At 39.9% G+C, this 72,089-nt stretch overlaps 3 protein-coding genes and 2 pseudogenes across 5 annotated transcripts; all 5 read left to right on the top strand.

Annotated features, from left to right (window-relative positions):
• Positions 1–12,496: 12,496 nt before the first annotated feature.
• Positions 12,497–21,041, top strand: LOC143552756 (putative serine/threonine-protein kinase SIS8). 3 transcript variants are annotated; one of them, XM_077042899.1, is made up of 13 exons: positions 12,497–12,874; positions 14,556–14,996; positions 16,057–16,160; positions 16,410–17,251; positions 17,768–17,808; positions 17,915–17,983; positions 18,083–18,183; positions 18,259–18,337; positions 18,414–18,512; positions 18,633–18,701; positions 18,834–18,883; positions 20,371–20,547; positions 20,623–21,040. In XM_077042899.1, the coding sequence occupies exons 1-13, from the start codon at positions 12,497–12,499 to the stop codon at positions 20,711–20,713; spliced, it is 2,541 nt and encodes an 846-aa protein (XP_076899014.1). In that variant the 3' UTR covers positions 20,714–21,040. The 3 variants fall into 3 exon arrangements, with proteins under 3 accessions (XP_076899014.1, XP_076899013.1, XP_076899015.1); XM_077042898.1 differs by having other exon boundaries at positions 18,083–18,337; positions 20,623–21,041; XM_077042900.1 differs by having other exon boundaries at positions 12,682–12,867; positions 18,083–18,337; positions 20,623–21,041.
• Positions 21,042–26,907: 5,866 nt separating this feature from the next.
• Positions 26,908–28,711, top strand: LOC143552764 (protein REVERSION-TO-ETHYLENE SENSITIVITY1-like; annotated as a pseudogene).
• Positions 28,712–38,456: 9,745 nt separating this feature from the next.
• LOC143552754 (calcineurin B-like protein 9) lies at positions 38,457–52,586 on the top strand. Its single transcript, XM_077042896.1, has 9 exons — positions 38,457–38,480; positions 38,566–38,749; positions 48,687–48,769; positions 48,916–48,975; positions 49,053–49,161; positions 49,240–49,292; positions 49,384–49,464; positions 51,982–52,094; positions 52,491–52,586. Exons 1-9 carry the CDS (start codon positions 38,457–38,459, stop codon positions 52,549–52,551), a joined length of 768 nt encoding a protein of 255 aa, XP_076899011.1. The 3' UTR covers positions 52,552–52,586.
• On the top strand, positions 50,044–51,267 carry LOC143552753 (endochitinase EP3-like). Its single transcript, XM_077042895.1, has 2 exons — positions 50,044–50,463; positions 50,900–51,267. The coding sequence occupies exons 1-2, from the start codon at positions 50,067–50,069 to the stop codon at positions 51,265–51,267; spliced, it is 765 nt and encodes a 254-aa protein (XP_076899010.1). The 5' UTR covers positions 50,044–50,066.
• A 2,347-nt stretch (positions 52,587–54,933) lies between the features above and the next one.
• LOC143552755 (abscisic acid receptor PYL2 pseudogene) lies at positions 54,934–55,556 on the top strand (annotated as a pseudogene).
• The last annotated feature ends 16,533 nt before the right edge of the window (positions 55,557–72,089 follow it).

Here is a 72,089-nt window from a genome sequence, read left to right as displayed (position 1 = left end):
GAAAAATATATTTTTTACAATTATACCCCTTAACCACCACCACCACCACCACCTTGAACCACCACCATCACCGACGCCGTCGGTTGTCGGAGCTCCGGCCACCGTCTTCTAGTCTTCCTTTCTTATCTTCACTGAACCACCACCATCACTGACGGCGCCATTTCTCCCGTGCGTATCATTTTTTTACAACTCTTCACCCACTGTATAAACCCCCATATCCACCCATTCATTCTCACACACCATGCTTCCTCACCGGAAACCTGACGCCACCGCCGCTGAGGTTCGAGATCCAGATAAGAAGAGCCGTGTCTGGTTAGGCACATTCGACACCACCGTCGAGGCGGCGCATGCGTACGACGCCGCCGCTAGACAGTTCCGCGGCGATAAGGCGAAGACAAACTTTCCGTCGCCGGTTAAATTTGCCGGCAGCGGCGGAGATAGCAGCACCGGAGAGTCGTCTAACTCTGTTCCGGTGACGGTACCGCCGGCGGCGACGATTGATCTCCGGCTAACGAACGCTATCTCATCTTCCTTTCTCATCTTTCGGAGCTCCGGCAACCGACGGCGTCGGTGATGGTGGTGGTTCAAGGTGGTGGTTCATGGTGGTGGTGGTGATTAAGGGGTATAATTGTAAAAAATATATTTTTCTAAGAATTTGAAAATATGGACGTGAAAGGTAGGAAACATAAAAAAACAGTCTCTCAACACGGTGTTTTTGAGTAAAAAAGTTTTTGAAAATTTTCAACTTTTGCTCAAAGATTACAAATAATTTGGACTTTACCGACATTATTTCCCCAAATCTCGTGTTTTACCTGATTTTCTTTCAAAATTTCGTCTTTATTTTTATCTATTCCCAATGCGTCTTAACAACCCAAATTATAAAAGATTTTGAAGAAAAAAGGGCTATTTTGGGACTTCTCTATCTAAAAGGGGCTATTTTGGGAATTTTCCCAAAACAAATTGGCCAAAGACTTTCTTTTTATATGAGACAAATAGTAACAATGTTTCGGTTAATGGTTATAATTTTCGACAAATAGATGGTTAAATCAATGTTTAAATCATAATTAGAAACTCTGTCATCAAATTACTACTCAATTACTTACTACTCATGACACTCGCTACTTATGAACCAAGGCAGTGAGGCACGGCTAACCACTAATGATCAATATGAACTTATTACTAATACTCATTTCCAACACTGGTGATTTTATTATATACAACTTTTAATCAGTCATGAAAATTTGAAACTAACTTATATAATATGTCAGAGTAAACTACACTTTTCATCATTTAGGATTACCCCAAATTATAGGTAGTGTCATTTACCTATGGTAATTGCAAAATTAATGTCATTTATTTGAAAAGTTAGTAAAACACTGTTCTATACACTTGCATACATTTGATTTATGTGAATATGGTATAAAATAGCCAAACCGCCCCTGTATATAAAAAAAATAATTTAATTAATAAAATGTCCTTTTCAACCATTTTCAAAGCTTGTTACGTTTTTATCCAGCCCAGTTAAAGTTATATACGTTATAATGTGTACTATAAAAACATTTAATACATAATTGAAAACGGACAATAATATATTTGAAAGTTGAAACCATTAAAACATTTAATTTATTTTCTAAAACAGAAATCCGACTTTATTTGTTTTGTGTATATATAGATGAGTTTCATGTTTGTTTTTGTCATCAAAAGTGTCAAAGACCATATATACCACTAACCTATGAAAACCATCATGAAACACATTTGTTTACTTATCTTTGTGGGCCTCATGTGTAGAGGTATACTTATGAGTAATAATAACGTTGTGTTTATTTCTCTTGTGTTGGTCATGTATATTCATTGATGTATTGTGCATATTCGTATAGATGTTTGCGGTCAGGATTACAGCCTCACCATACGTCAGGAGCCAATAGATGCACCAGGAGAGTGGGGCGTGACTCTTGAAAACACAAGCCCTTGTATCATACTGAAAGCATATTTAGATTGTAAAGGGTTCCAATCCAATAAAGAAATTGATCCTAAAGTCATCTTAAAAGAAGGCGACGTGTGCTTAGTCAATGATGGTGAACGGATGAATCCCGGAGATAGCCTTAAATTCATCTGTGCATGGGAAAATCAGTTTCATTTCAAATTGTTGAATCAATCTATAGCTTGTTCTTGAATAATTTGCCGGTAAAATGTAATAAGTGAGCCCCAAAATGAGTAAATAAACGAAAAGAGTTAGTTAGTTTTGAACTTAAACTATCGTAATCGTGAGTTTATCATTTATTAAACATCTATAAGAATGTGTTTCGTCTTTGAAATCTTTCTCTATTTTTCTATATAAGGTTAGTAATTAAATAAGTGGATCAATTTAAATTTGCAACAATTTGTCTATTCTTTTGGATGAATTTGCCTACTACCTTAATGACTAGGATATTTTGTCAAAAAGAAGTCATGAATTCGCTCCCACGTAAAGAGTTTCTTAGTTTTACAACCTTTTTTCTTCAAGTTCATCTAGAAGCACAAGTGGTATATCTAAACCAACTACTTCTAACAACATTATATTTTTTATTGATTTTTCCTACTTATAGAAATTTATATTTTGGTGAAATTTTAAACGTCTTTTTAGTGTTCATAAGCACGGACGTGATATATTTTATCAAAGATATATTTTGTTTCGAGTGCAACGGGGGCTTGTTCAAAGGGTTTAGAAAGATGATTGAAAAGACATAATTGCATTTGCAAATTGACAAGTCGAACTTTGCATGAACTCACAAGTTAATGAATTCAGAAATTATACGAAGCTACAATTCCTTTTTAACATATTGACACGCAAAAGAACAAACTGTTACCCATGTTTTGATTTTAAATGTTATATATATTACTACACTAAAATTATACATATAGAGCTAACAACACAAATTCTTATCAAACACTACCTCACTTTTAAGTTATGCATACAACACCAAGTGTTCCTTATGCATAATACAAAACAAAATTGTTTTAAACACATTTTTTAAAAAAGATTTATAAAATAAACGGGTGATCAATTAAGCTCATTATATTTAACTAAAAATGTTAATGGGTTAAGGCTTAAATTGAAATCCCCAATACCACACACACACTCGTACATAAATGTAATTGTAGGGTAGACGTGCACAAATCGGGTTTTTTTAAAACCCGGAACCGGGTACTAACCGGTTTTTTAAGAACCATGTACAAAATGGAACCAGTTCCTGTCAGGAACCGGACCCAACCCGGTAGGCAAATATCAGGAACTAGTGGAACCAGGTTCGGTTTATACTCGAAAACCGATTTCAGCGGGTTTTCCTTATTTAAACCATTTTTGACCGTTGGAAACCGGTTCCAACGGCTATATTACTGTTTTTAGACCGTTGGAACCGGTTTTGAATGTTTATACCCACCCCCACTTACTATATATAGACGTCCTAGATTTAGAACTTCTTAACCAACTCCCTTAACTTGTTAACCACTTCAATTACTTGTTAATCCACTTGTTAAACCACTAACCATTACCAATGGCAACTAACGACGAAGTTGTTATGGTTATCGACACCCCGAGATGCCCCGAGGTTTGGGTTCACTATGACCTGTGTGTCATGACCGACACACAGGAGATGGCGCGATGCAAATATTGCGGCAAGTTTTTGAAGGCGGCAACGAATTCCACCCTTCGAAAGCATACCAATAAGTATTGCAAGGAAAAAAAGCATTCGGATGCCAAAAAACGAGAAGTCGGGGAGTCGTCCGGCTCTACAAGTCAAGCCCCTGCCGCCGGTAACAAAGCTTGATGGTCGTAGATGGCGGGACGAAAACAACGAACAATGTTTGTTATTTTTAGTTTAATGTTTAATAATGTTTGTACTTAATCATTTTGCAATAATGTTCGTTGTGTAATGTTCTATAATTATATAAATATATATATATATTTAAAAGTTAGTTTAAGTGTTTAAGACAAGTTTTTTTTATTTAACACAAACAAATAACACTTTAAAAATACATATATTAATTGATTCATGTTACATAATACATAAATGATTACAACAAATACAAAAAATACAAATTAAAATTATTCGAGTTCTACGACTTCGTCTTCTTCACCCGAAGATTCTTCTTCCATCTCTTGAATTGGACGTTCAAGTGGTATTTCGTCTTCAAAGTTCACCTTGTCTTGTATACGATCCACCGCGTCCAAATGATCCTTTAGGCAAATGCACATCTCTAAGGACTTGGGAGTGAGTTTGGTTCTTCGCGTCGATAATATCCTTCCACTAAGTGAAAAAACCGATTCCGAAGCAACCGTTGAAGCTTGGACGCTTAGCAAGCCACGAGACATGGCGGAAAGAATAGGAAATTCGTTTTGCTTTCCTTTCCACCATGCCAAAATGTCAAGGTTGCGAACATCCTCGACCATTGCACCTTCTCCATAGTTTGCTCCACTACATCGGCCAAGTTCACTAATTGGTGTGTTACCCCTTTGCCGCTTTGCCGCCGACTCACGAACTGCATTCATCATGTTTATAAGCTTGTCTTTGCATGGCTTACTTGATGTTGCTTGCTTCACAAAAGTCGACTTTGAGCTTGGACCATAAATTTTGAAGTAATGGTCATAGATTTCCTAAAGGGATTTGTTAAAAGAATCCTTTGCTTCTGTCGACGCCATCGGATCGATCTCGTGCGCACCCATGTTGTCATATATTTCCTCGATCAACGCCTCAACCCCGGCAACATTTATGTAGGGGTTTAAAGCGGCGTCACAAGTAAACACGGGTGGTATTCCTTCAAAATATTTTAGGAACTTCTTCTTCATTGGGTCAACAATATGCTCAAAAAGATCATTTTTGTTTTCAAACTCTTTGAAATTCAAGGAGATGTATAATTCTTGCAACACCCAACAACTAGTAGGATAGTAAACCCCCGACAATTTAGTTGTTGCGGTTTTGAAAACATCAAGATACTCCAAGAAGTAACCGATATTATCCCAAGCACCGTTTGGAAACATATCGGCTTCGCAACGATCCACTAGCGTTCTATGAAACGCTTGTATAGTTTGTTTTCGGGAAAAAGCACAAGCGAGCATATTACAAGTCGAGTTCCAACAGGTTGGAACGTCCCAATTCGGCCCCAAATATTTTCCAATCAATCGACTTGCAATAGTTTTTGTATTCAAGATGTCTTTTTTTTCCACTTTTGAAAATATCTTGTAACATCAACCTAAATAATCTCAAACCGCCCTCCATGGTTTCGTTGTCAAGACCATCTTGAACAACCAAGTTGATAATGTGGGCAACACATCGAGTGTGAAAAAACTTTCCGTAGCAAAGTGGTGTATATTTTATATATAACTTGTCTACCGCTTTTGTATTGTTAGAAGCGTTATCAAATGACATTAAAAAAAATTTTTTCCTCAAGTTAAAAGTGGTTATTACCTCATCCAAAATTTCAAACAATTTTTCGGCGGTATGTGGAAACGGAAAGTTTTCAAACGCAATGGTGCGTTTCATCATTTGCCAAGATACCGGATCGATCCAATGCGCGGTCACACAAAGGTACGATTCCGGTAATCCATGGGGTGCCGACCAAACATCGCTAGTTAAGTTGACACCCGTTTGTAAAGTGTCAAAAAAATCAATTAAATCTTTTTTAGCACATTCCCACAACTTTAGACAATGACGTCGAAGAGTGGTACGACTTACATGGGTGTAGCGCGGTTGAAGAGTCTCTCTAATCAAGGCCGTCAATTGAGGGTTGTCGAAGTGGTTAAAGGGAAACCTTGTTGAATCATGAACTTCGCCATCCTATCGTGAACCGTTTTCATGTTGTAACGAAATATTGCCCCATCTTACCCAATTCGGCTTGGACCGTGGCGGGAACTTCTTTCAACGCCTTGCAAAATTTCTTCTCGATATGCTTTTTTAAAATAGAGTTTGAATCATGCTTTAAATAAGTGCCACAAAATTTGCAACGAGCCTTAACGTCTCCATTAAGCAACTGAACCAAATCCCAATCCTGCCATACTTCTTCGTTGCGGTTATGAGGGAGGATCTTTTCAACTCCGGGGTCATCTTCGGCTCCAACCGGGTCAATAAAAACGGAATCTGTAGCCGCCGCCTTTCTTTTGCCCTTGTTTTGGCTTGCCATAATAGCTAGTTATCAAGTGGTGGTGGAATGGAATTGAAAAAAATTGGTGTAAAATGTAAACCGATAAGTTTTCTTGATGTTTTTGAGTTTGAGTGGTAAAACAAGTGAATGATCAAGCTTTTATATAGTTTTTTAAGGGCATCGCGCTACGCAATGGACCAAAGTCAACGCAGTCCTTTAAAGGGCATCGCGTAGCGATAGACCAAAGTCAACGCAGTCCTTTAAATGGCAGCGCGGAGCGCGATGCCCCACCTTCAACACCCATCGCACTACGCGATGGGTCTCTTTTCTCAGCAACTCCAAATGATTGCCTCGGTGGATGGGTCTCTTTTCTCAGCAACTCCAAATGATTGCCTCGGTGGATGGGTCTCTTTTCTCAGCAACTCCAAATGATTGCCTCGGTAAGCGTGTTAGACATCCCGGGTCTTAATTCCATGCTCGTATAGGCCCAAATTAAGCGCGTTAAGTACCTGTGACCTGAAACACAATAAACATGTATGAAGTACCATAGTTCCTAAAATAAACGAGTAAAACGACTAAGTTAACATATTAATATCTATACAAATAAACCGAACATCACATCCCCACACTTATCTTTTGCTTCCCTTCAAGCAAAACTCTAAAGTAAACATTAACCGGCATCATAGGTCAATCAATTATCACCATTAATACTAGCAAGGTTTAAGGTCATACCCAGTTTCCCAGACTGACACTTTCTAGATTGACAACCCACAAATAAAGTTAATGCTACCATAAAATTATAGAATCGCCCAGACAAGTGTACTTTGTTTCCGGTTAGGGCATACATGTTTACACCCCTCACACTATCAACACTCCACTCGGTTTAATATCTGGACTGACAAAAGATGTGCCAGTATATGTCTCTGCCCTCAAAATACCTAATACGAGTTATAACTTAATATGCTTGCAGGTCAGTCTTATCTCCACCCATTAACCACTGGTTGCATAAAAACTCTGACCAAGGTTTTGTTGAGGCTTAGGTTTGGGTGCGGATTAGGCATATTTAGTGACTCGGGTGGATGAAACACAGTTGAACAAACCAATATACAGACTCACAAATACAAACGAACTAGATACAAAATCAACTACTATTTACATACTCATCTGCTAATAACAACTCAAATACTAAACTGATAACTTCTTTTTGTCTTTTTGCTGATTTTTCTTTTTTTGTTTTTTTTGCACATCAATAATAACTGAAATGACTGATAATTACAACTCGGACTTTGACAACTTTACAACTCGTCTGACTAAGTACAACTCAATATATATACAACTCGATAACGAACTGGATTTCATCACACGGGTAAAAATAAAATAAAGGCCAAGGCTGAAATGGTGTGTAATGTTCAGCTTAACAAACGAAAAAAGAATATGGTCCAAACGGGCTCCTAGGGGATAATGTCAGGTAAGGAATTTATTTAGTGAGGAAAATATGTACGGAATGGGTTTTCTAAAGTCCTAATCTCCATACAGGTGGTGGTATTAAGATCTCGAAAAGCATGTGACAAGCAAGTTTTAATTCTGTAAAACATACCGGTTTTCCTCAATAAATGACAAGACATGATCTATATCTATTATATAATATGTGTATTAAGTATAGGGGCTAATCTCACAATATGTCTAGAAATATGGGCTGCCGATATGAAACATGTATACTCGTCCCCTTGACTCGTTATCCCGGCCTAAACAATTCCATTTTCAACTTCTCATTTTAAAAACATTTGTTGGGAAAACTATCGAGAAGCTGAAAAACCAACCATGACCAAAAACCTCTAACTTGGCATTAATAGCAATAAGTGACAGTTAATAACTTAAGTTTCTGAATACTGTTCGAGGTATTATCGGGCTAAAATTTTCAATTTCCCCCCATCCCCACACTTGAGGTTGACATTGTCCTTAATGTTAAAATAATAATAAAACAATTAATAATCATTTGGGGGACGGGGTTGACTGACAGTTTGACCACGTTAAAAAAAACTCGGGGAACAAATGTGATGAACTAAAGCAAATTATACAATTACATTTCTAACAACTAAAAATAAAAATAACAAAATAGTTTATGAAACTGGAATCGCCTGATAATAAAGACAATGCAATGCTAAACTCGGCCCACAACTCTCAACACACTCGTGACACACGTCTCCACCACTGACCAATTCTGTCTAACCAAATCTGTACAAATCTCGAGACATGTATAAGCAGCCACTCATAAGTATAAGACTTAGGTCTTTCGAGAGTTAAAATTATTATTATATTATAAAAACATTACCGAGCCGAGTTAGTCAATTTCATAAAAAAAGTTTGTTAATTAATTAAAAATAATCAAATACCTAACTCACTTTCATAGGAATCACGGTTGCATTTAGCGTATGCAACAAGCCCTTTAAACCCCCCGGTAGCCCGGGTGGACGAGTGAGGTCTCGTGAGGGTTTATAGTGAACACACCCACAAAGTTCCAAAAGCAACACAAACATATAAACAAATATATACCACTAAACAAATCAAACATAGCAGACAAACATCACAAGATATATACATTGTTACCCAACTGGTTACCCATATAAGTTTTCCCAAATATAATATAATATAATATTATACAGACCATATAAATAAAACAAAATAAATGGAAAAACATCCAAAAATGGTAACCAGCGTCTGCTGAACAACGGTCTAAGCACCTCCTGCTGGGTCAGGCTGATCAGCTGCCTGACCCGACCCTGATGCCTCCACCTGATCTCCAGCCTGCTGCTGATGTATCTGTAAGGATGCTGAGATCGGTACCTGCAGATGAGTAAATAATATGCAAAAATGCTCGTCCTGGCGAGCCATGTGGGCCCGCATCTCCACCTGCTGCTGATATATACTCTCGAGTGTGACTGGCGGTTGCGGTGGCTGATGTGGCTGGCGTAGAGGGTGCTGCTCTTGCGGTCTCATAATATGGGGGACATGGACGGGCTGTCGATGTGTCGGGATACCCATCTGAAGCGCGACAACCGCGTCTGTCCCCAGAGGTGGCGATACCTGAGGACCCTGTCGGACCGGGACGAGCGTGGGTGGATCATGAAGCTCATAATACCCGGCCCTCCGGGCGTCCTCCAAATCGTATGGGGTTGCAGCAGGGCCTAGGGTAAAATAATCAAGCAGATAACGGTCAAATACCCTGAGGCGCTCAGCAATACGGGTGATGTACGGCCCCATAGCCAACTGGGCTGACCAGCCCTGCCAAGTACGGCTCCGAGAGAACGACGCTAGAAGCAGCATCACTATATTGGCCTTCCGGCCCGTGATCATCGATAGCAAAGCAAAAAGATCAATGTTGCTGCACTTATCGTGGCCCGAATGACGGCCCACGATAGAGCAAGCAACAATGCGGTGAAGGTATCGGTGGACGGGGTTCCCAATGGACGACTCGACAACGGTGCTCGAGTGGGCCCCGTCCGCTATCGTAGCCTAGAACTGGCCCAACTGGGCCTCGGTCAGTCTGTGACCGAAGAGTATAACCCCGGACGCTCGTACGGAACTCCTGGGTCAACACCTCCTCCGCGGTGTAATACCCGGTGGCCACGGCGAACTGTGGTACAGACATGTCGAATGTCTGCCGGCCGAGGGCAAATGACACCGCATGGGGCTCGGAGAAATCGGTGGGCACGTGTCGGAATGTAGAAAAGAACTCACGTGTGAGCTCGACATACTGTATCGAGTCACATGTGTGGACCTGTACCCACATGTCGCTCAACATCGCCCGGACGGCCACCTCATGGCCCACTGCAGAGAGCAGTGGCCAATCGATCGTCCGATGTCGGAATAGCTGCATCGCCGCGAAACGACGATACAATGTCTGCTCCTCCGACAAGGGAGCGAATCGAAGAATGATATGAGGGATCTGGCGACCGTCCTCCACGATCCACTCCCGAACTGTATCGGGAGTGATCGGAATCTCATCCCCATCATACCTGATGACCCGTGGTGGGCGCACCACAGGCTGTGGGGGCTCTGGAGAACCTCTAGGACGGGCTACGGGACCACGTTGTCCCGCGCCGGCTGGTCTCTGTCTCTTGCGCCCGGCGGCGCCTGATGAAGGTCTCGGAATGTCTGATATACTGCATGATACAGAGATAGAATATCAAGGTCCTAATCACCTAAGTTAGTCAGGATAAGTAGGGTGTCGAACCACGAGGAGTATGCGGTCAGTGTAAAGTGTAAACGATTCCTAACATTATGAAGTAACTCAATTAACGAAGTGCTGATCACACTAGCAAACAAGTTGGTTTTAATATTGATTAAACACGTAAACAACTTTCAAGCAATTAACAAAGACAAGTCACACCCGGGGATTTAAGCAAGTAAAGAAACAGTTATCTCATGCACCTTAACAGATTAACGATCAATGATCAACACCGATTGACTAACTAGATAAACCTTAGGCATCCACGCTTACTAACACACGGCACTGGTTATCAAACAGTCCCTACTAGTGTGACTCAACTAAGGGAAAGCGTATGCTTCATCATATTCAACTAGTCAACACAATCATATAAGCAATTATCATAGCAACTGGCACAATAATCGTTCTGATCGAAATAAACCTAAACTGACTGAGTGCACAATAATACTAGACATCAATACTCATAGATTAACCAAAGATAGTTACAATCAATTCATTCTTAATACATAAGAAAAACTGAAAGATACAATACTCTACATCCCGGGTATGACTCGAAGGAACTAGCAGCGCATCGGCATCTCTGGCTTCGGTTATGATCTGGTAGGACATGTATGATGCTTGGAGATGATTGGAAGTGATGGTGGCTCTCCTTTCTGCTTTCAAAATCGCCTGGAAGGTATAGAATAGCGTCTAGGGTCGTTAAAACGTAATATAAAACAAAACCCTAACTTTCACGATTTTGGGGACCATCGCGTAGCGATAGACCAAAGTCAACGCAGTCCTTTAAATGGCATCGCGGAGCGCGATGCCCCTCCTTCAACACCCATCGCATTACGCGATGGGTCTCTTTTCTCAGCAACTCCAAATGATTGCCTCGGTGGATGGGTCTCTTTTCTCAGCAACTCCAAATGATTGCCTCGGTGGATGGGTCTCTTTTCTCAGCAACTCCAAATGATTGCCTCGGTAAGCGTGCTGGACATCCCGGGTCTTCATTCCATGCTAGTATAGGCCCAAATTAAGCGCGTTAAGTACCTGTGACCTGAAACACAATAAACATGTATGAAGTTCCATAGTTCCTAAACTGAACGAGTAAAACGACTAAGTTAACATATTAAGATCTATACAAATAAACCAACATCAATACTCTAGTCTCAAACATCTTCCGCACGCTTAATATTCCCAAAGATCAAAAGCTGCCGATGCAATACTTTTAAAGGTGCCTAAGTAACACGTTTTTAGTGATTCATGTAGCTGGCGTATTGTGTACCTGGCATCCAAAGATTACACTTGCCAATCTGTAATGGGTATAATTAGTCAATATTTATAAGCGAAAAAACTACAGACTATCCATATTTCTAATACATTTAATCTATCCAATAATCCTCACTTGTGGCCTAGTGGCATGAATGCTTGGGTTCTCCCGTGAAAACCCAAGTTCGATCTTCACTTATGTTATTTTTAGTGGATTATTATAATGACTGATTTGAGTTAGACCTTGCGAGGTTGTTAGTTCGAATCCTGAGTCCACGCGTGTTTTCGTTCCACCGCGTGCTACGTCAGAGAGTTCAACTCTTGTCAAGTGGCAGTCGGCGGTATGGTTCCGGAGGAACGCCCATCCCAAACTTTGAAGTCAGTGTGAGCCTGGCTAAGACAAAACAGTTTGACATAATAGGACAACGGAAATCTCCAAGGCATAGTATACAAGGGAGTCTGCTTCCTAAAAAGAATTTAATCTATCCAATGCTTATTTTTATGATATTTTTAAACATATCGCCCAAATTAAATTAAATTAAATTAAATTAAATTAATTATTTATTAATGACCCAATAAATTACATATCCAACTCATCATAATTCTTAAACCCCGCACCAAAACCAAAACCTAAAAACGCAATAAACCAAAATAGTCCAGCCATCAAAGCCAGCCAGGTGAGCCCGATGGGTTAATTTAATCTAATCAATTCCCCGTCCCACAGGCAATAGCAATAGGTTGGTGAACAAGTTTCACTTTGAACGCGGCTTTTACCATTCCCAATCCCACCTTTAATTTCCCTGCTACTGCATCTCAATCAATCTCTTCACATAAATAAATTTCTTCCGTCAATTTCCATGTAACAATAATAATAATAATAAATCCATTCAATCACCAAAAATGCCCAAAATGAAACACCTACTCCGTAAGCTCCACATCGGAGGCGGCGGTTACAACGACCACAACAACCGCTTAACCACCGCCACCGACACCTCATCATCACCTTCAACCTCACCTTCAATCGCAGCCGTTGATTCTGTAACCGCTGATAATAATATTATTATCAACGATTCCAATGCGAATTCCAATCAGGTTGATTTCAATTTCTTCGAGGAGGAGTTTCAGATGCAACTCGCGCTTGCGATTAGTGTATCGTCGGGATCGGGTGAGGCGCGTGAGCCTGACGCGGAATCGGCTCAGATTAAAGCTGCTAAGCAACGGAGTTTGGGATGCTCGCCTTCGGAATCGCTTGTCGAGTTTCTCTCGCTTCGGTATTGGGTAAAACACTCTAATTTCTAGGGTTTAGGTGTTTAAATTGAGTATTTGTTTCTGTTTTTGGCCTAATTGTTAAATTGAGTAGCAATTGGTGTTGAATAACTGTTCAATAATGATAATGAGTTATTAAGTTTCCCTAAATTATAAGTAATTGCATTTTATTGCGATTCTGTTTCGATAAATTGTGTGTTTGTTTCTATTTTTGACCTAAATGTTTAATTTTGTGCCAATTGGTGTGAACTTAATGTATTACTAAGATTGATATGTTAAGTGATAGTTAGTTATGAAGTTTCCCTATTTGGATGGCATAAAACTTTTAGAAGATTGATTCCTTTAGGGTAGACTAATTGCCTTATTATAGTATTGAGTGTTGGACAAAAGTATTGTAACATTTTAAGGAATTTGGATGTGAACTTTGATGAGAAAGTGATGGATGTGTTTACTGGATTTGGTATGAGCAGAGTAATAAGGTTGGTGAACTGTAATGTTGTTGTTAATGGTAGTTTTTGGTATGTGCAGAGTAATATTGTTGTAAACTGATGGCTCACTTCAGTATTGGGTAAAACATTCTAATTTCTAGGTTTTAGGTGTTTATGGCTTTGTTAGATAAGTAATTGCATTTAATTGTAATTCTGTTTTGTTAAATTGTGTATTTGTTTCTGTTTGGACCTAATTGTTAAATTGAGTATCATTTGGTGTGAACCTAAAGTATTACTAAGATTGATCTGTTTAATGATAGTTAGTTATAAGGTTTCCCTAATTGGATGGCATAAAGCTTTTTAGAAGATTATTGCCTTATTATAATATGGATGTTGGACAAAAGTGTTAACATTTAAGGATTTTGGATGTAAAGTTGTAAACTTTGATGAGAAAGTGATGGATGTGTTACTGTATTTGGTATGAGCATAGTAATAAGGTTTGTGAACTGTAATGCTGTTGTTAATGGTAGTTTTTGGTATGTGCAGAGTATTAATAAGATTAATAATTGATTTGGTTAATAATGAGGTTAATGATGATAGAGGTATAAAGTCTTGCTAATTGGATGGCACAAAACTTTTAGGAGATTGATCATTTAGCATGGAATTCTAATTTGAGTAGGGTAGGCTTATTGCCTTATTGTGACATTTTAAGGATTTTGGATTAAAACTTTGATGAGAAAGTGATAGATGTGTTTACTGCATGGAATTCTAATTTGAGTAGAGTGGGCTTTATGATGTGTATGGGATTGCTTCTAATCCTGTGACACAAGGGAAATTGCATTTTGTTGTTATTTTGATTTCTAATTTCTAGGTTTTTAGGTATTTATGGCTTTGTTAGATAAGTAATTGCATTTTACTGTAATTCTGTTATGATAAATTGTGTATTTTTTTTTAAATTTTTGATGTAAATCTTAAATTTAGTGTCACTTGGTGTGAACTTAAAGTTTTACTTCGATTGATCCATTTAATGGTAGTATAAAGTTTCCCAACTTGGATGGCATAAAACTTTTAGAAGATTGATTCTTGTAGGGTAGGCTTATTGCCTTATTATAGTATGATGGTTGGGCACAAGTATTATAACATTTTAAGGATTTTGGATGTAAACTTTGATGAGAAAGTCATGGATGTGCTTACTGCAATTGGTATAATGTTTGTGAACTGTAATGTTGTTGTTAATGGTGGTTTTTGGTGTTTGGTTTTTGCAGAGTAATAATGTTGTAAACTATGATGAGAAAGTGATGGATGGGTTTTATGATGTGTATGGGATTGCTTCTAATACTGTGACACAAGGGAAACTGCCTTCATTGGTGGATCTGCAGGCGAGAACTGTTTATGATGATGTTGATTATGAAGTAATTTTAGTGGACAGAAGAATTGATAAGGAACTGCAGCTCCTTGAGGAGAGAGTTTCTAATATTTCACTGGAATGCCAGGCTTCGGGGATGAGTCAGATTGTTAGTATGTTGATTCAGAGAATTGCTAATATTGTTGTTGCACAAATGGGTGGTCCTGTTAGTGATGCTGATGAAATGTTGAGAAGGTGGACTGCTAGAAGTTATGAGTTAAGGAACACTCTGAAAACGATTGTACTTCCTCTTGGTTCTATTGATTGTGGACTTTCCCGTCACAGGGCCTTGCTGTTTAAGGTTAATGTCTTTGTCACTTCTCAGCATATTATTTTTCTAGTTGGTTACATGTATGGCTATGTATGTGTTTCATTATTGTTATTGTGTATGGTGTAAATTTGATGCATGCTTACCATATCGATTAAGGTCTGTAGTTCTTCTGTCATTTAAGTATCTTAAAATTATCTGTCTTTATTTTCCCCTAGTCTCACCGGAAGCAGCCTCTCTATTCCTACAGGGTAGAGGTAAGGCTGTCTACATCTTACCCTCCTCAGGCCCTACCATAGCTTTGCTATTGGTGGGACTTACCGAGTACAACATGATGATGAAGTTATGTTTGGTTATGTAGTTTATAGAAGTAAATTCTCTCCTAGTGATTTTATATCTTGGTTCTTTTTGCTTCTATCATTGGAGTTCAGGGACATGATAGTTATCCTTGCGCTTGAAAGTATGTGCACGAATGTATTTAGTTTCTCAGGTAGCTGTTGGCATATGGTTGTAACAGTTTGTTAAGAGTTCTGGTTTATATATTTTTAAGTAAAATGGTGTCATTTGTATGCCGTGGCGCCTTAAATCAGAAGTGCCTCCTAACTGTGTGAAGTGTATATGTGGCTCCTGGATTGCTTTTAGTGTATTCAGACAATGCTAAGTAACTGATTATAGAACGTTAAGCCACTGTCACTATCAATCCATAATTTTCATTATGCATAATGTATCAATTCATGTGTTCATTTTGTAAATCAAGTCTTTAAGATCTTACTACTTAAATCTGTAAATAAGAAGCCATTGCAGTGTGTGATTCAAAACATTGCTCAGGTGTAGTACCACTACTAGACATGTGTGTTAATTACTTTTAAATAACTATCAGTATTTTGTGATGATTACAATGGACAAAGGGGGAAATTATATAAATTTTTCACAACAGAAATGTTAAATCAATATGGGGACATCCCAAAATGGGCATTGGTGTATTTGGTCAAAGAGAGTGCTTTTGGCATATGTATAATTAGCCATGCATTTGATGTGCAGTAAACAAAACTGTATGCTAGTTGTGCTTAAAAATCTGTAAATATGATGATAGGTACTGGCTGATAAGATCAACCTTGCATGTAGTCTGGTCAAAGGAAGCTACTATACTGGCACTGATGATGGAGCTGTGAACTTTATTAAGATTGATAACGGGAGGTATGCTTTTCCATGTATTTTCTTTGAATCAAGGTTTTCTTTTTTGTTTTTGTTTTTTGTATATGACATAAAAGTTACTATGTATTTATATAATTATAGTGTGCATCCAAATATTTGGTCTTTTGAATCCTCAGAGGAACTTGTTTATGCATTTGCAGCGCTTTTTTTTTTGCATCTTAGTGTTGAGAACAGGTGTGTGGTTATATGCACATTTGTACTAATGCTTTATTTTTTTGTTGATTTATGCAGCGAATACATTATCGATCTAATGGGTGCTCCAGGAACCCTAATCCCTGTTGAGGTTCCATGTTATAACCTTCAAAGTATTGATTTAGGCATCAGGAATGAAACAGGAGGTGCTAATTTTGGGTATGCATTGCCACTGCTTGATATAAGCAGTGATCCCTTGATAGTTACAGCTGAGCTTGATAGTTTGGCAAAAGTTGAGACTTTAGATTTGGCAGTAGCTTCCATTATAAGCTCACAGTTGAGCAGTAAAGCTGGAAATGCTGTGGAGAGAAATCAAACCGAGAGGTTTGAGAACGATTTTGGCAAACTGCTTCCGGCTCTTGTTAGGCCACACGAAGGCAAACTGTCAGGTGGTGGTAGTGGTGGAAGAACATCACCTGCACAGAAGTCGCAGCTTAATGATGTATCTAAATGTGTCATAAACGCTTCAAAAAATCCAGAATTCGCTCAAAAACTTCACGCAGTGCTGTCTAATAACAGTGGTACATCTTCTGATTCACTTACAAGTGTAAATAATAAAGAAGTGAGAGAAACAGAAGGGCGTGAGATGGTTCACTTATTAGATGCTGACATGTTGACTTTTGGTGGCCAGCATGGTCCATCATTAGGCATGTCTAGCAACGAGCCGTATCTTATATCTTTTACTGAAGCTGAAACTAGCAATGCTAATGACAATTCTCAGCTTGTAGTTAGTGAAATAAACGAGGCAAGAGCAGATAATATTAAACAAAGCAAAATTCTAGATCCTTCTAGCAGCAATTACAGGGAAGGAATTAGCCTTGATGAGGTTGAGTGGGAAATCCGTTGGGAAGATCTTCAGATTGGAGCACGCATTGGTATTGGTAAGAATATATTCTTTTCTTTCTTTTTCTTTTTCTATAATAACAATTTATTATTTGAACAAATTACACTTTTCGTTCTTTAGGTATATACCAAGTTTCCCTTTGAACTAAGGAAATAATAGAAATCAACCTTTATTTTCATTCATATGTTGTAACAGTTTACATTCTTTACTCATCGGGCGCAATTTTTTTCTGTTTAGACATGTGCCATGCACATGGGGGCATTTTCATTCTTTAATTACAAGAATACTCTGTCTGATGATAAAATGATCACATTTCCTTCATGTGTATGGCACATAACTAGACATAACAGAAAAAAATAAAACCTGTTAAGAGTAAAGGATGTAAACTGTTACAACATTTGAACAAACATAACGGATGATTCCTGTCATTTCCTTAGTTTAAGGACATAAAGCAAAATTTGGTATATACACATAGAATAAAAAGTGTTATTTGTTATTACGTTTTTTATTCTTTTTTTCTCACAATAATCTCATTCTGTTCTATTTCTTCTAGGCTCTTATGGTGAAGTTTATCGTTCAGAATGGAATGGAACCGTAAGATGCATCCAGATCTTCTATTATATTGCTGTATCTCAATATTTTTAATAAATGATGACCATGTTCGAATTAACTTAATCTAGTGATTGGTGCTTGCTTACAGGAGGTTGCTGTGAAAAAGTTTATGAACCAAGATATCTCGGGGGATGCACTGACTCAATTTAAAGGTGAAGTAAGTGCCTGATGATCTTCACTTTTGACTTTTAGTTTCCACAATCTGGTTTTCTTGTATACTAGAATTTGATTCGGTGCATGATGCACTGTTTTGTAGGTTGAGATCATGTTGAGATTGAGACATCCTAATGTTGTTCTTTTCATGGGAGCAGTTACTCGTCCTCCAAATCTTTCCATACTAACAGAATTTCTACCCAGGTTGAGTTCTATTATCTATTTTCATTTGTTTGTGATATTTATGTGTGTGTGGTTTATTAATTTGTTTTTATGCAGGGGTAGTTTGTTTAAATTGCTGCATCGTTCTAATGTTCAACTTGATGAAAGGAGGCGAATGCGTATGGCTCTCGATGTGGTAAAATTGTTATCAAGTATCATGCTTCGAGGTTTCTCTCTGTTAACTTTGTAATAACTGTAAGAAATGTTTGTAGGCTAAAGGAATGAACTATCTGCACACTAGCAATCCAATTATTGTGCACCGGGATTTGAAGACACCAAATCTTCTTGTCGATAAAAATTGGGTTGTTAAGGTTAAAACTTTTCTTGTATATCTTGTTACTATTCTCCTAGTACAAAACATAAGAGTCATATTACCTTCACATGTAGGGGACTTATAACATGCTGTTATATTGTTTATTTAATGTATGCAGGTATGTGATTTTGGGATGTCACGAATGAAACACCATACCTTTCTGTCCTCAAAATCAACAGCTGGAACTGTAAGTAATCTCAGATTTATCATATTAAGACCATAACCAGCTCTCCAAAAAGAAATTTAATAAATTAATTAAAAATAAACCAGCATTAGTTTTCTCAGAGGAAAGTGTTGATGACATGTCATTTTATTGCAGCCTGAATGGATGGCACCAGAAGTGTTGAGGAATGAACCGTCCAATGAGAAGTAAGATCCATTATTTTTATATTCCTATAGACAGAAAACTTTATATTAGATGTGACAATTTCGAACTGTTAACTAGAAGTGACTCAGTGAGCTTGGTTCAAGTACCAGGAAGTAAGAAATTTTCCGTTAAAAAAACCTATAAGCGAGCAAAAAACCAATTAATTGAAATTGAACCTGAAACCAAGAACACCGAACCAAATTAGCCACACCTAGATTAATAGCTGACTATTCAGTAGGGGTGTTCACGGTCTGGTTTTCGCGGTTTTTGGGTCTAACCGTGAACCAAACCGTTGGTAACGGTTTTTGATTTTTGTAAACCAAAACCGAACCGTAGAACTTCTAAACCGAACCAAACCGTTAGTAACGGGTTGGTTCCGGTTTGGTTTCGCGGTTTGGGCTTGTTGGATTTTTATACAAGATGTCTAAATTAATGCATAATGTTGTCATATGTTTGTATAATTTAACAAGGATAAACAAGTCATTAAGAAATAAGCAAAACACGAGTTTAAGCCACAAACTACCAATTAGAAAACCTATGGATTTGGGCTCTGCCTATCTTTTTCTTAACCATTATTGTTCAATTTAGTAATACATATCTTATACTTTAAATTAATTATGTATAGTAATAAATTTGAACATATGCATACATATAAAATATACATATTTAAAAACTTAAAATTATTAAATCACACGGTCCGGTCCGGTTTTATACGGTTGGTTTTCGTTGTAAACCGTAATCCAAACCGTTCACTACGGTTTGAATTTTTTGAAACCGACCGACCGATAGTTAATGAAAAAACCAACCATGAAACCAAACCGATGACCGGTTTGGGCGGTTTCACGGTTTCGAACCAAACCATGAACACTCCTACTATTCAGTTTGGTTTTTTTGAAACCCGAAAATTACTATTAAGTAGAGTGTCAGGTGAGCAAATAACTGATTAACCGACACTGAAAAAACCGAACCCAATTAATTGACCCAAAGTAATAACTGACGGTCCCGTTTTGTTTTCTTTAAAAACCAAAATTGCTATTAACTAGAGATGTCAAGTGAGCAAAAAACTGATTAACCGTCACCAAAACTGGAATAACCTGAATCAATATAATCGACCAAAAGTAATAACCGATGGTTTGGTTTCGGGTATGCCTTGCTTTAAAGCCGTGCTGAACCGAATTGACCAATCCAAACTAATAATCAACAGTTGAGTTTTGTTTTCATTGAAAACTGAAATTTCCATTCGGTTTTGGTTGTGTCGCTCCAAAACCATACTGAACCGACTTTCAAAATCAAACCAAACCGCACTGAACTTTGAATGTCGCCAAAGTTTTTTTATTTGGGCAAAATGTTTCGTCTCCAAATTCATTAATAGGTGGTTAGCCAAATTTTTAGGCTGAAGGCCCTTATTGGGCCAATTTTCTTAAGCCCAAATTTTACGTGAAAAACTGAAACTTCAGTTTCTGAAACAAGCGTTTGGATTGGTATGCAGGTGTGATGTATATAGCTTTGGTGTAATATTATGGGAGTTAGCAACTTTGCGCATACCTTGGACAGAGATGAACTCAATGCAGGTTGTTGGTGCTGTTGGTTTTCAGTACAGACACCTCGACATCCCAGAACAAGTTGACCCTGTGGCAGCACAAATAATAACCGATTGTTGGCATCTGTAAGTCAATCTTCCATCATTTTTCATATATCTTTCAAGCCACACGCGTGTTAAAACTATTCTTTGTTTGCGTAGGGAGCCACAATGCCGACCATCATTCAAAGAGATCATTTCCCGGCTAAGAACCCTCAGAAATCTATCAACAAAAAACCAAACAAGTCAATAACACTATTCTTGTATGTCTATACATTGGGGGCTCAAAAGGAGAGCAAAGATTGAAAAAAAATGAAAATGAAAAAGAAACAAAAGGTGTGGTTTGGGAAGTGTGGGTTTGGTTCAATCAGAACGACCTAGCACAGCCAAACCACAACCTCCGACTCCATTGTTGTGGCGAGTGAAGTTACGAGGGGGGCAAAAGTGTCTTTTCCTAGTTCTTTGTTCTTGTGAAGCAAATACGATAACAACGCTATTTATTTGGAATTTAAATGTTTTAGGGTTAACCAGGAATCATGGAATACAAATTTGTCAATTTTTCATGCTCGGATGAATAATGAATATGGTAATCAAAATATTCGTGCAAGCTTATATTATTGGGACCTGGAATTTATAATCTTGGATCGAATTATATTTTCCAGATTATTTTATAACATTAAAGAAAATATCACTACAATGATTGATCTTTTAATGTTATGTTCAATTGAAGCATTATCGTATTGTTCGATTTTACATGTTTTATAATTTTATAGGTGGAAGATTTGCATTTATTTGTATTTATTTAAGTCCTTATTTTAACGTAAAAAGTGTAGTCATAAGGAAGTTTATTTTATTTATTTATTTTATTTGTATGTTCTTTATTTTTTTGGAACGAATGTTATGCTAATACTAAACTATTACACCAGTAAATATAAATTAGACTATTACATAGATTTGGACATGGGACCTCTATGTTCAAAGCTTTGAAATAGGTTGGAATTTTAGAAAACATTAGGATGGAGGTCCTATGGGTAGATGTGCACAAACCGGGTTCTTTTAGAAACCGGTACCGGGTATGGTCAACAAAAGTCAGAATCGGGTCGGGTAGGAACCAGTTCTGGATATAGTTGGGACTTGGGGTATTTGACCGGGTAAAGGTGGAACCGGTTCCGGCGGGTCTGGTTTCGGGTACATGTCTAGACCCAATACCAAGTCGTACATGTGGGTCGGGTACGGGTAAGAACCGGTTTTGGGTAAGGTACATCGAGTCAGGTCCGGAATTAAGTATTTTGTGCACCTCTACTTATGGGGTGGCATTAAAATGTTATGGAAGTCCATCAATTGGTATGGGATAAGATTGCTAAACCAAAGAATTAAGGTGGTCTCGGTGTTGGAAACTTTTGATACATAAGTATTCTTAACTTGCGAAGTGGTGGTGGATGCTTCAACGTAAGGCTCTATCTACAAGGTAACTTTTCATGACTACAAAAAGACGGAAAAAACCTTGATCAGCAGCTCATGGCTTAACATAGTCAAAATTCATAAAGAACTTATGGTCGTTGGAAAATTAATTAAATTTCTATTTACATGGAAAGTTTGTTGTGGTAATAAAACTTCCTTTTCTAAGGAAACATGATATTGAAGATTGCCTTCAAAGGACCTGTTTCACATCAAGATTAACTATTTTTTTTTGACAAAATGACAAAAAACGTCTTTTACGTTTGACTTGATTTTCATTAGATGTCATTTAATAAAAGAAATAGTAAAAGGCATAACTCATGTTTCAAATTTGTTTCACGTTACGTCCTTTGTCACTAACCTAATTAATTTTTCTTGTTAAATATGATCATATGCCTTGCACATGAGGACAGTGTCGTCATTTTACCATTTTAAGGACTTGTTTTTGTAATTATACTAAACATTTGATCTTTTGAAAGAATATTTTTATTTTCAACAAAATAAAAAAAATACAAATACCCATCTCTCTCTCTCTCACACACCTCTACCACACAGCCATCCCCCATCCCCATCCCCATCCCCATCCCCATCCCCATCATCACCATCCAAACAATCACTATCAAAATCGGTTTTCTGGCGAGCATCGCACCGACGACAACCACCGCACCGACAACGGTAGTTCCCAAACCGGCAACACAGATCCCAAACGGTTTTCAGCGGTTGACGAAGAGGTTGAGGGGTAGTGGTGTGCCGGCGGCCGGGTTGACGCCAACGGAGATGGAAACGACGGAGATGGCCAGATTTGATTTCTCCAAGGTGCCCTTCCGTCGGTCACGAACAAGACGAGGACGTGAATGATGGCGGCTGGTGGTGGATGAATTTGGGCTTGAAGAAATATGAAAGGGACTGTGATGGTGACGGCAGGTGATAGGTGGTGGCGGTGATGGTTTTGGATTTTGAAGAGAAAGAAGATAGGTATAGGTGTTGACTGATGGATGATGGCTTTTTTTTTTTATTATTTCTAAACGATTTATGAGTTGAAAATCAAATCGGGGGAGGGGTAACTAAAACTGAGACATGGCATCATCGGAGGTGAAGGATCGGGAGTGTTGTGAGGAATGAATTGTGATTTGATTGAGGAAAGTTTGGGTTTGTGTTGCAAAAGAGGGATGAAACCTGGAGGTGTTATAGAGATGGTGGTGATAAGCGAGGCGGTGGTGGTTGTTGGTGGTGGTGGGTGAAACAAAGTTGTGGAGAGAGAGAGAGAGAAAGTTTTGTTCTTTGTGTATTTTATTATTTTATTTGTTAGTTTTAATTATAAAATAAATTATATATAAAATTACAAATTTACCCTCATGTGCAAGACACATGATTAGATTTAATAAAAAAATTTAACTGAGTTAATGACAAAGGACGTAACGTAAAACAAATTTGAAACATGACGTATGTCTTTTGCTATTTCTTTCATTAAATGACGTCTAATGAAAATCAGGTCAAACATAAAGGGAGTCTTTTGCCATTTTGTCATTTTTTTTCCTTCACATGTGGCCTAGTGGTATGGTAGGAGGTTTGAGTTTTTTCGTGGAGACTCAAATTCGAATCCACATGTGCCACTTTGGGTAGATATTGGCATAAAAGATTTGAGTCAGGCTTTATGTAAAGATTGTTAGTTCGAACCTTGATCTCACCAGGGTTTTTGTCCTACCATGCGTTATGCAAGAAAGTTCTACTCTTGTAGTGGCACAAATGTTAAGTGGCAGTCAGCGGTATGGTTTCTCGAGGAAACACCCAAGCCAAACTCTGAAGCCAGCGTGGGTCTAGTTAAGACAACATAGTCTGGCCAGAGTGGGGCATCGAAACTCTCCAAATTTGAAGAGTACGATAGCCTAAATATAAGAAAGTTGCCGTTATAAAAAAAAGACGATTTTTCTTAGAGATTTCGATCCCTTCTTATTTAACCTTGTGGCAATGGAAATCATAATTCCTTCCACCCATCAATTCTGCTCCAACAAGGAAGAGTCTTCCGAGTATGTTTTTTCTCCCTGGTCTAGTTATTTAGGTTTTATGGTATTGGCTAGCACCGTGACGTAAAGATTTTCAAAGACAAGTCTTCGAACATGATCACATATGAGGAACCAAATGAGCATGTTACAAAACATGCAGCAAAATTCGATCATGCTCTTATTTACACTATCTACGGTTTTATAGAATGCGAGGAATCTATTGGTCTTCAAAAATGCTCGACTCTCCGGTTCACTCCCAATTATTTTCCAGGATTACCTGAACATCAAAATAACCGTTTATTATCTGCATTTAGTGGTGTCGTTGATGTCCCCAACACCATGTTTCTAGTCATTGTCGTTGTTTTTGGGGCAGTCAAGGTGTTCTTCATGCATCGACAGATCTTTTGATTTTCTCGTATGCTTTTATATCTACAGTTCATTTTCTTTTATATCGACAGATCTTTTTCATCGACACCAAATCAAAATCTAGCAATAACATTAAATCTAGAAAATAGATTGATTACAAAAGTGGACCCCACTGGCCCACGGTTACCAAAATCTAAACCCACAGTCAAAGATACCAATACAATAACACCATGGGTTTGTTTACTTTAGGTTCATGCACCTTCCCATTTTCTCGATCCCAATTAAATATTAAATAATAAGACAGAATTACAAATTTTGTCCTTTAAAAAAAGCCAAATTACGGTTCGTGTCCTTTTTTTAGTTTCCTTGCAGGCGGTGTACTTTAAACTTTTTTTTCCATGCGTTATGTCCTTTACGTTAACTGGGTTATAAAAACTCAGTTAAATGCCCTCACGTGAGACGCATGTGAGGGCATTTTTGTCCTTTCGTCTACCCTGCAACTTCTTCTTCCTCTTTTCTTCTTCATTTTTGCAGATCTCAATTAATAAGATATAACTTAACCTACACCTCAGCCCTTTCTCTTCCCAAACAACCCACCACCAACATCACCCACACTCAAACGCCACCACCATCACCAACCGCCCTACACTACCACCTGCCATCATTAACACTTTAAAAAGAATCCATCACTACCGTCCCCCTATCTTCTACTTCACCGGAATCAAACCCTCTCCGTCACAATCGATTTTCCGGCCAACAGTACCTGGGTCAGACCTGGGGAGTCGAAACGAGTTAGGTCGAGCCGATGAATCAATCTCCGTCACAATCTGTTTTCCGACGACTTAATTCCGTTTTAGAGCTTTCATAAATTGCGGATCTAGCATCCAAATCCCCAATCACCGGATCCTAAAATGCTCACACTTGAATCACTTCTCTGGATATCAGTTAGGGTGGAGAGGAGGTGGTTTCCGGCGGTGGCGGCGGCGGCCGTGAAGTGGTGGTGGAGAGAGTGCAGTAAAGAGGTGGTGATACACGACGGACTTTTTCCGGCGGTTAGGGCACCGTTATCGCTGGTTTGGACTTCAAATTAACTGTAAATTTCTGCGAGTTAGATCTGGAGCTTTGTTCTGGTCGCCGGAATACTCACCGTCACCATCGCCGTGACCACCACCAGTGCAGTCATCGATCTCCTTGTCGGAAAATCGGCTGTGGTGGTGATGATGATGTAGATGACGTGGAGGGGATCACGACGAGCCAGGTTTCATGTGCTGGGTATATGGTGGAGGCGTGGTGGTGGCGATTAACATGGTCTCCTGTGGCCTTTAATGGTGTGGTGGTGGTTTAAACAGAGAGAGAGAGAGAGAGAAGGGGGGGGGGGGAGAAAGAGAGAGAGTCGTACAAAAATGAAGAAGAAAGAGGAAGAAGAAGTTGCAGGGTAGACGAAAAGACAAAAATGCCCTCGCATGCGCCTCACGTGAAGGCATTTAACTGAGTTTTTTTAACCCAGTTAGCGTAAAGGACATAACGTGTAGAAAAAAAAAGTTTAAAGTACACCGCCTACAAGGAAACTAAAAAAAGGACATGAACCGTAATTTGGCTTTAAAATATAGGACAAAATTTGTAATTCTGTCAAATAATAATAATAACAAATAGTTCTCTGTTGATTCATTTCATTTCCCCTTAAATTAAATTAAATTCACATGTTTCTTGATTCGCCTCATCACCGAACAAAAGGTAACTTCATTTTGCTCCGATCTTCTTGCTTCTTATTCGATTTTGACTTCTGGGTTTTTGTTTCAGTGTGTAATTTAGGGTTTATTTTGTTCCATTGGTTTTAAATTTGTTGCTTTTAATTAGTATGTTATGAATGATATAAATTGAAAAGAAAAATTGTATGCTTAACTTTGCAATGCTACAGATACATGATAAATTGCCATTATCTCAGTGTTGTAAAAATCGCTATCAGGCGCCGATTAGTGGGAAATCGGAGGACTACTGACCCGATTTCAGCTAATCAGTTCTATCGTTGATAATCGGTCAAAATTGGTCAAATTTCGGTCAAGTGTATATATATATATATATATAGTTTTAAAATTTTACCTATAAAATTTTAATCCGGCTATCTCGGTTAATGGTTAGTCGGTACCCTGCCGTCAACTAGCACCTTGCGAGTTTTACAACACTACTGAAATTAGTCAATAGCTTGATAAAAAGCGCTTAAGAAGCTGAATTCGGAATTCGTCATGTTGTGTTCCATTATGCAATGCATTAGGGCTTGAATGCGTGAACGAGTGTATCAACTGCCGACTTATGGTCTGCATGTAATCCATTGTTATTGGCTATCCGAGCTGAATTTTTACTTAATCGTCAACGGTGTTATGCGTTTTTTACAGGTCTGTTTGTGATAAATAAAGTTATCTTTTATAGAGCTAACCGCTTCTTTTGACATTGAAGATACAAGCTTATTGTGACGGACTCTGCAAAAGTTTCGATTTTTTGAGATTAAGAAAAGGTTGCAAATTGTGTGGACAAGATTGATCATAAAATTTCTTTAAAAAGATACACGTAATCTTGTGACTAACAAGATATAACGGGTCGTGTTTTTGTAGATACTTTAACCATGAAGCTAATGCAAATTGAAGATCCATTTAATACAAAAAGCGACGAGCATGATTTATGGCCTCTTGATGAAATTGACCCCACAAAAGCAAGGTTTCCTTGTTGTTTGGTGTGGACCTCGCTTCCGGTGGTCTCGTGGTTGGCGCCTTATATTGGGCATGTCGGTTTATGCATGGAGGATGGAACGGTTGTAGATTTTTCCGGTTCCAATTTTGTAATGTTGATGAGTTTGCTTATGGGTCTGTGGCTCGATACATTCAACTCGATCGAAAACAGGTACACTTTCTTGAATTTGTACCTGTATCTACCGAGATTTGTGTTTTGTTATTTTGGTAAAAATTTAAGCTTTTAATGGAAAACAAGGTTACAATTTATTTTGGAAGAGATTTAAGCGACTTTGATATGGAAGAAAAATTGAACAAGTCGAACTTTAGATGTGGCAAAATGGGTGGGTCGGGATTATGTTTTAAATACGAATAAAAAACATGTTATTTTTAAATACCTGTATATAGTTTAAATTACGTGATTTAGAAGGTTGTATGTATTAACATTACACTTTGGGTTATCCATGTTTTTTGGCTTATTTTCTCTGTCTTATTTAGGGGTGGCAGTTTCCGATACAATTGAACATGACACAAAAATAATCGGGTTTTCGGTTGGTATATCTATAACCCGTTCAAAAACGAGTTGTGTTCGGGTTGACATTTTAACCCATCTAGTTGAACAGGTTAACCCACTAACCCATTAATGACACGCTTAATCCATCTTTTACAACTCACCAACCTAATTAACACGTTTACATTTTGATTATTACACGCCAACCCATTTGACTCACTTAGATAAATGAGTTAAAGGGGTCATGTTTGGGTTAAACGATTTTAAGCACGTGCAGTTTAGGATTGATATTTTTAACACGAATAAAATATGAGTCGTGTTTGGGTTGAACAATTCAACACGGCATTTTAGAAAAAAAAACAGAATATTTGATCCTTAACCCACAAAACGAAACAGAAATAATTAAACCAGTTGAGAAACCGATGGTTCAGTTATGGTTATAGTATTATATAACGAAAAATTAGCCTTTATTAAAACCAATGTAAATAATTATTTACTTAAACTGATATTATCATAGCAATTAACAAGTGTTCACCCAAACCTTTAAAACTGCATATTTAAACATTTAACTAACGATTTTTTCTTGCGTGTTAACAGTGTTGCTTTCCAGCTAACCTCTCAAGTTACACATGTAAGGAGCGTTACAAACACGCAGAACACGGCATTGCAATTAGCTGGGATGACGCAATCAACTCAAGCAGGCGCCACTTTGAGCACCAATCATACAACCTCTTTACATGTAACTGTCACTCATTTGTTGCTACATGTTTGAACCGGATGGCGTATGGTGGCACATTGGATTGGAACATGATCAATGTGGCGGGTCTCGTGTTGCTCAGGGGCCGGTGGGTTAATGTGATGTCGGTTGTTAGAGCGTTTCTCCCGTTCACGATGATGGTTTGTATCGGTGTTGGGTTTGTTGGGTGGCCCTTTTTGGTTGGGCTTTTGATGTTTTGTTTGCTTCTGATTACCTGGTTTGTGGTTGGTACTTATTGTCTCAAAAGTTTGTTGGAATATTAGGATGTTTGGTTTTTAGGTGGTTTTGACATGGAATCTGAAATTAGATTTCGAGTTTTAAGGATTAGGCTCATATGATGGACATCAGTGACTGGTTGTGATGTAATGGCTTAGGACAAGTGAACAACCTAAGATGTTTTGAAGTGTATGTATATATAGTTCTGGATGTGTTTTGAGTTTGATGAATGATGGATGCTAACTCGTATATGTTAATTTTGAGTATGTTTGACTGGGAGTTTTTAGGAAGCTTCTAATTTCAAGATTTTTTTATAAAAAAAATTCATAATAAAAAAAACTCTGTTTGGTTGAAAAAGCTTGGAAGCTTTTAGATTAGGAGAAAAAACTTTATATTTAAACGCTTCTACCACTAGCGTTTGAAAAAAGCTATAAGCTTTTAATATCTTAAAATTTTACAAGTTTTGTACTTGAACTTTTATCGGCTTTTGTTAATTTATATAATAGTTATATATTTAACCCTTATTCAAAACCAACTATCTTGCGGTTTTTTAAGAGACCATAATTTTTCGCATGTTAATATATTTTTGTTAAAAAAACTATATATTATAAAAATGAGTATTTTATTCTCTTTAATTTAAGTATGGTATTTATACTTCTTTAACTTTAAAAAATTAACATATTATGTGATTACCGGTTAGGATCAGCAACAAGTAGAGTCAGGCGAGCTTGAGTCATGTGTAAGACCAAATTAGGTCAGAACGAGTCGATACAAAAAGGGTTAATATAATTCAGTTCGTGTCGGTACGGTTTTGAGTCGAAAGGGGCCAGGTCAGAATATGTTTTTGATTAGAACAGTGCCGGGTTGAAACGAGAGTTAGATCAAAACAAGTTGGTTAAAAAAATTATCTATTTGAAATTATTGTATATTTCAGCTTTGTTTCTTGATTTTCGCCACCGGTTACACACGTACTGCGTTTGCACAAATTACATGTCCACATTCGGGGTTATGCGCGCACTGTCATCAGGTGAATCATGTACCAACGTTGATTAGGTGGTTGATGCCAGGTTGCGCACCCACCCGACCACACTGCGGGGGCACCCGACTAGTATTTATTAAAAGCTCCAGCTACTTTACCAAACACCTAAGTATATCTAAAAAGCTATAGCTACCAGTCATCAACTTTCAGCCAACAACCATAAGATAGTTTTGTCAAGCATACCTTCTATATACATGCATGTAAGATTAAAATAAAAATAATAAGCCTATGAAACGCAAACCATGTGATATGAGGTGGTGATAATAATAATAATAATAATATTCAAATATAATGATACAGTAGAGATGATATTCAAATTATGAATAATACAGTAGAGATGATATCCAAATATAACTCTTGAGCTAACTTATGAATATGATAATGATATTATTACTAATATATATAATTATGAACTTTCGTGCCGCAAAGTTCATAATTATACATATCACCATATTGGTCCATGATTTCGTTTTTTGTTTTTGCTTTTTTAGTTCGATTAATATAACGAACGTAAAAGAAACCGACCAAAGGTCATTTTTTTGTTTTAGTTCCGGTAGCATAAGAAAAACTCATAGAACCCTCAAACTCGCGCAGACTCGCCGTCTCAATATCCGTGATCGATAATGCTCGGCTTTTACCAAAGCGCAAGTTTACCGACCTACCCCCACCCCCCAAATTGGACATTGGTCCACCTCAATTTTTATTATTTTTTTTTGTTTTTTAGCTCCGGTACCGTAACACACGTAATCAAAACCGACCAATTTTGTATCGAGTTATTGCCTCAATGCCCGGGACCGACAACATTTGGGAACCATCGGGATTTGCCGACCAAATAAATATCGTTTCAAATATTTTGTTTTTTATATTAATTTGACAAATTAATTTTTTTGGGTTTTAATGCTCAAATTTTACCAATGATTTGTATACTGTAACGAATGTATCTGATACCGACCAGATTCGTGTCGACCCACCGTAGTGACGCTCGGGTTAGACCGACGCCCGGATTTCAACGCTGATGATTTGCCAGCTGGCGCCAAGTAAAAAAACTAGTTATATTATAAATGACATGGTCGGCGCCTGCTCTTAAAAACACTGTTTTTATGTTGATGCTTAATCAGATGTAACACATGCTTTGCTGCTGATACAATTTTTTTATAAATACTATTAAATATTAATTATTAGTATGGTGTCTGGTGAAACAGTCACACGCTCTGTTCAAGACACGTCATCCTCACCTTTCTAACCCACCATCCACAACCAATTTGTTTACTACCGATGATGAACTTCATCGATTACATCGCTGCTAGATCTCTTTCAGCGTTAGAGTGTCACCTTGACGTGGTGAAAGTCACCAGTTCAAGCATGATTATCCCTAAACCCAATGTGAGTTTTTCATTTTGATTTGCTTTCCCGTCGTGATTGAATGAGAATGGATAAGAGGCTCATGGGATTGACGTGAGGGGGCAGGGATAGCTATATGCTGGGAGCGAACTCCGGGCGAATATGAAGCGCATGGATACAAGTTAGGTCTTGGAACATGAATTGTGTGTATATGATTTGCTTTATGTGGATATAATTTCTTCCATTGCTGTATTTTTATATTACAACTTCAAAGCCATATTTCTTGTATTGGTTTAAATCATTTGTTATTTACAATTCAGATCATCAAGATGCATACCTCTATGAAGAAGATCCAAAAGGACAAGGATGTCAAACCCTTGAATTTGAACAGAGCATTGCTCAGGTCACATTCTATATATTTATTATTTTATCATTCGCGTCTACTATTCGTTCTTTTATATATTTATTATGTCACTGCAGGCGTTGTTTGATTTGGAAAACACGCACCAAGACTTCTGGAGTGACATGAAAGACCTGTACATCAACTCTGCAAAGTAAATATATGGTTTCATTATTTGTTTCAAAATGGCATCAACCAAGTTGTGACCAAGATGATGAGAACATAAGCTGCAACGGGAATCACGTCCATTATATGGCACGTAGAAGGTGGTGATGAATTACTAATCAACAAAATGGCATTTGACAAACAACACTCAGAGCGTTTACTTTCTTTCCCTATTAACTTGGAATAAGAAACACTTTGTATTCCATGCTCCAAATGATTTTAGTAACTTTTGACTACAAAAGGTGGACTTTGATAATATATTTGTACATTAGACATGCACACATTGTAAAGTCAACACGAATATGGGAGACTATATTGATAAACTAATGTGCGCTCTTTGTCTAATTGCTTAACTGTAATACTATATAATATAACGCGTGGTAGTGGCGGAACTTGAACAGTTACATTGGAGGGGTCAAAAATTTTAAACTAGTCATAAGCTCATACATATAAAGCAACCAAACTTTTTTTCATCAAATAAAGAACATAAATCCCAAAAAATAACATGTTCTTTCACATAAATGAATATGAGCTTTCGAACAGGAGGGACAAAAGATATAAAACATAGCATAATTACAAAGACATGGGTTATATATTCTACTTCTGAACCGAAAACCCGGAGGGGCCACAACCCCTCCCCGCCCTGACGCGTGGGTCCTAAATAGATATTAATGAGACAACGTTTAAAGTTGATAACCAAAGAAGGGGTGTTATAAATATAGAATTATTGTATTTATTATTATGGATATCAACTACAAATGTAGATTATCTTGTAGCGATTTGATTAGAAGGGTTAGGTTCAAATAAGAAGTTTGATTTTCCTAAGAATGTTAGGAAGGAGGGTATTTTAGTCTAACACTTAAATATCAAAACCCACTTAATTTAATTTCAAAAACCCACTTACATTAATTTCAAAAACCCACTTACATAAAACCCAATTACATATTTACTCTCTACAACCACCACCACTCCACCGCCCACCGCCACCACAACTGTCACCACCTCGCCGGAAAAGTCCGGAAAAACACAATGGAAAACACCATGAAAAACACAATGTAAAAAACATAATGGAAAAAAACACAATGAAAAAAAAAACACAATTGTATGGCACAATGGAAAAAACACAATGAAAAAAAAACACAATGAAAAATACTATTGTATAACACAATTTTGTAAAACACAATTTGTAAAAAACACATAATTTTTTTTTAAATTTTATATTACAATATGGTACTCATATGAAAGATAAAAAAACACTCGTTAGTATGGTGAATTTGTTTTTCAATAAAAACGTAGTAAAAAAAAATTATGAACGTTTTAAAATGATGGGGAAATTTGACATGTGTCTTGTATGAGGAGAGAGAAAGTTAACAAATGTGTTATTCCTTTTATACCCTTTACCATGTGATTAGAAGTTTAGAACCTAGTCACCCATCCCTTGAAAAGACAACATTATCCAACTCCTTGATAAGGCCCTTTAATTGGTACCACCGACAGATCCATACCCGGGCAATGATGGATTTGCTAAAAGGAAAGATAAGAAATTGAATGTAGGTTTTAATAGAGGAAGAAAATGAGATTATTTAAGAAGTAACATGAAATAACTTAACAAATGGTTTTGTGAAAATTAAAATTTTCTCGTATTCAATCAAAATGACATAACGTAGTTTTGACAGTATTCAACAACACCATACACGCTTTTCCATATAAATACTCATGCTATGTTAACGTGATTATTAGGCTGAGGGGTGTGGGGGGCTCTAATGGGGGCTTTAGTGGGGGCTCCAGCCAATAATATTATGACGTGTGGCAGAGAGAGAAACTGGATAAGGGGGGTGTTGGAGCCCCCGTTGGAGCCCCTGGCCCTAGTGTGGAGGGGCTCCAGCAGGGGCTCCAGCGGATTTTTTTTTATTTTTTTATAAATATATTCAAAAAACGTATTATTAAAAAAACTCATAAATTATTAAAAAAACACACATTAATAAAAAAAACACATTAATATCTAAAAATAAAATAAAAATAAAAGTACTAAAAAAAACATTATTCTTATTCTTCGGCTTGGTCTTCTTCGATCAACCTCTTTCGGATACGTTCCTTTTGCTTTTCCATTAGCATTTGATCGACCGGATTTAGGTTACTGAAGTCTCTAGTAAGGAAGTCCAAATCTCTCATTCGACTTTTTTCCTTTTTGTCATTAGAGACCACCTCCATGGTTTTGTTGAATTTATTGAGGGATTCAACAAGATTGGCGATGTTTACGGCTTCCCCCTCAGCCGGTTTTTTCCCATTGGCGTCCCTTCCCAATGGCCACCTCCTCGGCGGTGAAGACGTTTCCTCCTCCGCAATGTTTAGGTCGAATCCAACGCGGCAATCCGACCCGATTGAAGTGCTATACGCTCCAGACGAACTAGTTTTAGTCCGTTTCGGCCGTACTTCCGCATCAACGTCCGACGCCACCAGCTCAACCCACTTGGAACACCTTTTCAACCTCTCCCACAACTTTAAATCGTCCCACGTCTTCACCGTCCCATACCTCCGCAAGCACTCCTGCTTCCACTCTTCGACCGTGAAATTGTAAACCGCCAAATCATCACTGCCACTTGGTCTCATACGACCGCTGTTCCTGTTGAAAAGATTAGTAAACAAGCTGACAAATTTTCTGATTTCGGACCACCGGCCCGAAATCATATCGGCGTTCCGCTCTGTACTCCCAACGAGCGTATAGAACGTCTCCCTAACCTTTGTCCAAAAAATCTTGCTCTTTTGATAGTCGGCTGCAAAATGAATAAATAAATTAGATTTCCATTTAACTTTTTTATTTAACTTTTTTATTAAAAATCATTTTTAAAAACGTTAAAACAATTACCACAACGCCGATCCTCAGAAATGACTATCCAAGCCCGACACAAGGCTTCCTTCTCATCCGATGACCACTGAGTGGTTTTCCGTTTCGTCCTCGGAGTCGAAGCCGGTCCCGACCCGTCCGTTGCAACTTGTTTTTTCCGGTGGACGCGTCTTCTTGGTCCCGTAGCTTCACCGTGTGATTCTTGTGTCTCCGGAACAACAAAGTTAGGAGACGGTTGTATGTTGGATGGTTGAAAGCCGGATGATTGTTGCGGCTCCGAATAAAACATCGGTTGGTGCGGTGACGACCATAAATCGTCGTCAATATAATCTGAATCTAGGTTTGGGTACCAATTTCCAGCCATTTTTTTAAAAAAAAGTTGGGAAGATGGGTTGATTTTGGGTTTTATTTTGAAGTTGTGGTGATTGTTTTATGTGAAATGGGTTTTATATAGGAAAAAAAACTTTTTTTTTAATTAAATAAGAGCCCAACGGCTCATTGTATATGTCCAACGGCTAGCAGCACACTCCCCTATGTCACTTTACGCTCTCCTCTGCCGCTAACCCCATCACGCCTGCTTTGTTTTTCGTGCTCGCGCCCCGCTAACGCCCCGCTCGCGCCCCGGTGGTGTGGTGCTAGCGCCTGGGGGCGCGAGCGGAGGGGCTCTAGCGCCCCCGTTGAAACCCCACACCCCTCAGCCTTATATATATTTTTTTCAACCGCTAACATGATTAGTTTATGAACTAATTTTATAGGTTTTTTTTTAACCATTTGAAATCTTTTATAACATTTGATACCTTCCACTGACTAAAACCATAAAGTATCACCAACCTTGTCTTTTTAAGTATCACGAACTAACAAAAACATAATTAAATGAAGAAAATCTAGTATTATCATTGTTGTGTTATGATACTTCAATGAAATAATTGATTAGATATTATATATTATATAAAACGAATATGGAGGTCTCGTCCACCTATGAGTTAGGAATGAGTCCTGTCTCATGTGGGACGCTAGATTCTTAAAAAAATGATTACGTTTTAAGATGTAGGATATGCGCCAATGTATTGTGTCTGTCACCAAGTTAGGATAAGGGATGATTGGCATGTTATAAGTTCAAAAAGTTTTTTTATATGGTTAAATGTAATGTTGATTACAACCAGTGTTTTAAAAACCGGTTCAAACCGGCCGGTTGAACCGGTTAAACCAAAATTCACACAGCCGGCCTGTATTTTGAGTCCGGTATTTTTGACCGGTTTGCTAGAACATCGTACCGGTGGTTTTTCTACAATACCGGTTTTTACCGGCAAACCGGTTTTATATTCAAGAAATTAATGATATTCGACCCATATTTTATCAAAATTACTTTTAACCCAACAATTAATATTCAAACGTGTAAACTTTGGGACTCTTTTTTAAAATTGAGTGCTTTTGTTTTATTTTTTTTAATATGGATTAACTTTTAGATTATTTTTTGTTATGAAATCATTTAGTTTTGGGTTATTTTTGGAGTTAAAGTTATATTTATAGGAAATTATAAGGTAAACTATTCAAACGGTTAAACCTCCCGGTATAACCCGGTTCAACCGGTTATACCATTTTTTAGCCTAATCCGGTACGAGTAAAAAACCGGTTTTTAAAACATTGATTACAACTACTTTGTTGGATATCAGATCTTTGATCAAACATACAAACTCGAGATTGAACAAACATGTTGACACTTTTATTATTATAAAATAAAGCACTTATCTACAAAATACAATAAACTTGAACCATTTATTTATACTAAAACTTTAACTAGCTCATCAAGCCTTCTAATTAGACTCAACCTAGATGACCAAATAAATTAATAAAAATAATAAAATCTTATTCCCAATTAAATATAAAAAACTTAATAAATAATTCACCAAGAATTATCTATAACCCGTTTGATCTTTATCTTCTAAATTCAAGATTAAAGTCTTCATACTTGTTTAACCTTGTTATAACAATCGGTCTAGAAAATCAAGTTCAAGAGGCAGCAACCTTTTGCATGGTCATGGCACGCATAGGGTGCAAATGAGCCGAGCTACTCGAGATCGGCTCGTTAAAAAGCTCGATCGAGCCAAGCTTAATGGAGCCCGAGTCTGAGCTCGAGCCTAAAAATAAGTTTGTTTAATAAACGAGCCCGAGCCCGAGCTTCACTTATCGAGCTCGAGCCGGCTCGCGAGCCTAAACGAGCCTGTCATATTTATAATTTTTTAAATTATATATTTAATAATTATTAATTAATATATATAATGCTATGAAAAAATAAATAGAAATAACTAAATAATATATATTATTTTATACATAAAGTTATAATAGAAAAAAACTATATAAAATAATTATAATTATATAAAAAATAGTTGATATATAGTAAACGAGCCAAGCTCGAGCTTGAAAATCTGCTCACGAGCCGAGCTCGAGCTTTGAAAATAGAGCTCGAATCGAACAGAGCTCGAGCTCGAGCTATGTGTAAGCTAAACGAGCCGAGCTCGAGCCTAGTCGAGCTCGGGCTCGGCTTGACTCGTTTGCACCCCTAGGCACGCATAAACCTTTGAAAACAGTTGCTTGTCTGGATTTTTAAGGTTTTTCCAACGCATTCAACATATTTCAAAAGAGTTGCATTGAGAGTACACAAAATATGGTATGCCATAACGTTTTCAACATTACTTATATGTGTATTGATCAAACAATAAAGAACTATTCACTTGTGAGTAGTTGAAACAACATGATCAAACCAAAATAAGAACAAAAATACCTAAAATGTACCTAGACTCTTTTAACGCACTTTGAACCGTTTCAAGATATATAAAATTTATTGTATTTATTGACTTATATTTTCTTGTTTTGTAAAAAGTGTCAATATTTTTGTTCCGGTGCCTATTAAATAAAAAAAATTTATTGTAGTTACAACAACATCATTTCATAAAGAGTAAAATTATTTGAAGAGAAACCTCCCATTCAACATCTTAATCATAGTACTAAAATAGTGATGTTTAAGGAACTCCTAATTCAACAAGTTAATCATAGAAAATAATTAGTATTAAGGAGCAAAATTTATTGTAAAATTGAAAACGTGATAAGTTTTGAATAGTTGGTAATCTCGATTTTACATCAAAAGGTTAAATTGTATCCATCTATAGGCCATGCTATAGGTACACCTTGCACAAAAATTTCTCACACCCTCTGTATGACCGTATAGAGGTTATACTACTCGACAACTTTTTCCGTACAAAACTCTCTGACACTGTACTAGGAATATTGCAATTTTGACGTTGATCGGTGACTCATACGATAGTACGAGTCCTATACGATCGTACGAAAATCTGGTCATATAAGTATCATACGATCCAACAAGAAGCACATGATTTACACTTGTACACATTCATCCTCTGTTTGCACAATGACATGATACAATATTTAGGATATGACATAATATTCTGCGTATTATTTGACATGATATAGTATTCCGTCAATTATTTGTACTGACACAAGAGCATGACAATAGTTCCGCGTTCTGGTACGAATAATACCGATTGTACTTTTCAATTAGTAGACAAGTATAACCTATAATCATGTGGTTGGTTATGTAAATAAAAACTTAAAAACGAACTTAAAATTTAAAAGTCAAGTGTTTTTGTTTTTTTTTTTGAAAACTATCTCAATTAAAAAAAACATTAGAAACTTAAAAAAAAAAAGAATAAAAACTCATACGATCGTATGACACCTATACGATCGTATAGATATAATAATGAGTCTGCACTTCTGGTCTGTTGCCTTCTGAATCTTATATGATAGTATAGACTTTATACGATTCGTATTAAGTTAAGAGTGCGTAAAAAGGTTAAAGAGTGCGTGAACAAGGCCTTAATTATTCTAGCTTTCCAAAAATTAGTATAAACAAAATTCAGCTATTTATAAATAAAAGTATAAAACCTATACATGTATTAATGAATTGTATGTTTGATTTATAATTATAATTTTATATATAAATGAACCCAAAGCGGTAGCTGAGGTGTAAAGAGGTTCACCTGATCGAACAGCCAGGCAGCCAGCTCCATTCATATCACCTATCTTATCTCTTTACAAATTCTCTCTTTTTATATTTTTATATATTTATACACTCTCCCTCCATGCTTTAAGTCACGATGAGCTCATCAAATGATTCATCGGTACATATTATATATCTATCTATATATATATTAACCATATTTTTTTAAACTTAATTTTGGATGAATGTTTGTCTGTTTGGAGCAGAGATGGTGTTCCTTAACCACTGGAGACAAGCTTTGTGCTGCATTTGTTCCATTTATGGCCATAGCTGAATTTATAGTCTTTGCCATATCTGGATGCTTCGATTTCCAGCCGATAAATCGTTCGGCTGCTATGAAGCTTCGATTTGATCATGATCAGCTTTCTAGCCTTGCTGCTGGATCTAATTGTGAGTTTCTTTGCTCTTATTGTTGCTTAATTTAGTTACTATTGTTGCTTGATTTAATGTAGTGATCTGAAGAAACACTAATTGACCCTGGGCAGATTACGGATAATCTGGGGGTTAAATAGATGTTTCCCACGAGGGGTTATGTCCGGCAAAGATGGTTCTTCTGGTGACCTGCAAAACAGACACCGTGAGCTCGTCACTTAGAAGGGGGGTACCTCCTTGTGACCACCCTCCGGCGTGAGAATCAGACTAGATTGCTCTTGAATATAAGTGTATATTAAGAGATTGCTAGAAAAGATAAGATGTGATAAGGTAATGTAATGTGTCCATACCATTCCAAGGTGTTGGAGTATTTATAGCCGAAGGTAGGTTTCCAGACTAGATTGCTCTTGAATATAAGTGTATATTAAGAGATTGCTAGAAAAGATAAGATGTGATAAGGTAATGTAATGTGTCCATACCATTCCAAGGTGTTGGAGTATTTATAGCCGAAGGTAGGTTTCCAAGCAGGTACAGCCGGCTGAATAGTATTCCTGTTCTGCCAACTGTGGGCTACGCACGTGCCATGCTGGTGGTTGGTGGGTAGGCAGCGGCTGATAGTGACCAGGCCGGCTGTGTACTATTCCTGTTCCACCAACTGCAGGCTATGCACGTCCTCCGACAGGTTGGTGAGTAGGAAGCGGCTGATAGTGACATACAGTACAAGAGCGTGCTGCTCGTCATACTGTTGTCAGTGAGCTGTCGTATCTTTGGTCAGATCTTTTGTCCATACCTCGTCAGGTACAGTACAAAAGATCCTCCAGTATCGTACGGACTGGCTCATTTGTGCGGGAGTGTTCCCGGCTTTGTGCGGGAGTGTTCCCGGCTTGCTCACTCCTTCTTCAGGTGACATTACTGAATTATTTAAGAGTTAAGTGCCTTGTGCGTGTAGCCTTCCCTGATGGCTAGTATCCGTTGCTGCGGGAACAGGCGGAGTACGTCGACCATTGGGAGGCTTTTCCTGCGGGAACAGCTTGCGTACTGCGCATAAGGACGTCACGTCTCTGAGCATGGTGGGTCCTGCGGATCCAGTTGGTTTCTGCGCAGACGTCTCTTCAAGGTGAGTCTTGCGAGTTTAGCCTTTGCGCAGACGTCCCTGTTGAAGGTGAGTCTTGCGGGTTCAACTGCGCAGACGTCCCTCTTTGAGGTGAGTCTTGCGGGTCCAACTGGGCTCTGCTGGGACCTACCTCTTCAAGTCCCCCCAGTCCAATGTTCTTCTCATGAATTGTTAATAAGTGAGGTGAACTTTTGGACTTAAGCAAAGGGTTTTGAAAAGGGTTTATTTTTAAGGTTTTCCATGGGGATTCTTCCCGCGGAAGTCCTAATGTCACGTGCAGAAATTCCCGACTTCTGCTTGATCTTTGGGTATGATGCGGGTAGGTCTGTAACCTCCTCGCAAGTCAGGAGCGTTGAGTTCCACTTGTATAGATTCTCCATGAGGTTTTGGTAGTTTTGAACATAGTGATCAATTATGTTAAAACAACCAATTCCATCTTGGAGCTTCAAACAATCTAGTTCTCGACGTTCCCGCTATGCGGGGATGTTATTCTCGTTTCCGCAAGCATGGCCCAGAAGATCCTTCTTGGTTTCAATTCCTTGCGGAGTGCTAGGTATGTGAAGGGTTTCGCCTTGACACTGTACCCGCACTCGTCTTATAGTTACTTTACTTCCAATGTATTCCTGGCTTCAATTCCCTGCGGGTGCTAAGTATGTGAAGGGTTTTGTCTTGACACTGTACCCGCACCCGTCTTATAGTTACTGGGTCGCCGAGGTATTCTTGGCTTCAATTCCCTGCAGGTGCTAAGTATGTGAAGGGTTTTGCCTTAACACTGTACTCGCACCTGTCTTATAGTTACTTGGTTGCCAAAGTAAGGGGTATAGTCCCGCTTACTTTTGAATCTTTTTGAATCTTTTTGAAATTCGAAGAGTTGGTGAAAGGATAAGAACAGTCCAAACTGTTGAAACGTCGTCCGACGGTTTCCTCTGACAGTTTCAGGACGTGCAGGAAGTTATGACGACGTGACAGTATATGGTCATTCCAGACGCTTTTTCAGGCGCGTGGGCGCAAGTTTTCGGGCGCGTGGCCGCGAAGTTTACGGCACGCGTCCTGTCAACAGCTGTTGCCAGCTTGCTTTTTCCACGTGTCATAGTTTCATTGCACCAGCGTTTTCCTCTCTCTTCCGCATTAAATTCATCGCATTCATCACAGTTTCACCTCTCTTCTTCTTCTAAACGATTTCCGGCGAATACTCTAACTTTTCTGTCGAGCATTCTCCTGAAATCGTTCATGTTTACATCCCAAACATGTCTTCTCATGATCCTGAGGTTACTGTCGAGGAGTCCGATGTATACCTCGAGAATCTGTCGTCCACGTCGGACAAGGATGACAAGAGTACTGCTGGCGAGTGCCAGTGTGCTCTTCCGGTCGACCTTTATCAGTACGTCGTCAGGAAGTTCATGCTCGAGCCTTTCGAGCCTGAGTTTCCTGCACCTCATCAGACGGTGTACGATGCCCCCAAGGGCAAGATAGGGGTGTACGCTGCATTCTTCGTCTATGGGAATCTCAGGTTCCCATTGACGAAGTTTGTATACCGTGTTCTGGAGAGACACGGTGTGCATCTGACTGAGGTACACCCAATGGCGATCGCCAAGATCCGCCATTTCGAGTGGGTGTGTCTCATTCTGGGTGTGGAGCCCCATGTTGACCTCCTGATGACCTTCTATTCCTGGAGGTGCATCCAAGGGTGGTATACCTTGGTCAATCGGATCAAGGGTTTGAAGATCTGCGCTACCGAGCGCAGTCTTCGATCTTGGAAGCGGGAGTTCTTTTATATCTCCGCTGGCGTCGTCCCCATAGCGATGACGTTCAAGAACGGGAGAGCTCTCCCGAACCTTCACGCCTCCAACTACCAGGAGGCGGAATGGTTCTCCAAGGTTTCCCGGATCCAGTCTCCGGTTTACCGCTTTGCGGAGTCCGGGATGGTGATGCTCGGGATGAGCCGGGTGTGGAAGGAGGCGTCACAGATTCCCATCGTCCTCGAATACGGTTTGAACTCTGTCCCTTACGGTATGCTTCATATTATCCGTTAATTTAGGGTTTTTGTTCTAACCGTTTTTTCTTTTTGTTTTCAGAGGGAAACGACTTGCAGTCTCTCCTGCAGCCGCGGGAGAGTGATGGTCCCGCTCGGATGGGTACTCGTGCTCTAGATGAGAACGAGTTGCCCATCCTTGAGCAAACGGCGGATCGGTTCGTGGAGGTCTACTCGCCAGGCCACGAGATCCTAAGCGCCAGGCGGCCAGGTAAAGAACTTTTTGACCCTCGCCCTCTGAATGCTCAAACCTCTGCGGGAATTCCTTTAATTTTGTCATCTTCTGATGAGGAATCTGCAGATGGTCCTTTCTTGGCGAGGAAGAAGAAGGCTGCCGGCGGGAAGGGCAAGGCGAAGGTTGCCTCACTGCCGATCAGGGGAATCGGTCAGAGTCGGAGACCGAGAGTGAAGAGGTGGCGGGGAACCCTGGTGGTGATGAGACCACTGTTTCCGGAGGTTGAGACAGCTGTCACCTCCGGGCAGCCTAGTACAACGACGGTGACCGGCGTGAAGAGGCCGGCTCCATCGGGTTCGTCCCCGCCTATTCGCACCTTCAAGCTCAAGAGGACTCGTAAGTGTAAACTTTAACTTTAACTTCATATCTTTCCGCCATTATATTTAAATATGTTGTCTTCATGCAGGCGTGGATGCAACCGCATTCCAGGGTGGAGCGGGGAGGAGCACTTCTGGACCCATGACGGTAGGTTTGGTCAACCTACCCGAGGCGATGACCCAGGCGGCTGCGCCTGCTTCACGTGTTGGTTCAGTTGCTCACTCGGTTGAGGCAACTGTTCCAACTGTGACGTCGTCTCCGCTGGCTGTCAGTGCCATATTCATTGATTCCTTCACTGAGTCGGCGGTGAGTTTTTCTGCGGGCTCTTCCGCAGCGGCGACCACGGTTGTGAGTTCACCTCCGGTGAGTTCACCTCTGTTGGTTCCTACGACGGCGGCTTCAACCGCGCCTCCGGCACCGGCGACCACCTCGCCCCCGGCCGGTTCAGCAGGTATGTTTGGGGTTGGGGCGTCTAGCCAATCTCTGCCTCCTTCCCATCTGCCTGACCTCTTGGATGGATATCCGTTAGGTTCGGGTGATGGGTTTGGCGGCTACAGGCCTGTCGTCGACCCTACAGGTGCGTAGGGTTATTTTGGCCTGTTATGTTTTTTTTATCATCTTTTCCTAACTGCTTTTTGTTTTTGCAGTGTCGGATTCGAATGAGGTGTTTGTTCCGCGGTGGAACATCCGCCGGAGAACCACCCTTCGGACGGCTGTGGACTGCGTCGAGTGGGCGCGCCACGCCGCTCCCAGTGGTGCACTGAGAGAAGCTATGTCAAGATACCAGGAGGGTAGGCTGAAAAACGAGCTTCGAATTCTCCTTGCCCGGATGCAGCCGCGCGTCGAGCTGCTTTGTCGTGAAAACGACAAGTTAAAAGCAGCTCGTATCCAAGAAGTAGCTCAGGCGCGGGCTGTCCGGGAGGAGAACAGGAGGCTCTCCGCCGTTGCTGCGGAGAAGGAGAAGGCCTTCAAGGCCCTCGAGGTTGAAGTTCAGGCCCGTCTCGAGGCCCGTTCCAAGGCTGCCCAAGCTGTTAACGAACAGCTTCGGTTAGCTAAGGAAACCGCTCGGAACGCAACTGAGAGGGCCACCAGGGCTGAAGCTGTTGCTGAGCCTCTACGAACCGAGAATGAGGAGCTCAAAGCCAAATTAGAGAGGCTTCAGCAGGCTCATGACGCCTTGGCCATGGAAGACGCCAAGAAGCTTCAAGAAATCTTGGACCGGAGGGGTATGCTTGACCATACTGAGCGTAAGCTAAAGGGCGTTGAAGAGGCTGCTGCTAAGGAAGTGTTGCTTGCCAACCTTAACAAAAGTGAAGCCGAACGCGCCCGTAACCAAGCTCAAGCTGCCCTCCAGGAGGCTCTGGTTACCAAGGAATGGCTTCTACGAGAAGCGTTGTCGCAGGTAAGCTTAGCTTCATAATGTCTTCACGCTTTTCTTTATACTTAGAAAAGGTTTTGATACTTGTATTTGTGTTTTGTAGGTTGTGCATCGGGTCTTCACGGACACATCATATGACGATGCCATGAGCGCAACCCTCAACGCTTCTCATGAGGATGGGGAAAAGGCTGGCTTCCTGCTTGGTCTAGGGTTCGTTGAGAAGGGCATCCCGCCTTCCAACTTCCCTTTATATGATGTGGATACTGAAGCTGCTTATGACCAAGCAGTGAATCAGTATGCTGCCTTCCCGCATCCAGTGGTGGAGAAGGTGAACGAAGTTGCTGCTGCTGATGATGGGTTAACCATTCTCAAGACCTTCCTTGAACCGCCACAGCCAAGTGATGGTGCGGGTACAAGTGGGTTTGGAGGAAGTGGTCCTGAAGCTTGAACCTTTAGATCCCTTTCCACTGTTAGGATATGTTTATGTTTTTGTATAGATTTACACTCTTGTAGGCGGGTAGATACCATTCTTGTAATACTTTAATTTTTATGGAATGTAAATCCTTTGTGCGGGTAGGACCGTCACTCTTGCTTTATAAACGTTATACGACTTGCTCATGCATATTTTAGTTTAATTTGGCACTTGTTTTGCCGCATAAACAATATATGATTCGCTTGTGCATACTTTAGTTTAACTTAGCAATTTTTTAAGTACTTTGAATAAGTTAACCTATCAACGTGGCAGATAATAGGTTAAAGTTTTGCTTCCTCTTTCGTGATTGTGCGGGTAAGACCGTCACTTGCACTTAGTAGGATGGCTAAACTTTACCTATATCTGACCTGCGTGGAGGTTTTCCTCATTTTTTCCTTGAAGATATTTTCTAAGTGTTCTGAATAAGTTAACCGTTCGACGCGCGGTTGTCAATAGGTTAGTTCGGTGTCCTCTATCATGATTTGTGCGGTTAGGACCGGCACTTTCATTTAGTAGGATTATCAAACTTTACCTATGACTGACCTGCGTGAAGGCTTTCCTTATATTTTCTTTAAAAATTTGTCGTTTTGTGTTTATGCGGGTTTTGCCGCATTCCACATGCAACGACTTGTTTTCCCACTTATGTATGCGGTGAAGACCGGCATATCAGTGTGGAAAGTTCATTAAGTATAAATGTAAGACCATCAGCGTCAATGTGATAAGGAGAATCATTTCCATTAGAAGTGGCTCTGGGCCTTTTCTTTTACAAGTTTGGAATTGATCTACATGCAGACTATGTAATTGAGCTCCCTTCCATGTTCTTGGGAGTGTCATCGAGCCTTTCGAGCCGATATGCACTTGGTTCGGAATCTCGTTGTTTACGCAGTATGTAGTCTCCGACATTGAAGCTGCAGTTTTATTCGTGTTTTCCCCAACTGGGGTTCTACACGCATTAGCCTGCTCAGCGTTCATTACGCCACGAGGTGCGTGAGCGTCCCATCTCTGACAGATGCTTCGACGATGTCCTTCAAGTCTACGCATTCCTCGGTGTTGTGGCCTCTTGTCCTGTGGAAGTCACAGAATTTTCTCTGATCAGCGTTGTGACGCTCTCGGATTATTGGAGCCTTTGGCCATGGGAGTCTCTCGGTGTCGAATATCTCGGTGACGCTCTTGGTGAGTGGCGTCCATCTGGAGTTCCGGTTTGACGACGGCATGTTATCCTTTCCGCCTAACCGAGGGTGCGAGCCGGATGAGGTTTCAAAGTTTACCCTTGACTGCCAAATGCCTAGCTTCCTCTTTTTGTTTAGTCGGGCGGTAAGGACATTGTTTTCTCTTGTTTTCTGGGTGTAGAGGTTTGTGCTCTGGGGAAGATCTCTACCCAGTTGCTTTTCCGTTTCCGCGAAGCGTTTAGCTGCTGTCATGATGGCATCCCATGTGGATGGCATGCCATCTTTACCCGTTAAGGTGCAGATGAGCTCTGGGTCTTTTGTGCCCTGGATGAAAGCAGCGCGAACAAGATCTTCGCTAATATTACCCAGACTTAGCTTCTTTGAGTTGAAGCGAGTGATGAAGTCTAGCAAATATTCATCTTCCTCTCGAATGCAATTGAGGATTGTCCATTGCTCTTCGGTATACTTTCTTTGTTGGCTGAAGTGTTGGCTAAACTTCTGTTGGAAGTCTGCCCAATCATAGATGTGGTGGACCGGTAGAAGGTCAAACCACGCTCTAGCCGCTCCAACTAGCGTCATCTGGAACATATAACACCACGTGGGTTCCGTCCAATTGCTGACGGTTGCCCTCGCTATGAATCTGTTCAAATGATCGTCTGGGTCGGATATACCATCATAAGTGCCGATGTTGGGCATCTGCTTGGCACTCTTCGGGGCGATTGCTTCCGCAATGTCCCTTGCAAACTTGGACGTTCCCGCATTTGCAACAGTTGGTCTAAAAGCTTTGGAGAAGTCACGTGGGTTTCTACCCGCGTTTTTTGGTTTGAAAGTTTCTCCCAAATTCTTTCTCGGTTGGAAGTCTGTGTCCTTACGCTTCCCTTTCGCCCTATGGCGAGGGTTTACGTCGGTGTCGGATTCCTCCGAATCATCGTCCAAGTACTCGCACTCATTGCTCATGTTGAGCTGTTGTCGAGTGCTTCCGAATTCGTCAGCCTGTTGGAGTGAACGTAAGCGTTCATCCAACTCAGCTTGGAATTCCCTTTGACGTTTTTCCACCCACGCTTTAACTTGTTCAAGTATTTGGCGGGGGGGCCTTGTCTGTTGTCTTTCCACCTGGGTATCAATGAATCCCAGGGGAGGATTGTTTACTGCACTTGCCCCGGCTCGGGTAACCGGGGTAGTGTTCGTAAAATTTACTGCACTTGCCCCGGCTTGAGTAACCGGGGTAGTGTTCGTAAAATTTGTGTGCTCGCCGGTGTTCCTCCCAGTAGCTGGGGTTGTGATTACCGGGATTTCTTGGTCACCCGCTGGCTTTGGCAACGGAGTAACCTTAACCATCTTTCCAGAAGTTTGAGAAAACTGAATGAATTAGTTCTAGCTTTTATGCACGGATGGCGCCAATGAAGAAACACTAATTGACCCCGGGCAGATTATGGATAATCTGGGGGTTAAATAGATGTTTCCCACGAGGGGTTATGTCCGGCAAAGATGGTTCTTCTGGTGACCTGCAAAACAGACACCGTGAGCTCGTCACTTAGAAGGGGGGGGGGGGTACCTCCTTGTGACCACCCTCCGGCGTGAGAATCAGACTAGATTGCTCTTGAATATAAGTGTATATTAAGAGATTGCTAGAAAAGATAAGATGTGATAAGGTAATGTAATGTGTCCATACCATTCCAAGGTGTTGGAGTATTTATAGCCGAAGGTAGGTTTCCAAGCAGGTACAGCCGGCTGAATAGTATTCCTGTTCTGCCAACTGTGGGCTACGCACGTGCCATGCTGGTGGTTGGTGGGTAGGCAGCGGCTGATAGTGACCAGGCCGGCTGTGTACTATTCCTGTTCCACCAACTGCAGGCTATGCACGTCCTCCGACAGGTTGGTGAGTAGGAAGCGGCTGATAGTGACATACAGTACAAGAGCGTGCTGCTCGTCATACTGTTGTCAGTGAGCTGTCGTATCTTTGGTCAGATCTTTTGTCCATACCTCGTCAGGTACAGTACAAAAGATCCTCCAGTATCGTACGGACTGGCTCATTTGTGCGGGAGTGTTCCCGGCTTTGTGCGGGAGTGTTCCCGGCTTGCTCACTCCTTCTTCAGGTGACATTACTGAATTATTTAAGAGTTAAGTGCCTTGTGCGTGTAGCCTTGCTGCGCGGGTAGCCTTCCCTGATGGCTAGTATCCGTTGCTGCGGGAACAGGCGGAGTACGTCGACCATTGGGAGGCTTTTCCTGCGGGAACAGCTTGCGTACTGCGCGTAAGGACGTCACGTCTCTGAGCATGGTGGGTCCTGCGGATCCAGTTGGTTTCTGCGCAGACGTCTCTTCAAGGTGAGTCTTGCGAGTTTAGCCTTTGCGCAGACGTCCCTGTTGAAGGTGAGTCTTGCGGGTTCAACTGCGCAGACGTCCCTCTTTGAGGTGAGTCTTGCGGGTCCAACTGGGCTCTGCTGGGACCTACCTCTTCATGATCTAATAGTATAGCTTTTAACTCTAATCTTCTTGAGTTACCTGGTAGGCTGGTAATGCTCTTGTTATTTATTTGAAGTCAAATTTTAGGTCTAAACTGGATTTCAAAGTTAGATTTATGAATGGAATTACGAGTTGCTCGAGCAAATCAGATTGAGTTATTAGAATTTTGAAGCTAAATTCGAAGTGGGTTCGATTTGTATTAGTTTCGAATTCGAGTTGATTCAGTTCCAATTGATAAAAGAAATATATAATTTTTATCGTTAAAAATAATATAATATAAATTAAAAGGGTTATATATATAACTATAATAAAATATTATTAATACTAATAAATAATAAAAATTATATAGCTAATTCGAAATCAAATTTTGAGTCGAATCATGTCGAAAATATCAATTGCGAAATTCGAAAACCAAATTCGAATTCGAATTTTGAGTTTTCCGAGTCCAATTCGAATATTGAACACCCATAGATACCATATATCAAGTATTGAATTTGACTTGGTTTGACTTAAATGCCAACTGAACTAGCATAGTAGCATTAACTTCAAAATTGATATGGGCTCTTCAAATTTTAAGGACAATTTGACCTTTTTTTTTTACTCAAAGCCGGTCAACCATTGAAACGGGTCGTTGGTTCAACCACTACCCAACATTAGTTTCAGCTTTGGCCAGCTTTGGCATAAATGTGGCCATGCTATTAAGTCAAAGTTAGTTATGTGCATGGTTGAAGAAGGTTGCACGAACCCCCTTTTATCCGTAACCTTTTTGCAGTTAGTGTGAATGAGGTAGAGGCGCTTTTCGAGCTGTTTAAGAGCTTGAGTTCCTCCATTATTGACGATGGATTGATTCACAAGGTATACTTTCCAATTATCATTTAAATCTAAGAGTAAATATGTTAAATGATCTTTTAACGTTAGTATTTGATCTTATGGTTATGCTTGCTTATTGCACCATTGTCTAGAAATAAAACGCTAACAATTTGATGTTTACTTTTGTGCAGGAAGAGCTCAGATTAGCACTATTCAATACCCCTCAGGCCGAGAACTTATTTTTGGATCGGGTAAATGCTAATTCTGTCTGTTATAATCTAGATAATCTGACATTTTACAATTAACAAAATGCCATTTTGACTTGTAGGTTTTTGACCTTTTTGATGAAAAGAAAAATGGTGTAATTGAATTTGAAGAATTTGTTCACTCTCTCAGTATCTTTCACCCCTACGCACCTGTAGAAGATAAAATAGACTGTAAGCTGTTAGAGTAATCGAAACTTTTAATACGATAATATTTCTTAAAAGATTAAGTTTGCTTTTGTTTTCCTGCAGTTGCTTTCAGGCTCTATGATCTGAGACAGACCGGGTATATTGAGCGAGAAGAAGTGAGTATACTATATATTAACCTAATAACCTTCTAAGTTGTTCTATTTCAACTTTATATTACTATTGTAATAATATCATGTACTGAATTAGGTGAAGCAGATGCTGATAGCACTATTAAAAGAATCCGAGATGAACGTATCAGACGATCTTGTTGAGGTTATTATAGACAAAGTAAGAGCTTCTGTAACTTATTAAATTGTTCTGTATTTTACATTAGTAGCCAAGATGATGTCATAATGATTAGCCCTGCTTGCGGTGTGCACATATGATGTATATATGTGTGAACCCTCGGGTGGGCAAAAGTGAAATTGCACTAATTTTGACGTTATTTTACTAATAGACAGAATTACAAATTTTGTCCTTTAAAATAAGACGAATTACGGTTCGTGTCCTTTTCTAAGTTTCCTTGCAGGCGGTGTACTTTAAACTTTTTTTTCCTACAAGTTATGTCCTTTACGCTAACTGGGTTAGAAAAACTCTGTTAAATCCCATCACGTGAGAAGCATGTGAGGGCATTTTTGTCTTTTCACCTGTACCTGCAACTTCTTCTTCTTCTTCAAAATAGAAAAATACCAAAAAACTCGCTGGCCGGACTCGAACCCGCGACCTCAGGCCGGACCAGAGTGTAACACACACACACCAGCCAACTGCGCTGGTGTGTCAGTTGGTTTAACATCGTAAACGTTTTAATATATACATATCCACACGTTTTAGTGTTCACAACACTATAAATGCACACCCACAATCCAACTAACTAAACCAAACAAACCACCATGAAAACAATCAAAATACTCATCATTGCCGGAGTACTTGTCGTTGGAATCCTCAACTCCGCCGCCCAAAACTGCGGTTGCAGTCCGGACTTGTGTTGTAGCCGGTTCGGTTTTTGTGGCAGTGACGAGGCGTATTGTGGAGCCGGCTGCCAAGAAGGGCCGTGCTTCGCGGCTCCTCCCACGAATAATGTTGATGTTAGTAGCATCGTGACCGATGCATTCTTTAACGGGATCGTGGATCAGTCAGACGCCAGTTGTGAAGGGAGAGGGTTTTATTCACGAGCCGCCTTCCTTGAAGCCCTCGGAAACTATCCTCAGTTTGGTAGGGTTGGTTCTGAAGATGATTCAAGGAGGGAGATTGCAGCTTTCTTTGCTCATGTTACACATGAAACTGGACGTAAGAATTAAGATTCATTCCTCTATATTAATTATGTTACATGATCTAAATAAGGCAACATTTGAACAATATTACTACTTTTGAAATCATTTTTGTATACTTTATAAACTTATATATGCCTGCCCAATATGGGTATTTTAACCGTCACAAGATATTTCTTAACAATACTTTCACATAGAATTCTTGCAATACCATGACTAATAGATTATAGGTATTAGTGAGATAGATGTAGAGATCTCTTTAAACGTTTGTATGTAATTATTTCAATTAACTAATGAAAGATCTATAACATATAAAAATATGTTACTACTTGAGTTTGTTACAATTAATTTTTGGTAATTAACCATTTACAACATTAAAGTCGCTAACAAAAATAATAAATAGATTGTGTTGTGTGTTCTATATATAAATTAACTATTTGTTTTGCATGTGACAGATTTTTGCTATATTAATGAAATAAACGGTGCCTCAAGGGATTACTGTGACGAAAATAATACTCAATATCCATGTAACCCTGACAAGGGTTACTTTGGGAGAGGCCCGATCCAATTGTCATGGAATTACAACTACGGTCCAGCCGGAAGGAGCATCGGGTTTGATGGGCTCAACAATCCTGAAACTGTGGCCACAGATCCTGTGATCTCTTTTCGGACCGCACTGTGGTTTTGGATGAACAACGTCCACTCGATCATCGGTCAAGGGTTTGGAGCTACTATTCGAGCTATTAATGGAATGGAATGTGATGGTGGCAATCCAGCTACTGTAAGTGCCCGTGTCCAATACTACACTCAATATTGCAACTAGCTTGGTATATACTAAAACGTTTACGATGTTAAACCAACTGACACACCAGCGCAGTTGGCTGGTGTGTGTGTGTTACACTCTGGTCCGGCCTGAGGTCGCGGGTTCGAGTCCGGCCAGCGAGTTTTTTGGTATTTTTCTATTTTGAAGAAGAAGAAGAAGTTGCAGGTACAGGTGAAAAGACAAAAATGCCCTCACATGCTTCTCACGTGATGGGATTTAACAGAGTTTTTCTAACCCAGTTAGCGTAAAGGACATAACTTGTAGGAAAAAAAAGTTTAAAGTACACCGCCTGCAAGGAAACTTAGAAAAGGACACGAACCGTAATTCGTCTTATTTTAAAGGACAAAATTTGTAATTCTGTCTTACTAATATCGTGAAAATAACGTTAAAAGTGACGGACGGTTAATCAGGCATCATGTAGTGGCGTTGATAGCCGAAAGACAAGGGTACATGCACCGATCAGCCGGTCCCGATGATTGAGTGCTATGTGCCTTATGTCCAAGGCTTGATGCAAAACTACTATCGAGCCGGGGGTCTCACCGGAAGCAGCCTCTCTATCCTTATGGGGTAGAGGTAAGACTGTCTACATCTTACCCTCCTCAGACCCTACCATAGCTTTGCTATTGGTGGGATATACTGAGTACGATGATGATGATGATGATGATGATGATGATGTCATAATGATGATAATGACGATGGTGGCGGTCATTGCAGACATTTATTGATGCAGATGCCGATGGAGATGGTAAAATCTGTAAAGAGGAATGGAAAGAGTTTGCCCTCCGTTGTCCTAACCTTTTGAAGAGCATGACGCTTCCTTACCTCGCGTATGTACATTCTGTTAGAAGGTCACAAAAATTGTTAAGGGAAAAACTGTCATTTTTAAAAAAAAGATTAACAGAACTTTTTGAAAAAGTTAGTGTTAGACCCCAAACATGTTATTCTTGTCAAACCACATATACCAAACACGCAAACATGTTAGCCCCAAACATGTTATTCTTGTCAACCACAGGGACCATTTATCTGATTAACTCTTATATTTAATACTTAGAGGTGACAATTTAAACTCGTTTACTTATACATGAGTTGATTTAATAGGGTCAAATTTGTAGAGCATGTTAAACGTCATTAAATTTTTTTTTTTTGGATTTTAATAATATTGTGTTTTAGTCATAGTTAACACATTGATCTGATTTTGTGGTTAAAATTTGATGATTCTTCAGGGACATCACCACGGCATTTCCAAGTTTTGTTTTCCACAAATCGGTTGAGGATCCAAGTTGAAAACTTTTCACTTATTTCTTCATAATGAAGAACTCGGCTATGTGTGAATACTCACTCAATGAGATGGAAACAAACGTGATTAGATGAAAATTCAAACAGGCAAGTTTAGAAGCTCGTTCGAGTTTTGGAATGAAATTTGCATTAAAATTTTTGGTTTATATATCTAGATTACCCTTAATAGCTTTCAAAATCTTGTAAATAGAAAATTCTGTTCAGGGGTGTTTTTTTTCTTTCCCGAAGTCCTAAGCGCTTGACAAAGAGACGGGTACTGTTGTTTCATTATAACATGTAAATGTGACGTTACTTAGAGTGTAATATGAGTCGCGAATAAACTGTTGAGAGTTGAGACCTTATTACTCGTGTTAAAGAGACAGGTACTGTTTTTCGTTATAACATGTAAAATAAGTTGTTTAGAATGTAATATGAACATGATTCATGAATAAACTGTTGAGACTTGAGACCTTATTATAAGTTCATGTTAAAGAGACGGGGTACTGCTTTTTTGTTATAGCATGCAAATTTAAGTTGTTTAGAATGTAATATAAACATGACGTACTCGTGAATAAACTGTTGAGACTTGAGACCTTATTATATGTTTATGTTAACTATGAATACCATTATAGGCTTAGCAACCTCCAAAACACAAGCACCAAGAATACAACTGATAGAAAAAAAAACAACTATGTGAAAGGTATTCAAGCTTATTGACTCTTGAGCAACCCACTTAGATTGTGATCCAACCAAAGTGATATGGCAGCACATGAATTTTTTTAACAAATCAGACTCTAACGATTAAAACCGTGGATCATTTCTCAAATTGGTATGTTTAAAACCAACTTGACTGCAAGCAGAAGGCTAAACAAGCACCGTAAATGTCAACTCCAACTTAAAAAACCATACAAGGTATTCTTGTTTTAAATAACGCAGTCTTAATTTATGGTAACTGACAATGGGAAAATAGCCAAAATTGACATGTTGGTCATCATCTATCAAAATGAAATTTGACTAAACATGTGTTTTGCAATCAAATAAAAAAAGTTTGCCCACAAGCCCAATTTATAAATAACATGTGTCACCAAAAGCAGAAATTGGGCGTAATTTTCGGTTGAAGCGCTCATTTTTTAATTGGTTTTCAAAAAGGGTGGAACGAACTCATTTAGTAAAAGTGTCACCTTTTTAAGTGGTTATGTATGAAAGTGAATGTTTATTTTTAGGATCGAAATTTTTTTAATCGATTTCAGTAAAATTTTCAAAACAGGTAAATTGATTCATAAGATTCTCTAAAAAAAAGGCATTAAATTATTTTACATTTTAAATAGGTATTATGTCTTGACACATAAACCGCTTAGACACAACTATATATGCATAATATGGGCGGTAGGGAATATCATGTAAACATGACTTAGCAAAATGATAGTCTAATACGTGTCATGATGGGCTACAGAGTAGCCTAAACGACAATGAAAATGGCTATGAAGGTGCCAAGAGAGTTTCGAAAGACGCCTAAAAAGGTGCGCGATTAGCTTTGTTTGAATCCCACACGCTAAAAATCGGGCACATGCTTAGCCTAGATAGTTTCCAAATATGCCTACAAGTTTACACGGTTAGGCTCCTTTGGATCCCGCACACTGACGATATGTCACTCTCTTAGCCTTGACAGTTTTCAAAGACGAAAAAAACATAGTGTGGTTAAGTTCATCGTGGATTAGACGCGTTGAAAAACAAGCTAATAGCTGTAATAAACCCGACACCTTTGTAGCCTTTTCATTTCTGATTAAACTCCCATGTAGCCCTATCATGACACATGCCAGAATTTCGTTTTGCAAAGTTATTTTTATGTGAACATGCTGGCACATATGGTGCTTAATGATGTTACTACGGTTTATGTGTCAAGACATGATTGGTCGTGCCAATTTTACATGGGAAATAATTCCATGCCTATTTTACAAATTATTTTTGTCAGCTTGTCTAATTAGAAAATTTACCCATTCCAGTAAAAGTGACTGGTCTAACACATCTCTATTTTGATAATTTTATTCTAATTATCAACCTGATCTATCAAATGTGCATGTTATATAATGCTACACTTTGATTATTTCTGAATGATTTTATGCATTTTAAATCTTGCCAATTTGATGGTAAATTAGTTTCAATAACTCTTAGCTCAGTAAAAAGGAAGAAAACATTAATCATAAAATAAACCAAAAACAAATTAAAGTATAAATTTTTGTTTTTAAAGAAATTAAGACTGTCCTTTTCATTATTCACAAGAACTTCATTATAACACCCTTTTTTTTCTACCCACACGACCATTTCCATGTGATCTTCTTTCAAACACAACTCCATCTCACTTTCATAATTAACTAATTAACACACTTTCTATTGATATGTAACCCTTCAATCAATCCATCATCTTCAATTCCCTCTTAAAATGGAAAGAAATCCCATCCCACAAGGCCTCACCGCCGACGAATACTCCGAACTCCAGCTCTTGATCAATGCTTACCACATGTTCGACAAGATCCCCAACACATGCACGTCCCTAATAACCCAACGCATTGACGCGCCCACTAACGTAGTGTGGCCTCTAGTACGCAGTTTTGACAACCCACAACGTTACAAGCATTTTATCAAAAGTTGCAACATGTTTGGGGACGGCGGTGTGGGCAGCATTCGCGAGGTTACGGTTATTTCGGGTCTTCCTGCTTCCACGAGCACCGAGAGGCTCGAGCTTTTGGATGATGAGAAGCATATTTTGAGCTTTAGAGTTGTGGGTGGTGAGCATAGGTTGAATAACTATCTTTCGGTTACTTCGGTTAATGAGTTTGCGAAAGATGGGAAGGTGTATACGGTTGTGTTGGAGTCGTACATTGTAGATATACCCGCGGGGAATACGGTTGAGGATACGAAGATGTTTACTGATACGGTTGTGAAGTTGAATCTGCAGAAGTTGGGGCTTGTGGCAATGTCTTCTCAGAATGGAAATGAATGAGATGATGGTGGTGGCGTCGTAGGACGACGACGACGAAGGTGACAGTGGCTATGGGTTGGTTGCATTAATATCTAGAGTACAAATAAATCAAGATTTTGATGAGTGTGCATGATGTTTAATTGGTATTGTTATTTGTTTTTCTTTTGTTGAAGATGTGTGATATGGAACTGGCAATTTGTACTTTGTTTAGTTGTATCATGATCATGCATAAAAATAATAATTAGAAAAAGCAATTAAACTTTAAAACATACATTTGTAATTGTGACTCCTTTATATATCTGTAGGGGTATGGTACTAAACCCGGCTTACGACCTTAATTTATTATGTTTGGTGAAGGGGTATGCACCCGCCCCAACACCGAGCGGGGCGGGTCAACCTATAAAATACGGATAAGGAGCCTATGCGCAAGCGCACAAAGCCAAAGCCTATGCGCAAGCGCACGAAACACCTGTGCGTGGTGCACATCGCATATGCACATAGCGCGCACACTCAGTGTGATATAGCACACTCGTATTCGAGGAACGTTGATCGTATACAAGTAAGTCGATACACGCTTCTTCATTTGGCTTATTTTATTATATGGACTAATACAATATTATTGGGCTGAGGGGGTTTTGTGGAGGTAACCCTAACTGGGCTAGGCCCATTAGGGTACCATGATGGTGGCCATGAGGCTCCCTATATAAGGAGGTCTCCACCTCCTTATCAGGGGGGTTATTCTCAATAAGAGCCACCACCATAACCATTTTTGTGTCTGTAAACAAGAGATCCTCGAGATTTCTTAGCAGTCACCTCCACACCCCCAAAAGCCATTGCAGATCTCAAGAAAACCGAAGAAGAAGATCGAGTCGTGGTTCGTTCATCTCGAAGACCGAGGAACATCGTCATGGATCAGGTCAGATTCATTTCACGTTTCCTCATTGGCGCCATCCGTGGGACGGAAACGAGCTACCCTTCGATTTTCGTCTCGGTTCTAGATCTGCTTTTTGGAAGAACGAGAGGGTGAAATAAATCTGAAAACCTTTTCAGATCTGATAATTTTTTAGAAAAAGCTACCAGATTCGGACAATAATGCTCCGGATCTGTGACGGTTTTAATTAGATCTGACTGTGACGACCAGATCTACTTAATTTGCATTTTTTCCGGCAATACAGCCAAGATCCGGCGCAGAAATCTTTACATACGAGTTCATAATGCAAAAAATGAGCTTTTAGATCTGCTACCTTACAAAAAAAAAAAAAGGATGGTGCTGGCCAGCTTCAATTGTCTTGTCATCCAGGGATGTCTTGTACAAATCTCATCAGAACAGTGCTGGCCAGATAGACTCCGCCTCCTTCTTCTATTCAGCTCCGTCGGGGCTGTCTCCGCCATCAAGGCGCCATACATGTGCGCCGCCGCGGATCTGCACCTCGCGGCCATCCATGAGCCCTGGCGTGAATCAACACCGCGCGTCATTGCGGACCATATAAGCGCTCTGGCTTTCCAACACCACCACTGTAACGTCCATTCCGCACCCATAAGCAACAGTGCGCCATCATGCATGCTCACAGTCGAACACCCCGATACAATATATGAGCACCACCGCAGATCGTCGCCGCGTCACCGTGCATGCGCGCTCAACTTTCTGCCGCCATGCATATGCGACCTTGGATCAACACTCCACCACCTGCGGAAGACTTCGCCATCATGCATGCGCGGGCCGCGGATAATGCACTACCCCGCCATGCATGCATGCAGCCGCGGATCAACATTCCACCACCTATGAAAGATTCCAACGCCATGTATGCGCACGCAACCCTTCGCCATGCATACGCGCTCAACTCCCGCCATGCATGCGGGACTATTACCTTTTGCATACATGTTTCACACTTTCCTTTATTAATTTTGAGCAATATGACAACATTGTATTGACATCAAACTAAAAATAAAACGAAGTAAAACATACATGCGCGAGCTTCAAGCTCAGACGCGTTGACGAGTTTTAACTCTAAAACGTCAGGGCCTTAGCCCAATAATATGAGCCTTAGCTCAAATTACTCATAGCATCCATCCTACGTATTGCGCAGCTGGACCATAAAAATACCTAAGCACAACTAAGGCAAAGCACATGCCAAAGCATAGTTGTTAAGGTCTCAGGTCGGGGCCGCGCATGGGATTATAATGGATATAAGCAGAGTAACACATACTGACACGTAAAGGCTAAAAAACTCATTCATAATTCCCTATAATAAATGCACGATAACGTCGCGCAAAAGAGGAATAATGAAATGCCAAGGCACGTGTCAGCATATTCAGAATATCGCAAATTAACTTGAAATATGACAACTGTTAAGGATTAAGTAAAAATAATTTCCTTACAACCTTGTTCAAGTTTCAATGTGTAAGCATACCTTATATTCAACAAGCACACGCATGCAATATAAAGAGATGAATTGGGAATGCGCAAGATGCGAATAAGGGAAAAACAAAATTTCATTCCGAAACATAGAAGTTTACAAATTTACAAATGATGAGGTAAAAACTACAAACAAAAAAAAAACAAGAAGGGCTTTTCAAGTCTCTATGTTAATATCAGCCTCTTCATCTTCCTCATCATTATTTCCTCCCTCAGCATCTGGCGCAGCCCGCTCATCGTCATCTCCAAACTCACCATAATCAAGCTGTTCGTCATGAATATAGTCGTCTTCTGTCATGATAGCGTCAGGAGTAGGTCCTTTGGCCACGCCAGAGCCGCTGGCAGAGGTAGCGTTGCCTACGCCATCATCATTGCCACCAGCCCCTTCACATTCATCAAGTAATTTATTTAAAGCGCCAAGATCGGGCTGGTCAGCAAGCGCGACTATCTGCAAGTCACAAGGAACAGTATAAGTACAAAAGATTATGAAAATAAGTCAAGTAAACTCATTAAGGTTAAAATACCTGCTCAAGGATGGGAATTGGAGTATTCAAGTACTTCTCCCCCACCTCAGCCATGTCAGCGCAGACAGCGTCGAGCTGATAAGGGTAGTCGGATGGATTCTTCTTTAGCATGCCATATTCATAACCATCCTTAAACCCCTCAGCCCGACCCACCAAGCGCGACGCCGCATTACAGTCCATCATAAGGGTCTGAAACTCGTCTGAGTATTTCATGGCATAAGCGCAACGAGTCACACCCTGTGAGATCAGCCATTGACGGTCCTGCGCGAGGGAAGAAACAGACGTCTCAAGAGCAGGGATTTGAGAGTTTAACAACTCAACAGTTTCCTTGGCTTGTTTTAGCTCTTCTTTGTCAGACGCTGCTGCCGCCAAGGCTTCATTCTTTTCCGCTCGCGCAGCATCGAGCTCTTTCTTCAGGCGCGCAACCTCACTCTCCAATAAAGATTTTTCAGTATTAACCTGCGCAATAGTTTGGTCACGCGCCTCCACTGCCAACTCCAGGTCACGCGCTCGACGCGCGTATTTGGCCGCATCTGCCTCTGCCACTTGCAGTTTCTCCCGCGCAGCTTGCAGCTTAAGCCCGCGCTTCACAAAAGCAGCGTTGGAGCTTGCCCGGTTCTCGCTAAGTTCTGCTTGGAGTTTCTCAGCTTTCTCTCGAGCATCAGAAAGATTCCAAGCAGAAATCTTAGCCTCTTGCTTGGCCTCCGCAAGGGCATCACGTACCTTTATATAATCATTGTGAAGCTCTTGGGAGGCAGCAAAAAACGCAGACCCAGCAAAAAGGTGGTCATTAAGCAAATCCACGCGAGCGCGGTCCTCTTGAAACCTCCTTTCAGCTGGAGGAACAGAGTGAGCCCAAAAGTCTTCACATACGCCCAAGGATTGGAATGAGCTTTCTTCAGTGATACTCCAGCTCGGGCGGTATATGTGATCGGCTCCCTACAAACACAAAGCAACGCAAAGAAACGTTTTAGTTATCTAAACACTAATTTGGAAGTCTGCACAGCGGAGCAAAGTAAACTTATACCTGAGGAGAACCGGCAGAAAGATTAGCGCCAGCTGATGAGCTCCTGCCTGCCCCATGAGAAAAAGGCTGCGTCACGAAATCTCGTGGCGCTATAGGGCTTACGCGGCCACCATCAGAATTTTCAAAATTAACCTCCTCATCATCCTCTATAACAGGTCTCTTCTCCTGCGACTTGGAAGAATAAAAAATAGTCTCACGAGGAGGGCTGCGCGCAGGAGGAGGTGAGGGAGGTCTTGACGCTGTTAGAGCATCGCGAAAAATAGTCTCCTGCTCCTTAGTGATCCCAATGAGGGGAGATTCAATACTTGTTGGAGCAGGAGCAGAACTAACGGCGCCAGCGCTAGCAGTGCCACCAGCAGCTTGTGTGCAAGCTATAATTCCTATAAAAAAACCAACAAGGAGAAATGATTCATGACTTGAACTAAAGGAAAAAATCAGACAATCAAAGCGCAATAAATACCTTGGCGCACCGCAGTCCGCGAATTAAGCATCGCCATGAAGTCCATTTTCCCCCTTTTTGAGGGCAAAACAGAGGACTTCAAAACAACCTTCGGCATAGCCTTGGCACCTTGCTGCGCCTGAGGTTGAGCCACCAACGTTGTCGGCTCTACAAACATTTGAGTGAACAAAAGCTTCATTAATAACTCTATCGGAATCACGCTCATAAAACCACAAAATATAAACAAAGTATACATGTTGGAGAAGACGAAACAGCAGGCGCAACACCGCTTCCCTTGTCCGCCGCGCGCAGAGATGAGGTGGCAGCACCATACCTTGTGTGGACTGGAGGACTGCCCACACCTTGAGGCAAAGAAGACGAGGAAAACTTGGAAGTAAAACCCTTGGTTTTCTCAAGTCCCTTCACTTGAGTAGGAGGAAGATTCTGGGCAACAGAGGCATCATCTTTTTTCTGTTTTTTACTGGCCCCTGCGCCAGTTTTGCCTTTAGCCTTGCGCTTGAGTTTTTGCGCTTCAGCTTCTGCCTCCTCCCCTTCCTCTTCCACAGGCTCCAACTCATAATTAGCGAGTGCATCTACAATACGCGCAACAGAAATGTTAAAACCAAATTTGGTATTCTAAGGGCCTAAGCACAAATACAAGGGCTTACCAGGCGCATCGCTGTCAAAGCAAAATTCTAAGTCGACAGGGATGAACATATCATCGAAGCGATCAGGGAAAGCAACTTCCCCAGCGTTCAGGGCGACAGAGCCACCTTCTGTATGCTCGTCATAGGCGGCGTGGATGTATTCATTGCTTTCTGCATAAAACAAGACAAGTGATATCAGCAAAACGAATTATACTCGCGCAAAAATTAATGCAATGAACAAACAACCCACCTGAGCCATCAACATGGATGACAGGCTCAGTCTCGCTGTCAGTCCACCTCTTGCTCATACCAACCCCCACCAACGCTTCCTCGCAAATATTCTTGGCGGGGGATGGTTCAGCAGTTAATGTTTTAACCCACGCGCCAGATGGATTCTTAAGAACGTCATCATCCGCGGGCGCGGAAGTAATCGCGCGCATGGTCATACGAATGGGAATAACACCAGCCTTGATATAAAAGAATTTTTCAGCCCAGTCATGAAGGCTTTTGAAGGAAACAGTGCAGCACTTAACCTTCTGACTGCGCGGTGCGAAAGAGAACCAAGAATCTTGGATTTTCGGCTTATAAAAATATTGAAAGCGCCGAGGGGTGGGCTCCTCGCGCTGAGCTTTGCACATGAACTCAAAATGAGTCATGCGCACTAATCCACAGGGATGGACTTGAGATATATGAATCCCGTAAAATCGGAGGAGCGCACCTATAAACCTCGTCATCGGAAGACGAAGATTACAGTGGGTGAAAAAATGAGAATATAAAGAGATTTAGCCGGCGGGAGGATCCGCCGCCGTTTGCCCTTTCGCTGGGAGCAGACAACCATACTCAGGGAGAAAACCCTGAGAGGCGACGAGATTATCAAAATCAGGTTGTTTCAACTTGCAGGGAATCTCATCCCATCTCTTCACCGCCTTGTTCTTCCCTCCCTCATCCGGCGAGGCCTCGGCAACCCGAGTACCCTTGCCGGTTTTCTTCAAAGTAGACATAACCACTGATTTTACACGGCCTTTACTAGGGGAAATTGTGGTGTCTGGGTTATCAGACATACAATTGCGAATCGAACAATATGGTTACTTTAAGCACGGAATTCAGGGACAAAGACGAAAGCTCTTAATCGGAATGTAAATGATAGGCAAAAGCTCTGAAAATGACAATGGAGATGAAGAAAAAACCGTTCAAGAGGTTTGGTTTTATAGGCCCATGAGAGAGAGAAAGAAACAAGTAATAATTAGATCTACGCTCACGCGCCCCCACTCGCAGGCGTAGGTCAACATAAGCGCGACACGTGTTCCTGACACTGTATGAGGAGACGTGAAAAGCCATTGTAGCACCTCGAGCACACGAAAGGTCTGACACATAACGTCTCCATCTCTGATGCATGTCAACACCAACCAACCACGTGCATTGACGATTCGTTTTAACCAAAGGGATGGAATTTCGTGCAACGCGCGTACAAGAAAAGAAAATTAAAAAAACAAGCCCTATTGAAAAAGCAAACTATTAAGTCTAATATCTATCTTACCTCGCTCGCGCGAGACAAGACACACATTAGACTGGGGGGGCTTGAAGGGGTATGCACCCGTCTTAACATCGAGCGGGGTGGGTCAACCCACAAGATATAGACAAGAGGCTTGAAATCAGGATGTCATGCAGACACAAAGCCAAAACCTATGCGCAAGCGCTTGAAACATCTGCGCGTGGCGCATATCGCATATGCACACAGCGCGCGCATTCAGTGTGAGAATAAGAGAAGACCCCGCGCATCCCCAGGATAGGCGCATAAATGAGACAATAATCTAATCCAAATCAGGATAAGGACAACCGTGATAGTGCTCATCAGACAACCTTCCAGAAGGTATCTTTTAAGGAATAAAGAATGTGCTGAGGTTGACAGCTGCCAATGAAAGGTGGACAACTCAGCAAAGCCCATGTGCTACCACGTGATGGCGCATGGGTCAGGTGAAATACCTTGGTCAGAGAATAATCAATGAAAGAGCACCAGGTGTCCTAAATACACGTGGCGCGAAGCAATAGGGGGAGGCTAAAAAGGCCCAAATTGGGTCTGAGCCAAATCATTGGAAACCCTAGCACTATAAATACTAGGCCAAATCATTGGAGGCAAGAAGGAAAATATATTCTAAGTCCTTTACTCATTTTCACATCCTTATTATCTTCTCCTACATACGGCTACGCGCCATACTTAAAGGTTGGGAATCCTCATAAACCCACATGGCCACGCGCCAAACATAAAGGTCGGGAGCCTAATAATATCCCAAACGGCCACGCGCCAACGTAGGTTGGGCACACCTCATAATTTTCCCGAGGATGGGAACCTTGTAATACATCCACTTTTAGTTGATATGTTTTTGCAGGTTCGGCTACGAGTCGCACAAGCACCTATGACATTATTATTATTATCTGGCCGTTTGTGCCTCCATTATTATTTTGAAGACAAGCCGGGATAGTCATCCTGCGTAGAAGTGGCCCTTGTGGGCCAGTCATTATCATCATATTATAGCTCATAAGCCGCAACTCGCGCATGCTTCATTATTTTATAGCTCATAAGTCAACTCGCGCGCAAGCTTCATTATTTTTATAGCTCGTAAGCTGCCTCGCGCGCAAGTTGCATTACATTATTATCGAGATGCGCACTCTATCTTTTATCAGGCCCCGCGCCACTATTGTTATGATGCGTGCTATATCTTATTCATGCCAGTGCACCATCATTATCATAAGGATCACAACATGTCACCATCATGGAGAAAACCTCTCAAAACTCAAAGACAATAAAGACAAGGCCGAAGAAAGGGGAAAAAACCGCCTCATATCCTAAGACACCTTATGAAGTCCAGCGCTCCACCTAAACGCTTGCACGCCTAGGAGCAACACTGGACTTGGAGGGCTTGTAGGGGTATGGTACTAAACCCGGCTTACGACCTTAATTTATTATGTTTGGTGAAGGGGTATGCACCCGCCCCAACACCGAGCGGGGCTGGTCAACCCATAAAATACGGATAAGGAGCCTATGCGCAAGCGCACAAAGCCAAAGCCTATGCGCAAGCGCACGAAACACCTGTGCGTGGTGCATATCGCATATGCACACAGCGCGCACACTCAGTGTGATATAGCACACTCGTATTCGAGGAACGTTGATCGTATACAAGTAAGTCGATACACGCTTCTTCATTTGGCTTATTTTATTATATGGACTAATACAATATTATTGGGCTGAGGGGGTTTTGTGGAGGTAACCTAAACTGGGCTAGGCCCATTAGGGTACCATGATGGTGGCCATGAGGCTCCCTATATAAGGAGGTATTAGGGGGGTTGTTCTCAATAAGAGCCACCACCATAACCATTTTTGTGTCTGTAAACAAGAGATCCTCGAGATTTCTTAGCAGTCACCTCCACACCCCAAAAGCCATTGCAGATCTCAAGAAAACCGAAGAAGAAGATCGAGTCGTGGTTCGTTCATCTCGAAGACCGATGAACATCGTCATGGATCAGGTCAGATTCATTTCACGTTTCCTCAATATCTTTTTTGGCCTTCTTCCTCATCGCTCTCTAACCCTTGTGGCAGCTATATCTTCACCAATCGCAGCGATGCCGTATCCACATTGCATATACTGTTTTCGGTATTACAGATACAACTATCACTAAAAATATTTGTGACCAACCCAATTACACAAATTGGACTTCATGTCATTCATTATGGAAAAACATCTCTAAACATTTGCTTTTGCGACTGATAACATTAATGAGAATTTCAACAAACAGTACACAATGTGTTTGTTTTAAGTTATAACGACTATCTTACAAGACTAGATAGTCCAATCCACGGGAAAATTTGGGCCCTTGGATTTGTGGATCCATGAACCCTCCAGCCAACCAAAATTTCTACTGATCCCTCTAATTGACACTAAATGAGTGGTTAAGCGATTAAAAAAAAAAAACTATTATGAATTTTTGATCATGAAGTTGAAAAATTACTCTCATATGGAGTTGTGATATATACAATACACCACTAAATATAACTTTATTATTATGAGCTGATAATTTAAAATGTAGTTATTTTGCATAAAGCGGAGAAAAATATATGCTTAAAGTAAACAAAATTCAATAAATTAATTTATGCTGCTATTTTGATATCCATAAGTTTTACAAAAATTTTTAATGACATCCATGAAATATTTACATAAAATACAAAATATTTTATTCCATGTTGAAAACGAAAAGGTTGATCTCATACTGAGGAGCTCGTGAACAAGTACAAGACCACAAGAGACATGTGCATATGGATAGAGATGTTCAACGAAACCGGTTCCTGGAACCGAACCGGTGGACCCGAACCGGACCCGAACCGGTTCCTACCCGTTTTTTGTAGGAACCGGACCCTATCTGATTCAACCCGATGATCCGTGACCGGTTCTTGCATTTCTGAGTGGGGGCGGGTAGGAACCGGAACCGAACCGGAACCGGTTCTGGAACCGAACCATCCGGAACCGGTTCCTAACCGGTTCTAGCCGTTGGATCGAATATAGCCGTTGGAAATCGTTTTTTTGGCCGTTTTTTGACCGTTGGGGTCAAAAATAGCCGTTTTTTGGCTCCCCCAAGCACCCCACTACTAGTATAAATAGGTATTTGGTGTCATGGGTTCATCACAACACTCAAAACGCAAACCCGAACGCAAAAAAATACAAAAAAACGCTATTACAACGTTTTGAGTTATCTAATCTCTTGTTTTCTCTTCTTCTATATTCATATTTGTTGTTATGGCTACCTCACAATCATCGGTTGGTCAAGGTTCCAACGCCGAACCAAGTTTCGTTTGTATTGTACCTCATAATCGTAATCAAGAGATTTGGTGCAATTGGGATTTGGTTGAATTGAGTGACCATTCATTGAAGGCTCGGTGCAAGTTTTGTGAGATTTATTTAAACCCACTTTCGAATTCAAATTTGAAGAAACACATCGAAAAACCGTATTGTAAGGCGTTGAAAAAGAACGTCGATTCGCAACAAACGCAAATGGATAGTGAAGGCGGAATATTTACATACCAAATTGATCGAGTTCAAGATCGTATGGCGAAGTTTGTGATTCAAGAAGCTTTGCCGTTTAGCCACTTCGACAACCCTCGCTTAACCGCCATGATTCGAGATACGCTTCAACCACAATACACTCACGTAAGTCGTCATACTCTTAAACGTTATTGTTTAAAATTGTGGAAGAAGGCCAAAGAGGTACTAATTGCATATTTTGAAAATATAAATACGGGAATAAACTTAACTAGTGATGTTTGGTCGGCTCCACATGGTCTACCCGAATCTTATCTTTGTGTCACCGCTCATTGGGTAGACCCGTCATCGTGGGAAATGATGAAACGCACCATTGCTTTCGAACTCTTTGAGTATCCACATATGGGAGATAATTTGTTTGAAATTTTAGATTATGTTATAAAAACTTATAAACTAGAAAATAAAATATTTTCAATGGCATTTGATAACGCGTCGAATAATACATCGGCGGTTGATAAATTAAAATTAAAATATACGCCGATTTGCAATGGTGTATTTTTTCACTCAAGGTGTGTTGCACATATAATTAATTTAATCGTGCAAGACGGACTTGCTTCGGATGAGGTTACATCGGTTATAAACGATTTTAGACTAATGATACATGAAGTTTTTAAGAAAAGTAAAAAAAGACAAATGAAATATAGAAAATTTTGTAAAGATACGGGAAGAAAAGCTTTGGGAGCTAATTGGGATGTACCTCATCGATGGAATTCCACTTGCATAATGTTTCAAAGTGCTTTGAAACAAAGAGAAACTTTACAAATGTTTCATTCTAGTCTTGCCGAGAATGATTTGGCAATCCCCTTTTCAAATGAGAAATGGGAAATTATCAATGACTTATCGACTTTTCTTGAAGTTTTTAAAACATCAACTACGAAACTATCGGGAACGTATTATCCGACAAGTCCCTTGGTTCTTTCGGAGTTATTTTTAATCGTTAACAATCTTAAAGAATTTGAAAATAAAAGTCCAATGTTTTCAAACATCATATTACCAATGAAGTTTAAATTAAAAAAATACTTTCTTGAATTGCCACCGGTTTTTACTTGCGCCGCCGCTTTAAACCCAATGTTAAATGTTACGGGGGTTGAATGTGTGATAGACGAAATTTTTTCAGCCTTAGATATGCATGAAGTTGACCCAAACTTTTCAACAGAGGCAAAAAATGATTTTAACTTGAATTTTAAATTTATGTATGACTTTTATTTAAATAAATATGGGTCAAACATACACATGCCTATGCCGGGGGGGTCTTCATCAAGTTCAAGTGCTACTAGAGTACGAGATCCCATGATTAGCCTTATGAACACCGTTCGCAACGTAACGGCTAAAAAACAAAGGGGTAACACCCCTTCAAGCGAACTAGGAAGGTATAGTGCAAATGATTACTCTAGCGGTTTATCCGAAGAGGAATATGGCACTTTTGATGTTTTGGCTTGGTGGAAGGTAAAGGAAACCGAGTTTCCGATTCTTGCCACCATGGTCCGTGATTTACTAACCGTCCAAGCTTCTACGGTAGCTTCGGAATCCGCTTTTTCTCTTAGTGGCAGGGTAATATCGGTGAGAAGAACAAGACTAAATTCGGAGTCGGTGGAGATGTGCATTTGCTTAAAGGATCACTTGGACTCAATCGATCGTATTCAACACGTAATCACTCTCGAAGATGAAACACCACTTGATGTTCGAGTGCACGACGAACAAGAAGGCATTTCTACAAGTAATTCCGAGGAAGAAGTCGCCGCTCAATAATTACGACGAACAAGAAGGCTTTTCTAGAAATAATATGTCACAACTTTATATTTATAAGTTTAATGTTTTGTTAGTTTGTTTTTGAAGATTTTAAATCATGTAACCTTTTTTTTTGAACTTCTTAAAGTAAATAAAATGAATTTTATGTTAATTGTTTTGTTTATTTTTCATGCTATACAAATACGAATCGTAGTTTAGAATCCAAATCGCAAACGAAAAACGAAAAAAAAAAAACTAAATGCACTTGTATTGCAAATCCAATGAACAAGTTTACATTGTACAATGGTTACATATTTAACTGATGATGTTCCAACTGATGAAACTCTGCAACTGATGTGTCACTGATTCATATTTTGCATCAGTGACAACAAACTCTGCAACTGATGAATGTTCCCACTGATGAGTATTCCTCATCAGTGGCAACCTTCAGTAGTTGTCATCAGTGGCAACCTTCAGTAGTTGTCTTCAGTGGCAACCTTCAGTAGTTGTCTTCAGTGGCAAACATCTTCAGTATTTGTCTTTTCTTCATCAGTTAATTGTTTATTTTTATGTTAATTGTTTTTTTTATTTTTCATGTTATACAAATACGAATCGTAGTTTAGAATCAAATCGCAAACGAAAAACGAAAAAAAAAAAAAAAATTTTTACACTGTAACCGGTTGGAACCGGTTACGGTATAGGAACCGGGTTAGGAACCGGTAAGAACCGGTTAGATAGGTTAGGGGTCCGAGGGTGGGAGAACCGGTTCGGTTCCCTAACCGGTTCGAGCCTGGAACCGGTTTAATTGAGGGTTTTGAATATAGGAACCGGTTAGGAACCGGTTCCGGTTCCTAGTCCCAAACCGTTTTGAACATGCCTGCATATGGAGTTGTTTTCTCTTCCAATGGCTTCAGTAAGAGATGGAGCATTAATACCCTACAGATATGTTTATACATAAGAGTTTGCATTGGATAATATATTATTAAATATCAAAAATACTTTTCTACATTTTGGGCCCATATATACTTATGAATTTTGTACACACCTTTTCACAAATGATCTCGTCAACTACAACATCACAAAAACAATAACCTTGAACCGATTCACATTTAAATCGAAGAGCTTTTGGTTAAATACGCTACTTTCATTGAGGTACTTGAATAGGTACTTCACTTCAATTTTATCATTTGTCAATTCATCTTTAGGAGGGTACATAAACTGATAAAAGCACATTTCGGTAAAGGACAAGGAGGGGCACGATTACATTACATTGAAGAAAGAGGAGGTACATAAACTGATAAAAGCACATTTCAGTAAATGACAAGGAGGGGCACGATTACATTACATTGAAGAAAGAGCAGGTGCATATTACAATTTACATTCGAGATATTTGTGCGTCAAAGATCACATTTACGGAGGCCCTTCTGTTAGAGTGCAGGGGTCAGTTTGTAATTCCAAGTAAAGTCAGGGTCTGTTATGCAATTTTGTAAACAAGTCTCTGTTATATAGATGTTAGGGCTTGTATCATGAATCAGTTAGTTTGTTAATTCCGTTTTCTCGATTATAATAAAATTTCGTTTGTTCGTTATCATCCTTCTTGAATCTCTGGTACCTGTTTCAATTGGTATCAGAGCGAAGGAGATTAATCGGTCAATTAATCCAAAGGACTGGATTCTGATTCTCGATTTGGAAGGAAGTACGATCGGAGATCAAAGATGGGCACATCGGCACCGGCAAACAACAACAGAGAGAACTACATGTTGATTCCATTACAATTCCCTGTTTCGACAACAAATTATACAATCTGGGCGGTGAAACTGAAAACAATCTTCAGTGTTCACGGCCTATGGGAGGTGGTTGAGCCGACAACTCCGGGGGTTGTCGATGCAAAGAAGAACGCCGCAGCAATTGCTTACCTATTTCAGGCCATGCCGGAAGACATGATTCTTCAAGTCGCTAATCTCACCACTGCGAGAGAGATTTGGGCTTCTCTCAAAACAAGATTTGTTGGAGTTGACCGTGTTAAGAAGGCCCGATTGGTAACCTTGAAAAACGAATTCGAAACCCTAAGAATGAAGGAGGGAGAAACAATTGATGAATTTGCAGGCAAGATCAGTGCAATTTCATCTAGGGCTACCAATCTGGGTGAACCATACGAAGAGAAGGTATTGGTTAGTAAACTTCTTAATTCAGTACCTGAGAAATTCATCAATATAGTTGCTAGAATCGAACAATTCATCGATCTTGACTCTATGCTCCTTCAAGAAGCAATAGGTCGATTGAAAACGTTTGAGGAAAGAACTAATTTGAAAAGTAAGCAATCATTGGGTAAAGATGAAGATCAATTGTTGCTTACCTATTCACAGTGGCAAAATAGGCAAAAGAATGAGTCTAAAGGCAAGAAATGGAATAAGAACAATGATGATGTGGGAAATAGTTCACAGTTTAACCAGAAGGGAAAGGGTAAAAACAATGATTCAAGAAAACAAACTGATCGTACAAAGAAAGATAAGTCCAAGATTAAGTGTTTCAAATGTGACCTTCTTGGACATTATGCTAGTGAATGTCCAGGAATTGATGCCAAGAACCAGGAAGCCAACTTAACACAGACTGAAGAAAGAGGAAAGGATGAAGAACCTGCTTTGTTTATGATGCAGTCAGAAGACAAGAAGGAAATGGTATTTCTGAATGAACAAAGTGTAAAACCTGCAACGTTTGAGTCAGATTCAAAAGATGAGCAAGTATGGTTTCTTGATAATGGAGCATCAAACCATATGTCAGGTAATGGCTCAATATTTTGTGATCTAGATAGGAATGTAGGTGGTACGGTTAGGTTTGGAGATGGATCTTGTGTGTCATAGAGGGAAGAGGTTCAATTGTCTTAGAGGGTCAGAATAATGAACAAAGGGTACTCACAAATGTGTACTATATTCCTCATTTGAAAAACAATATCTTAAGTCTAGGGCAAGCTACTGAAGGAGGTTGTGTAGTTTGGATGAAAGATGATTATTTGTGGCTTTATGAGAAGGACGGGAAACTTCTTATGAAAGTGAAAAAGTCACCAAATAGGTTGTATAAGGTTAGTTTGAAAGTAGGAAGTCCGATGTGTTTTCTTTCACATTTGGATAAGTCACCATGGTTATGGCATGGTAGGTTGGGACATGTCAATTTTGAGTTTTTAGGCTACATGACTAGAAAACAAATGGTGAAGGGAGTTCCCATTATTAGTCATCCTATGCAAGTTTGTGAAGCCTGCCTAGCAGGTAAACAGACAAGGAAACCTTTTCCATCTCAAGCTATGTACAGGGCAGATTATCCTCTGAAATTGGTCTCCATAGATTTATGTGGACCAATACTGCCTACTACACAAGCTGGAAATAGGTACTTTATGCTAATAGTGGATGATTGTACAAGATTCATGTGGTGTTATATACTCAAGTCGACGGATCAGGCCTTTGACACTTTCTGAAAATTCAAGTTGCAAGTTGAGAGTGAGTACAATTTCAAGGTCAAAGCACTAAGATCTGATCATGGAGGGGAGTTTACCTCTCTAGACTTTTAACCATTTCTGTGAGAAGGAGGGAATAGTAAGGTTATTAACTGTTCCTTACTCTCCTCAACAGAATGGTACAGTGGAAAGGAGGAATAGGTCAATTCTCAATGTTACAAGAAGCATACTAAAAGCAATGGGAATGCTACAAGATTTTTGGGCAGAAGCAGTAAGGCATTCAGTATACATTCTCAATAGAGTTTATACAACAGCCTTGAAAAGTTGTACTCCTTATGAGGCTTTGAAAGGAAAGAAACCTGATCTGTAACATTTAAGAATTTTTGGTTGTGTTGGGCATGTAAAGATAAAACGACCTGGATTAAAGAAGTTGGATGATAGGAGTGTTCCTATGGTTCATTTGGGCACTGAGGCTGGTACAAAGGGTTATAGGATGTATGATGTTTCCAAAAGAAAGATAGTGGTTAGTAGAGATGCGCAGTTTGAGGGTAGGAAATGGGATTGGTCAAACTATTTAAAAGCTGTGGGTGATAACAATCCTAAATGGGTTGACTTTTCTATACAGAATGACTTTGTTCAGGATTTTGATTTGAACCAAGAAAGTGGTGTTGACAAGGATGAGCTTACAGAAAGAACAGTGAGTTCAAGACAACAATATGAACATGGTCAGAGTTCAAATAGTCAAAGTCAATCTGCACAAGAACCAATACCTGCTACTCAAGAACAGTTAGATGTGAGAAGGTTTACTCGTACACATAGTTTACCACTTAGACTAAATGATTATGTTCTAAATGGTGGGATAAACTATGTGAGTAGTAGAGAAGAAGAACCTCATAATCTTGAACTGTCACTTGCACAAGAAGAAGAACCGGTGTCTTTTGAAGAGGCGATCAAGGAAAAGGTGTGGAAACAGGCAATGGAAGAGGAAATACAAGCCATTGAAATGAATCATACATGGGTACTAACTGAAAGGCCACCAAAGTGTAATCCAGTTGGTCTAAAATGGGTATACAAGGTAAAGAAAGATGCACTTGAAAATGTGACAAAGTATAAAGCCCATTTGGTTGCCAAAGGGTATGTGCAACAAATGGGGATTGACTTTGAGGAGGCATTTGCTCCAGTTGCTAGGATTGAGACAATCAGGCTGATTCTTGCTTTGTCAGCTAAAAGAAACTGGAAGGTATATCA

Source organism: Bidens hawaiensis, unplaced genomic scaffold, assembly GCF_021521415.1.
Source record: "Bidens hawaiensis isolate Kalapana, Puna unplaced genomic scaffold, B.hawaiensis_p1.1 tig00017033_1, whole genome shotgun sequence".
Taxonomy (NCBI): Eukaryota; Viridiplantae; Streptophyta; class Magnoliopsida; order Asterales; family Asteraceae; genus Bidens; species Bidens hawaiensis.
This window is presented reverse-complemented; position numbering and strand designations above follow the sequence as displayed.

Coding starts and splice junctions, on each gene's coding strand:
- LOC143552756 (XM_077042898.1), top strand. CDS start 12,497: ATGCCCAAAATGAAACACCTACTCCGTAAGCTCCACATCGGAGGCGGC. Junction 14,997..16,056: donor ACAGGGCCTTGCTGTTTAAG/GTTAATGTCTTT, acceptor ATATGATGATAG/GTACTGGCTGATAAGATCAA. Junction 17,984..18,082: donor TGACTCAATTTAAAGGTGAA/GTAAGTGCCTGA, acceptor ACTGTTTTGTAG/GTTGAGATCATGTTGAGATT.
- LOC143552754 (XM_077042896.1), top strand. CDS start 38,457: ATGAGCTCATCAAATGATTCATCG. Junction 49,465..51,981: donor TTGAGGTTATTATAGACAAA/GTAAGAGCTTCT, acceptor CGGTCATTGCAG/ACATTTATTGATGCAGATGC. Junction 52,095..52,490: donor ATGACGCTTCCTTACCTCGC/GTATGTACATTC, acceptor ATGATTCTTCAG/GGACATCACCACGGCATTTC.
- LOC143552753 (XM_077042895.1), top strand. CDS start 50,067: ATGAAAACAATCAAAATACTCATCATTGCCGGAGTACTTGTCGTTGGA. Junction 50,464..50,899: donor TGTTACACATGAAACTGGAC/GTAAGAATTAAG, acceptor TGCATGTGACAG/ATTTTTGCTATATTAATGAA.